Below are 69,651 nucleotides of genomic sequence, written 5' to 3'. Positions count from 1 at the left end.
CTGACAGCCAATCGGGTGGATGGTGGCAGGCGCACTTCCTGTTGCCACGACCAATCAGCTGCCTGTTGCCAGGTGAATCTCCATTTGTAGACCTTCCTAAGGATGCCAGCACCTTCTCCATATCCTGGTGCAACCAGCAGCTGTGTAACCAGTGTTTACAGTGAGTGCCGGGTTACCTCACACAGCCCTGGAGGTCGATACTCTGGATAAAGGCCCTTCGGCCACCTCGGTAAATCTCACAATCAGAAAACACAGCCATTCCTGCTTTTAAAGAGTTGCTTTCTGATTTCATTCCACAACCCGGGAATATCATACACCCTCTCTCTATCTCGCTTTCCTTCTCTTTCCCCTCTCTCTATCTCTCTTTCCATCTCTATCACTCTCTCTATCACTTTTTCCTTCTCTTTCCCCTCTCTCTATCTCTCTTTTCATCTCGTTGCCTCTCTCTTTCCATCTCTTTGCCTCTCTCTAGCTCTCTTTCCCTCTCTCTATCTCTCTTTCCATCTCTATCACTCTCTCTATCACTTTTTCCTTCTCTTTCCCCCCTCACTATGTCTCTTTCCTTCTCTTTCTCTCTCTCTCTATCTCTCTTTCCTTTTCTTCTTTGTCTTTTATCTTTCTTCATCTGTTCCTCTGCCTCTTTCTCTGTCTCTTTATCTGACTCTGTTTCTGTCCCTCTTCTCCTCTTTATCTGTCCTCTTTGTGTGTGTGTCTCTGTCTCTCTCTCTTTCTTTCCCCCCTCTGTATTTCTCACCCTCTCTGTCTCTCTCCGTTACACACTCTCTCTATCTCTCACCTCTCTCTCTGTTAACCCCCCCATCCCTCTCTCCATCCCTCTCTATCTCTCCCCCGCTGTGTTCCCCCATCCCTCTCTATCTCTCTCCCACTGTGTTCCCCCATCCCTCTCTCCACCCCTCTCTATCTCTCCCCCGCTGTGTTCCCCCCAACCCTCTCTCCATCCCTCTCTACCTCTCCCCGTGTTCCCCCATCCCTCTCTACCTCTCCCCCGCTGTGTTGCCCCCATCCCTCTCTCCATCCCTCCCCCTGTGTTCCCCCGTCCCTCTCTCCATCCCTCTCTCCATCCCTCTCTATCTCTCCCCCGCTGTGTTCCCCCCATCCCTCTCTCCATCCCTCTCTATCCCTCCCCCTGTGTTCCCCCGTCCCTCTCTCCATCCCTCTCTCCCTCCCTCTCTCTGCCCTCCCCCTCGGTTCCCCACCCCACCCCCTCTCCCTCTGCCCCAGTACCCTGTGTAATTGGAGCTAACCTGCCCGGGTTTATCCCCCTCCCCCCCCCGGCCCTGTTACAGAGAGAGACAGCCGGTGATGCCTCTGAGTCAGCCCTGCTGAAGTGCATCGAGCTGTCGTGTGGCTCCGTGAGAGAGATGAGGGAGAGGAACCCCAAAGTGACCGAAATCCCGTTCAACTCCACCAACAAGTACCAGGTGGGGTGTTGTCTGGGCGGGGTGTTGTCTGGGCGGGGTGTTGTCTGGGCGGGGTGTTGTCTGGGCGGGGTGTTGTCTGGACGGGGTGTTGTCTGGGCGGGGTATTGTCTGGGCGGGGTATTGTCTGGGCGGGGTGTTGTCTGGGCGGGGTGTTGTCTGGGCGGGGTGTTGTCACGGTGGGGTGTTGTCTGGGCGGGGTGTTGTCACGGTGGGGTATTGTCACGGTGGGGTGTTGTCACGGCGGGGTGTTGTCTGGGCGGGGTGTTGTCTGGGCGGGGTGTTGTCTGGGCGGGGTGTTGTCACGGAGGGGTGTTGTCACGGAGGGGTGTTGTCACGGTGGGGTGTTGTCTGGGCGGGGTGTTGTCTGGGCGGGGTGTTGTCTGGGTGGGGTGTTGTCACGGTGGGGTGTTGTCACGGTGGGGTATTGTCTGGGCGGGGTGTTGTCACGGTGGGGTGTTGTCTGGGCGGGGTGTTGTCTGGGCGGGGTGTTGTCTGGGTGGGGTGTTGTCTGGGTGGGGTGTTGTCACGGTGGGGTGTTGTCACGGTGGGGTATTGTCACGGTGGGGTGTTGTCACGGTGGGGTGTTGTCTGGGCGGGGTGTTGTCTGGGCGGGGTGTTGTCACGGAGGGGTGTTGTCACGGAGGGGTGTTGTCACGGTGGGGTATTGTCTGGGCGGGGTGTTGTCACAGTCGGGTATTGTCTCAGTGGGGTGTTGTCACGGTGGGGTATTGTCACTGTCGGGTATTGTCTCAGTGGGGTGCCCTCCACCTCTCACCGCCCTGTGTGCCCTTTGTGCTGCAGCTCTCCATCCACGTGCTGGGCTCGGCCGAGGAGCGGGCCCACCTCCTGGTGATGAAGGGCGCTCCCGAACGGATCCTGGATCGCTGCTCCTCCATCCTCCTCCACGGCAAGGAGTGCCCCCTCGACAGCGAGATGAAGGACGCCTTCCAGAACGCCTACCTGGAGCTGGGCGGCCTGGGCGAGCGGGTCCTGGGTGAGAGCGGGCACTGAGCGTCACGCACCGCGGGGAGGGGCGGGGGATGGTGTGAATGTGGGCACCAAGGGTCCCCGGGGCCGCGGTGGTGTAGGGGTGGGAGGGCGGGGGTGGTGGAGCTTTCGCGGGTGAGTGTCCCGGTCCCCGGGGCAGGGTGAGGCATCGATACGGGCCGTTCGCGGGATCCTCCTGTGCACTTGACATCGAATGCGGTTAGGGGGGGGAAGTTGTGTTCTTAGCGGGCTGTGGGTTGGTGGGCCGTGGGATCTTCCTGTGGTTTTGCCGATGGGCGGAGTGGCTCAATGTGAGACAGTGAGGTGGCGGGGGGGCTGTGCGAAGGTGTGGGGGCGTCTCTCGGAGTGGGAGGGTATGTGGGTGTGTGTGCCTCGCCTCGGAGTCAGCGCCCGGTGACGTGACAGCTGCCTGTCTCCCCCCCTGCCCCAGGGTTCTGCCACCTGAACCTCCCGGTGGAACAGTTCCCGCCCGGATATGCCTTCGACACGGACGAGGTGAACTTCCCGACGGAGAAGCTCTGCTTCGTCGGCCTCATGTCGATGATCGACCCGCCCCGGGCCGCGGTGCCCGACGCTGTGGGCAAGTGCCGCAGCGCTGGCATCAAGGTAGGCAGGGTCAGGGGTCAGAGGACCCAGGGGGCCGGGGTGGGCTCAGTCCGGGCAGGGGGAGCTAGGACGGGAGGTCAGGGGTCAATGAACGGGGCAGTGCGGTCAAGGGGACGGGAGGTCAGGGGTCAAAGAGCGGGGCAGTGCGGTCAAGGGGTGCGAGGATGGGAGGTCAGGGGTCAAAGGGCGGGGCAGTGCGGTCAGGGGATGAAGGGGCAAGAGGTCAGGGGTGTGTTCGGATGACCTGATTTGTCTTGACTATCTCTGCCCGCCCACCCTTGCCACACTTCCCTCCCTCACTCCGACCCTCCCTCACCCCTCACTCCTCACTCTGACCCTCCCTCACTCCCTCACCCCGACCCATCCTCACCCCTCACCCCAACCCTCCTTCACCCCTCACCCTGACCCTCCCTCACTCCCTCCGACCCACCCTCACTCCGACCTACCCTCACTCCCTCACCCTGACCCTCTCTCACTCCCTCACCCCAACCCTCCCTCACTCCGACCCACCCTCACCCTGACCCTCCCTCACTCCGACCCACCCTCACCCTGACCCTCCCTCACTCCGACCCACCCTCATTACGTCACTCCCTCACCCCTCACTCCAACCCACGCTCACTCCCTCACTCCGACCCACCCTCATTACGTCACTCCCTCACCCCTCACTCCAACCCACCCTCACCCCTCACCCTGACCCACCCTCACCCCCTCACCCCCTCACACCAATCCACCCTCATCCCGATCCACCCTCACTGCCTCACCCACCCTTTACCCAGGTCATCATGGTGACGGGAGACCATCCAATCACTGCCAAAGCCATCGCCAAAGGAGTGGGCATCATCTCTGAGGGCAATGAGACCATTGAGGACATCGCCCAGAGACTCAACATCCCCATCACACAGGTCAACCCCAGGTACCAGCTGGACCCCCCTCACTCCCACTGCCCGGACCCTCACTCACTCCCGCTGCAGACCCTCACTCACTCCCACAGCCCGAACCCTCACTCACTCCCACTGCAGACCCTCACTCACTCCCACTGCCCGGACCCTCACTCACTTCCACTGCCGGGACCCTCACTCACTCCCGCTGCCCGGACCCTCACTCACTCCCGCTGCCCGGACCCACACTCACTCCCGCTGCCCGGACCCACACTCACTCCCACTGCCCGGACCCACACTCACTCCCACTGCCCGGACCCACACTCACTCCCACTGCCCGGACCCACACTCACTCCCACTGCCCGGACCCACACTCACTCCCACTGCCCGGACCCACACTCACTCCCACTGCCCGGACCCACACTCACTCCCGCTGCGGACCCACACTCACTCCCACGGCCCAGACCCACACTCACTCCCACGGCCCGGACCCACACTCACTCCCACTGCCCGGACCCTCACTCACTCCCGCTGCGGACCCTCACTCACTCCCACTGCCCGGACCCTCACTCACTCCCGCTGCGGACCCTCACTCACTCCCACTGCACGGACCCTCACTCACTCCCGCTGCGGACCCTCACTCACTCCCACTGCACGGACCCGCACTCACTCCCACTGCCGGGACCCTCACTCACTTCCACTGCCGGGACCCTCACTCACTCCCGCTGCCCGGACCCTCACTCCCACTGCCCGGACCCACACTCACTCCCGCTGCCCGGACCCTCACTCACTCCCGCTGCGGACCCTCACTCACTCCCACTGCCCGGACCCTCACTCACTCCCGCTGCCTGGACCCTCACTCACTCCCACAGCCTGGACCCTCACTCACTTCCCTCACTCACTCCCTCTGCCTGGACTGTTACTCACTCCCACAGCCCGGACCCTCACTCACTCCCGCTGCGGACCCTCACTCACTCCCACTGCACGGACCCTCACTCACTCCCGCTGCGGACCCTCACTCACTCCCACTGCACGGACCCGCACTCACTCCCACTGCCGGGACCCTCACTCACTTCCACTGCCGGGACCCTCACTCACTCCCGCTGCCCGGACCCTCACTCCCGCTGCCCGGACCCACACTCACTCCCGCTGCCCGGACCCTCACTCACTCCCGCTGCGGACCCTCACTCACTCCCACTGCCCGGACCCTCACTCACTCCCGCTGCCTGGACCCTCACTCACTCCCACAGCCTGGACCCTCACTCACTTCCCTCACTCACTCCCTCTGCCTGGACTGTTACTCACTCCCACAGCCCGGACCCTCACTCACTCCCGCTGCGGACCCTCACTCACTCCCACTGCCCGGACCCTCACTCACTCCCACTGCGCGGACCCTGACTCACTCCCACTTCCTGGATCCTCACTCACTCCCACTGCCCGGACCCTCACTCACTCCCACTGTCCGCTCCCTCACTCACTCCCACTGCACGGACCCTCACTCACTCCCACGGCCCGGACCCTCACTCACTCCCACTGCCCGGACCCTCACTCACTCCCACTGCCCGGACCCTCACTCACTCCCGCTGCAGACCCTCACTCACTCCCGCTGCCCGGACCCTCACTCACTCCCGCTGCCCGGACCCTCACTCACTCCCACGGCCCGGACCCTCACTCACTCCCACTGCCCAACCCTCACTCACTCCCGCTGCCGGGACCCTCACTCACTCCCGCTGCAGACCCTCACTCACTCCCACTGCCCGGACCCTCACTCACTCCCGCTGCCGGGACCCTCACTCACTCCCGCTGCAGACCCTCACTCACTCCCACTGCCCGGACCCTCACTCCCTCCCGCTGCAGACCCTCACTCCCTCCCACTGCCCGGATCCTCACTCACTCCCGCTGCCCGGACCCTCACTCACTCCCGCTGTCCGGACCCTCACTCACTCCCACTGCCCGGACCCTCACTCACTCCCACTGCCCGGACCCTCACTCACTCCCGCTGCAGACCCTCACTCACTCCCACTGCCCGGACCCTCACTCCCTCCCGCTGCAGACCCTCACTCCCTCCCACTGCCCAGATCCTCACTCACTCCCGCTGCCCGGACCCTCACTCACTCCCGCTGTCCGGACCCTCACTCACTCCCACTGCCCGGACCCTCACTCACTCCCACTGCCGGGACCCTCACTCACTCCCACTGCCGGGACCCTCACTCACTCCCGCTGCAGACCCTCACTCACTCCCACTGCCCGGAGCCTCACTCCCTCCCGCTGCAGACCCTCACTCACTCCCACTGCCCAGACCCTCACTCACTCCCGCTGTCCGGACCCTCACTCACTCCCGCTGTCCGGACCCTCACTCACTCCCACTGTCCGGACCTTCACTCACTCCCACTGTCCGCTCCCTCACTCACTCCCACTGTCCGCTCCCTCACTCACTCCCACTGCCCGGATCCTCACTCACTCACACTGCGGACCCTCACTCACACCCACTGCCCGGACCCTCACTCACTCCCACTGCCGGGACCCTCACTCACTCCCACTGCCGGGACCCTCACTCACTCCCACTGCCCGGACCCTCACTCCCTCCCGCTGCAGACCCTCACTCACTCCCACTGCCCAGACCCTCACTCACTCCCGCTGTCCGGACCCTCACTCACTCCCGCTGTCCGGACCCTCACTCACTCCCACTGTCCGGACCTTCACTCACTCCCACTGTCCGGACCTTCACTCACTCCCACTGTCCGCTCCCTCACTCACTCCCACTGCCCGGATCCTCACTCACTCACACTGCGGACCCTCACTCACACCCACTGCCCGGACCCTCACTCACACCCGCTGCCCGGACCCTCACTCACTCTCCACTCACTGTCTCACTCCCAGTCCCTCACTTACACTCACTGTCTCACTCCCAAACATTCATCACTCCTTACTCACTCCCTGACTCACTCCAAGTCCCTCACTCTCATTCCCCACTCACTGTCTCACTCCGAGACCCTCACTCTCACTCCCCACTCACTATCTCACACTCCAGTCCCTCACTCACACCCGCTATCTCACTCCCAGTCCCACACTCACCCCCCACTCACTATCTCACTCCCAGTCCCTCACTCACCCTCTCACTCACTATCTCACTCCCAGTCCCTCACTCACCCTCTCACTCACTATCTCACTCCCAGTCCCTCACTCACCCTCTCACTCACTATCTCACTCCCAGACACTCACTCACTCCCCACTCACTGTCTCACTCCCAGACCCTCACTCACTCCCCACTCACTGTCTCATTCCCCACACACTGTCTCACCTGTAGTCCCTCGCTCACTGCCTGACTCACTCCCAGTCCCTCACTCTCATTCCTCACTCACTGTCTCACTCCCATTCTTTCACCCACTCCCTAACCTCCCGTCCCTCACTCACTCCTCACTCACCATCTCACCCCAGTCCCTCACTCACTCCCCACTCACTGTCTCACCCCCAGACCCTCACTCACTCCCCACTCACTGTCTCACTCCCAGACCCTCACTCACTCCCCACTCACTGTCTCATTCCCCACACACTGTCTCACCTGTAGTCCCTCGCTCACTGCCTGACTCACTCCCAGTCCCTCACTCTCATTCCTCACTCACTGTCTCACTCCCATTCTTTCACCCACTCCCTAACCTCCCGTCCCTCACTCACTCCTCACTCACCATCTCACCCCAGTCCCTCACTCACTCCCCACTCACTGTCTCACCCCCAGACCCTCACTCACTCCCCACTCACTGTCTCACTCCCAGACCCTCACTCACTCCCCACTCACTGTCTCATTCCCCACACACTGTCTCACCTGTAGTCCCTCGCTCACTGCCTGACTCACTCCCAGTCCCTCACTCTCATTCCTCACTCACTGTCTCACTCCCATTCTTTCACCCACTCCCTAACCTCCCGTCCCTCACTCACTCCTCACTCACCATCTCACCCGTCCCTCACTCACTCCCCACTCACTGTCTCACCCCCAGTCCCTCACTCACTCCCCACTCACTGTCTCACCCCAGTCCCTCACTCACTCCCCACTCACTGTCTCACCCCCAGTCCCTCACTCACACTCACTGTCACACTCCCAGACCCTCACTCACTCTCACTCCCAGTCCCTCACTCACTGTCTCACCCCCAGTCCCTCACTCCTCCACTCACTGACTCACTCCCAGTCCCTCACTCCACACGCACTGTCTCACTCCGAATCTGTCACTCACTCCTTCACTCATTGTCTCACTCCTAATCCCACACTCTCACTCCCCAATGACTCTCACCCCAGTCCCATATTCTCTCCCCACTCACTGTCTCACTCCCAGACCCTCACTCTTACTGCCCACTCATTACCTCACTCCCTGCCCCTCATTCACTCCCTACTCACTGTCTCACTCCGAGACCCTCACTCACCCACTCACTCACTGTCTCACTCCCTGTCCCACACTCTTGCTCCCCACTGACTGTCTCACCCCCATCCCTCACTCACTCCCTGACCCACTGACTCACTTGCAGTCTCTCACTCTCATTCCCCACCCACTGTCTCAACCCCAGTCTCTCACTCACTGACTCACTTCCAGTCTCTCACTCACTCCCCACACACTGTCTCACTCCCAGTCCCTCACTCACACTCTCACTCCCAGTCCCACACTCTCACTCCCCACTCACTGTCTCAATCCCAGACGCTCACTCATTCCCTGACTCACTCCCAGTCCCTCACTCACTCCCCACTCACGGTCTCACTCCCATTCCTTCACTCACTCCCTCACTCACTATCTCACTCCCATTCCATCACTCACTATCTCACCAACAGTCCCTCACTCATTCCCTCACAAAATATCTCACTCCCAGTCCCTCACACTCACTCCCCACTCACTGTCTCACTCCCAGTCCATCTCTCACTCCCCACTCCACGGTCTCACTCCCAGTCCGTCATTCTCACTTCTTCACTCACTGTCTCACTCACTCCCCACTCACTGTCTCACTCCTAGTCCCTCACTCTCACTCCTTCACTCACTATCTCATGCCGAGTCCCTCACTCACTCCCCCACTCACTGTCTCACTCCCCATCCCTCACTCACTCCCCACTCACTGTCTCACTCCAAGACCCTCACTCACTCCCTCACTCCCCGTCCCTCACTCACTCCTCACGCACTGTCTCACTCCTAATCTGTCGCTCACTCCCTCTCTCACTCCCAGTCCCACAATCTCATTCCCCACTGACTGTCTCACCCCTAGTTCCTCACTCACTCCCTGACCCACTGACTCACTCACAGTCTCTCACTCTCATTCCCCACCCACTGTCTCACCCCCAGTCCCACACACTCACTCCCCACTCACTGTCTCACTCCTAGTCCCTCACTCAGTCTCACTCCCAGTCCCACACTCTCACTCTCCACTCGCTGTCTCACTCCTAGACCCTCACTCTCATTCCCCACTCAGTCTCACTCCCAGTCCCTCACTCACACTGTCTCACACCAAGTCCCTCACTCACTCCCTGACTCACTGTCTCACTCCCAGACCCTCACTCACTCCCCACGCACTGACTCACTCCCAGTCCCTCACTCTCCCTCCCCACTCGCTGTCTCACTCCCAGTCCCTCACTCACTCCCCACTCACTCTCACTCCCAGTCCCTCACTCACTCCCCACTCACTCACTCCCAGTCCCTCACTCACTCCCCACTCACTCACTCCCAGTCCCTCACTCACTCCCCACTCACTCTCACTCCCAGTCCCTCACTCACTCCCCACTCTATATCTCATTCCCAGTCCCTCAGTCAATATCTTAGTCCCACACCCTCACTCTCACTCCCCACTCACTGTCTCACACCAAGTCCCTCACTCACTCCCCACTCACTGTCTCACTTCCATTCCCTCATTCACTCTCCAATGTCTCACTCCCAGTCGCTCACTCCCACTCAATATCTCAGTCCCAGACCCTCACTCTCAATCCCCATTAACTGTCTCAGTCTCTGACCCACACTCTCACTCTCCACTCAATGTCTCACTCCCAGTCCCTTATTCACTCCCTGACTCACTCACAGTCCCTCACTCTCATTCCCCACTCATTGTCTCACCCCCAGTTCCTCTCTCACTCCCTCACTCCCAGTCCCTCACTCTCACTCCCTCAGTTCTTCACTCACTCCCCACTCACTATCTCACTCCGAGACCGTCACTCTCACTCCTCACTCAATGTCTCACTCCCAGTCCCTCACTTTCCCTCTCCACTCACTGTCTCACTCCCAGTCCCACATTCTTACTCCCCACTGACTGTCTCACCCCCAGTCCCTCACTCACTCCCTGACCCACTGACTCACTCGCAGTCTCTCACTCTCATTCCCCACCCACTGTCTCACCCCAGTCCCTCACTCACAGTCTCACTCCTAGTCCCTCACTCTCACTCCCCACTCACTATCTCACTCCCAGTCCCTCAATCTCACTCCCCACTCACTATCTCACTCCCAGTCCCTCACTCTCAATCCCTGACCCTAACTCTCACTCCCACTCAATATCTCAGTCCTAGACCCTCACTCTCACTCCCCACTCACTGTCTCACTCCAAGTCCCTTATTCACTCATGACTCACTCGCAGTCCCTCACTCTCATTCCCCACTCACTGTCTCACCCCCAGTCCCTCAATCTCACTCCCCACTCACTATCTCACTCCCAGTCCCTCACTCTCAATCCCTGACCCTAACTCTCACTCCCACTCAATATCTCAGTCCTAGACCCTCACTCTCACTCCCCACTCACTGTCTCACTCCAAGTCCCTTATTCACTCATGACTCACTCGCAGTCCCTCACTCTCATTCCCCACTCACTGTCTCACCCCCAGTTCCTTTCTCACTCCTTCACTCCCAGTCCCTCACGCTCAATCCCCCAGTTCCTCACTCACTATCTCACTCCGAGACCGTCATTCTCACTCCTTACTCAATGTCTGAATCCCAGTCCCTCACTCACTCCCCACTCACTGTCTCACTCCCAGTCCCTCACTCTCACTCCTTCACTCACTACCTCACGTCGAGTCCCGCACTCACTGTCTCACTCCCAGACCCTCACTTTTACTGCCCATTCATTACCTCACTCCCTGCCCCTCATTCACTCCCTCACTCACTGTCTCACTCCCTGTCCCACACTCACTCTCTGACCCACTGACTCACTCGCAGTCTCTCACTCTCATTCCCCACCCACTGTCTCACCCCCAGTCCCTCACTCACACTCTCACTCCCAGTCCCAGACTCTCACTCCCCACTCACTGTCTCACTCCCAGACGCTCACTCACTCCCTGACTCACTCCCAGTCCCTCACTCTCATTCCCCACTCACTGTCTCACTCCCAGTCCATCTCTCACTCCCCACTCCACGGTCTCACTCCCAGTCCGTCATTCTCACTTCTTCACTCACTATCTCACGCCGAGTCCCTCACTCACTCCCCACTCACTGTCTCACTCCAAGTCCCTCACTCACTCCCCCACTCACTATTCCACTCCCAGTCCCTCACTCTTACTACCCACTCATTACCTCACTCCCAAACACTCACTCACTATCTCTCTCCCCACCCCTCACTCACTCCCTACTCGCTGTCTCACTCCGAGACCCTCACTCACTCCCTCACTCACTGTCCCACTCCCAGTCCCACACTCTTACTCCCCACTGACTGTCTCACCCCCATCACCTCACTCACTCCCTGACCCACTGACTCACTTGCAGTCTCTCACTCTCATTCCCCACTCACGGTCTCACTCCCAGACCCTCACTCACACTCACTGTCTCACTCCCATTCCTTCACTCACTATCTCACCACCAGTCCCTCACTCATTCCCTCACAAAATATCTCACTCCCAGTCCCTCACACTCACTCCCCACTCCACTGTCTCACTCCCAGTCCGTCACTCTCACTCCTTCGCTCACTATCTCACTCCCCACTCCCTCCCGCACTGGGATTCGGGTGGACTAGGGGCAGCAGTCCGTCGGTTTTGCCCACCCCTCGGTGTCCCGTCCCTGTCTTCGGGAGAGCTTTTGGGGCTTCCTTGGGGGTGCGGGGACGCATCATCAGAAACTAACACGGGGGCGGGGTTCGTTTGCCTGACCCGTCTTGGCCGCCCCAGCCCCGCCCCCACCCACCCACCATCTGTGTGAACTTTGCCCCCTGACCCAGGGACGCCAAGGCCTGTGTGATCCACGGGACCGACCTGAAGGACATGAGCCCGGAAGAGCTGGACCAGATCCTGGCCAATCACACCGAGATCGTCTTCGCTCGCACCTCCCCCCAGCAGAAGCTGATCATCGTGGAGGGCTGTCAGAGGCAGGTGGGTCCCGAACCGCCGGGCGAGGGGGTGGGGAGGGGAGGGGCTCCCCCCCATCGCCACTCCCTCCCCTCCCCAATACACACTGGGACAGACCGAGTGGTCTTCCGGAACCCGCAATCCCACACGGGGTCCCGGAGCAGCCGAGAGGTGGGAGCCACGGACACCTTCCTAATGTGCCAGGGTACCTCGATCCCAGACCATGTGGGAACAGGCCCTTCGGCCCAACACTCACTCTCCGAAGCGTTCCAACACAGACCCGCTCCCCCGTCTTATTCTCCCGCTGACCCATCCAAGCTGATGCCAGTGTCGCCGGGGGGGCCATTATTACTGCCCCCATCGCGGGAGGGCAGTTACTGGCCACACCGTTCCTGCTCGGAACGGGCTAACGCCGCAGACCAAGTGATGGCAAATGGGACTTGGGTAGTGGGTCAGTGCAGCCTTAATGGGCAGAAGGGCCTACCCTGTGCTCTGTCTCCTCAGGAGTTTAATTTGGATAAATGCTGCATTTTGGGAAAGCAAATCTTAGCAGGACTTATCCACTTAATGGTAAGGTCCTAGGGAGTGTTGCTGAACAAAGAGACTTGGAGTGCAGGTTCATAGCTCCTTGAAAGTGGAGTCGCAGGTAGATAGGATAGTGAAGAAGGTGTTTGGTATGCTTTCCTTTATCGGTCAGAGTATTGAGTACAGGAGCTGGGAGGTCATGTTGCGGCTGTACAGGACATTGGTTAGGGCCACTGTTGGAATATTGCGTGCAATTCTGGTCTCCTTCCTATCGGAAAGATGTTGTGAAACTTGAAAGGGTTCAGAAAAGATTTACAAGGATGTTGCCAGGGTTGGAGGGTCTGAGCTACAGGGAGAGGCTGAACAGGCTGGGGCTGTTTTCCCTGGAGCGTCGGAGGCTGAGGGGTGACCTTATAGAGGTTTATAAAATCATGAGGGACATGGATAGGATAAATAGACAAAGTCTTTTCCCTGGGGTGGGGGAGTCCAGAACTAGAGGGGGATAGGTTTAGGGTGAGAGGGGAAAGATATAAAAGAGACCTAAGGGGCAACATTTTCCCCCAGAGGGTGGTACGTGTATGGAATGAGCTGCCAGAGGATGTGGTGGGGGCTGGTACAATTACAGCATTTAAGAGGCATCTGGATGGGTATATGAATAGGAAGGGTTTGGGGGGATATGGGCCGGGTGCTGGCAGGTGGGACTAGATTGGGTTGGGATATCTGGGTCGGCATGGACGGTTTGGGCCGAAGGGTCTGATTCCGCGCTGTAACCGCATGTCTCCATTTCTACAGCGGTTGGTCACGGTCACCCTTAGACCTTTTCGTTTGTGTCTGCAATATCCCAGAATTGTGATTTCTATCCAATGTACAGTGACAGACACGGTTACGTTCGAACTCCTGTCCTCCGAGGATTTGCCTCACAGTCAGCTCCCTGTCCTGGCCAGGGATTGTCCTCTGCCCTCCCCTCCACCCCCCCCCTTCACCAGACTATCCCAAATAGTTTGCGCCTCCGAGCGAACGCGATCGACCCCCGGCTGACCAGAGGCTGTTGCTAGTCGACGGTCTTCAGGTCGCCGCCTCCCCCAAGGCTGCCCTCTGGTGCCGGCCGCGCGAGTGCGCCGAGCGTCCCTTCCCCCTGACTGACGGCCTCCTGCCCACAGGGCGCCATCGTGGCCGTGACGGGAGATGGGGTCAACGACTCTCCCGCCCTGAAGAAGGCCGACATCGGCGTCGCCATGGGGATCTCGGGCTCTGACGTCTCCAAGCAAGCGGCCGACATGATCTTGTTGGACGACAACTTTGCCTCGATCGTGACGGGGGTGGAAGAAGGTGAGGGGAGGGCCGGCCGGGTTGGGGAGGCTGGGGGGGGCGGCGATCTCTGTGGCGTTCCTGGCGGGATGATACTCCCATCCCCACCAGCGCGGGCCCTCTGCGTCCTGCCCCTCGGTGACGCCCGTCTCATCTGCTCACCTCCTCCCCCTGCAGGCCGCCTGATATTCGACAACCTGAAGAAGTCAATCGCCTACACCCTGACCAGCAACATCCCCGAAATCACTCCATTCCTCCTCTTCATTGTGGCAAACATCCCCCTACCCCTGGGCACAGTCACCATCCTCTGCATTGACCTGGGCACCGACATGGTGAGTGATGGGGCGAGCGAGCTGGGCAAGGGGTGCTTCCACGCAGAGGGTGGTACGGCCTGTGGAGTGAGCTGGCTGAGGAAGTGGCAGAGGCTGGTACAATTACAGCAGAAGACAGAGGGTGGTGGTGGAGGGTTGTTTTTCAGACTGGAGGCCTGTGACCAGGGGAGTGCCACAAGGATCGGTGCTGGGCCCTCTACTTTTTGTCTTTTACATAAATGATTTGGATATGAGCATGAGAGGTACAGTTAGTAAGTTTGCAGATGACCCCAAAATTGGAGGTGTAGTGGACAGCGAAGAGGGTTACCTCAGATTACAACAGGATCTGGACCAGATGGGCCAATGGGCTGAGAAGTGGCAGATGGAGTTTAATTCAGATAAATGCAAGGTGCTGCATTTTGGGAAAGCAAATCTTAGCAGGACTTATCCACTTAATGGTAAGGTCCTAGGGAGTGTTACTGAACAAAGAGACCTTGGAGTGCAGGTTCATAGCTCCTTGAAAGTGGAGTCGCAGGTAGATAGGATAGTGAAGGCGGCATTTGGTATGCTTTCCTTTATTGGTCAGAGTATTGAGTACAAGAGTTGGGAGGTCATGTTGCGGCTGTACAGGACATTGGTTAGGCCGCTGTTGGAATATTGCGTGCAATTCTGATCTCCTTCCTATCGGAAAGATGTTGTGAAACTTGAAAGGGTTCAGAAAAGATTTACAAGGATGTTGCCAGGGTTGGAGGGTCTGAGCTACAGGGAGAGGCTGAACAGGCTGGGGCTGTTTTCCCTGGAGCATCGGAGGCTGAGGGGTGACCTTTATAGAGGTTTATAAAATCATGAGGGGCATGGATAGGGTAAATAGACAAGTCATTTCCCCTGGGGTGGGGGAGTCCAGAACTAGAGGGCATAGGTTTAGGGTGAGAGGGGAAAGATATAAAAGAGACCTAAAGGGTAACTTTTTCCCCCAGAGGGTGGTACGTGTATGGAATGAGCTGCCAGAGGATGTGGTGGAGGCTGGTACAATTACAGCATTTAAGAGGCATCTGGATGGGGATATGAATAGGAAGGGTTTGGGGGGATATGGGCCGGGTGCTGGCAGGTGGGACTAGATTGGGTTGGGATATCTGGGTCGGCCTGGGCAGGGTTGGGCCGAAGGGTCTGTATGCGTGCTGTACGTGACAGTGGTGCTTGCCCATCAGTGAAGGAGGACCAACAGAGCCACCTTTTTCACTTGGGAGAGATTTATGGCCCGGGTGTGGGGCTTTCTAAGCACGGACCTCCCTCTGCTCCCCCTGCGCGGACCGGTCACTGCTCCTTCACACATGCTGACAGAGGCTGAGGCCAGGACTGAGACGTACAGGAGGGAAGCCAGGGGCGGAGGCTCGTGATCGGACGCTCGCTAATCCCTGTCCTCCCCCCCCCCCCCCCCCCCCCCCCCCCCCCAATCGCCAGGTCCCCGCCATCTCACTGGCTTACGAAGCAGCCGAGAGCGACATCATGAAACGCCAGCCCCGCAACCCGAAGACGGACAAACTGGTGAACGAGAAACTGATCAGCATGGCCTACGGCCAGATCGGTGAGAGGGAGGGCGCAGGAGAGAGAGGGAGGGGGGAAAGGAGGAGGGCGCGAGAGATGGGAGCAAGACAGAGGAGGAAGTTTGGGGGGGGGGGGGGGGGGAGGGAAGGTGGGAAGGTAGAGCGAGAGAGGGACAGAGTGAGGGAGAAGCAAGGTGAGTCGGGCGAGAGGAAGGAAATTGAGTGAGGGGGACAGTGGACAGGAAGAGGGTGAGAGAGAGAGACTGGCGTAATGAGGAAGAAGATGACAGGGAGAGAAAACCAACGAGAAGGTACAGAGAGGACAGACAGATGGAGGGAGAGGGACTGACTGAAGGAGAGGGTGAAGGACAGAGAGGGATGGAGGGTGAGGGACAGACGCAGTGAGGGAGAGGGACGGAGGGAGGGGTGAGGGTTGGAGGGAGAGGGACTAACGGAGGGAGAGGGTGAGGGACAGAGTGAGGGAGAGGGACAGATGGGAGGGATGATGGATGGACAGTGGGAGAGGGTGGTGCATGGAGGGAGGGAGAGGGTGAAGGACAGACGGAGAGGGGGGAAGAGGATGAGGAAGGGACAGAGGGAGGGAGAGGGTGCGGTGCAGACTGAGAGGGGGAAGGGGAAGAGGATGAGGGACAGAGGGAGGAGATGGAAGGAAAGGGTGAGGAACAGACGGAGAGGGGGGAAGAGGATGAGGAGGGGACAGAGGGAGGGAGGGAGAGCTGGTGACTGTCACTCACCGATTCGCAGTGTGTTTCTCTCTCTCGGACAGGAATGATCCAGGCCCTGGGGGGATTTTTCACCTACTTTGTCATCCTGGCTGAGAATGGCTTCCTGCCGTCGAAGCTCCTGAACATCCGACTGGACTGGGACGATCGCTCCAAGAATGACTTGGAGGACAGCTACGGCCAGGAGTGGGTGAGTGTGACAGTGAGAGACGGAGGACACTGGTGTGCAGCTCTCACTGGGTGGGGGTCTGGAGAGAGGAACCTCCCGGGAGGGCGGGGAATGCGGTGACCGGCCCTTGGCTTGCTCATCGGTAACATTAACGGTGTCTCCGCTCCCCCAGACCTACGAGCAGCGGAAGATCGTGGAATTTACGTGTCACACTGCCTTCTTTGCCAGTATCGTGGTGGTCCAGTGGGCAGATCTCCTCATCTGCAAGACCAGGCGCAACTCCATTTTCCAACAAGGGATGAAGTAGGTATGGCGGGGGGGCCGAGACGTACAGCACGGAAACAGACCCTTCGGCCCAACCTGTCCAGATATCCCAACCCAATCTAGTCCCACCTGCCAGCACCCGGCCCATATCCCCCCCAAACCTTCCTATTCATATCCCCATCCAGATGCCTCTTAAATGCTGTAATTGTACCAGCCTCCACCACATCCTCTGGCAGCTCATTCCATACACGTACCACCCTCTGGGGGAAAACGTTGCTCCTTAGGTCTCTTTCATATCTTTCCCCTCTCACCCCGAACCTATCCCCCTCGAGTTCTGGACTCCCCCACCCCAGGGAAAAGACTTTGTCTATTTATCCTATCCATGTCCCTCCTGATTTTATAAACCTCTATACGGTCACCCCTCAGCCTCCGACACTCCAGGGAAAACAGCCCCAGCCTGTTCAGCCTCTCCCTGTAGCTCAGATCCTCCAACCCTGGCAACATCCTTGTAAATCTTTTCTGAACCCCTTCAAGTTTCACAACATCTTTCCGATAGGAATCAGAGCAGAATTGCACCCAATACTCCAAAGGTGGCCCTAACCAATGTCCTGTACAGCCGCAACCTGACCTCCCAACCCCTGTACTCAATACTCTGACCAATAAAGGAAAGCATACCAAACGCTGCCTTCACTATCCTATCTACCTGCGACTCCACTTTCAAGGAGCTATGAACCTGCACTCCAAGGTCTCTTTGTTCAGCAACACTCCCTGGGGCAGGGGCAGGAGGGGGAAGCTGGTGACTGGGCTGCCAACTGAGCATCCAATGCCCATGAAGAAGAAAGGAACTAGGATAACAATTGCTTCATGTCCAAAGTTTAAGTCGGTGCTGGGGCGGGGAAGCAGATTTTTAAAATATAAAAGTGGCAGAGTAGCTCGAGTGATTGTTCGGGTTTATCTAAAACCAGTCATTTCTTCCTCCTTTTTTCCCCCTCACACTTCTCTACAATCGAGGAACAAGATCCTGATTTTTGGACTGTTTGAGGAAACCGCCCTCGCAGCTTTCCTCTCCTACTGCCCAGGAATGGACGTGGCGTTACGCATGTACCCACTGAAGTGAGTGTGAAGTAACAGGGAGAGAGGTTGTAGAGGCTGGAGGGGGTTACAGAGATAGGGAGGGGGGTGTAGGGGATGGAGGGAGTTACAGAGATAGGGAGGGGGTGTAGGGGCTGGAAGGGGGGTACAGAGATAGGGAGGGGGTGGAGGGGTCGGAGGAGGTTACTGAGACAGGGAGGGGATGTCGGGACTGGAGGGGGGGTTACAGAGACAGGGAGGGGGTGGAGGAGCTGGAGGGGGTTAGAGACAGGGAGGGGGGTGTAGGGGCTAGAAGGGGGTTACAGAGATAGGGAGGGGGTGTAGGAGCTGGAGGGGATTACAGAGATAGGGAGGGGGGTTTAGGGGCTGGAAGGGGGTTACAGAGAGAGGGAGGGGGTGTAGGGGGTTACAGAGATAGGGAGGGGGTGTAGGGGCTGGAGGGGCTTAGAGACAGGGAGGGGTGTAGGAGGTTACAGAGACAGGGAGGGGGGGTTGCAGGATGTTGGAGCTAGGCAGTGGGTGTAGGTGAGCGAGCGGAGGCACTGGGCACACACAGCGATTGGGAAATGCTAACAATTGCTGCTGATTGCCTGTTCGAACCCACAGGCTTCCCTGGTGGTTCTGTGCCTTCCCCTACAGCCTCCTCATCTTCATCTACGACGAGGTTCGGAAGTTCATCCTCCGCCGCCGTCCCGGAGGTGAGAAACCCTTCTGGAATGTTCCGGCTGGCGGGGAGTGGGAGTGGGGGGGGATGGTAATCAGTGAGGGGCGTGAGCAGGATTGCCCGGTGCCTGTGTTGGTGTCTGAAGCACAGCGGGGGCTGCGTGGTGTTGTGTTGAGGAGTACACACAGGGGGCAGGAACCTTTCTGGCTGATGGGGGGGGGGATTGGGGCCGGGTGCTGGGACGGGATTTCTGCTCGGCCTGGGCCGAAGGGTCTGTTTCCGTGCTGTACACCTCTGTGACAGGTAGTGATCTCTTTCTGCCTTGGTTTCACAGGTTGGGTCGAACAGGAGACCTATTACTGAGGCAGTGTGCGTGTGTGTTCTCTTGGACAACTCTCCTCCTTTCAGCAGCAGCAGGAGACCAGTCACAAGCTTAGTGTGGTATTCCCCCCTATTCCCCCCACCACTTCCTCCTCCCACCTTCCGGCTAATCAAATGCATTGATAAATCTTCAGTTTCTTTCTGCATTGATTTAAATTAAACAGATTTCCTCCAAGCTTCTGTGTGCCTGTGTCAGTCTCTTTACTCAGGCTCTGAACAGCAGTTGAGGGGGAGGGGGAGTGGTGTCTCGGTGATCCCCATTGCTCTGGAGAAGATGGTGCCACTGCCTTCTCAGGCCACTGCGGGCCATGTGCTGCAGGTACATTCCCCAACCCCCTTCCGTAAGAGAATGGGCCAGGATTTTAACTCCATGACACCGCAGCACTGGTGCTGTTTCCAAATGAGGATGGGGAGTGCCTTGGAGGGGGATGGCGTGTGCCTCGGAGGGGGATGGCGTCCCTGCTCGATGATCGAGTTTAGAACCAGGCTGATAAGTAAACGCAGTCAGCCCATCTGTCATGTGACTCGCAAATTCACATTGTGACTGAACTAAAAACAAAAATAGCACAGTCCATTTTGTTTTGTAGCTCAGTGCAACATTTTGAATAGTGCCAAGATGCTGGGTTTAAAATTTAAATAAGATTTGGCAATTAACTGCCAGTCATCATCACCCTGTTCGTGACCAATGTTTAGATTAGATTACTTACAGTGTGGAAACAGGCCCTTCGGCCCAACAAGTCCACACCGAGCCGCCGAAGCGCAACCCACCCATACCCCTACATTTACCCCTTACCTAACACTACGGGCAATTTAGCATGGCCAATTCACCTGACCCGCACATCTTTGGACTGTGGGAGGAAACCGGAGCACCCGGAGGAAACCCACGCAGACACAGGGCCATGGCTCAGTACTCCCTCCTCGAAATGTAAAAGGCGTTTGCTCTCCCTCTTGAGATGTCTTTCCTCATCCATTTGTCATGTTTCCTCACCCCCTTTCCTAGAAGTACCCAGGCCAGAGCAGAGAGTGTGCACAATGGGGTTTCTGCTGGAGTACGTGACTGCCCAGGCTAACCCCCCTGTCCTTATGAATAAAGGCTTAGAATATTAAGTGATCCATGTGGATCTACACTTGTGTCCCACTGCGCCCACACCCTGGTGAACGAAGGAAGCTCGCTATGTGGACATCTCGCCTCTTATTTCTGTGTGCAACTTCATCGGGAGCTCCAGCTCTATCCCAACTTGTCAAAGTCTGTTGCCCTCTGCTCACAGTACTACTCAGACTTGCACTACCTGCAACTTATTTTTTACAAAAAAAAACACTGACCCCCAACACACAGAGCATTTGTAGAGATCAGGATCGCAAGAGAGAGCCCTGAGCAATTCTAGGCAAGGGAACTCACACCTGGATTCCTGTCGCTTAGCCGATGAGAGGCACTGCTGCCACAGTGAGTTGCTGTGGGCAAGGGACAAGACTAATGGGGACACGGTAATATGGCATGTTACCAGGAGAGGACAGTGACTAAATGGTGAAGGGGTCTGCTGTTCGGGGCAGCTGCCTGGACCCTGAACGTCCATTACATGTTGTCGTCAAACATAACTCAGGACAGCAAAGCAGAAACCAGGGGAGAATGAAACACGCAGCTGTGAGACACCCCTCGGCGGCAGGGTAGGAATTTTAAAAAAAATAAAGTAAAAAAAAGGAGACTGGTCGAATGACCCAGAAACTTAAATCACTCAATGCCATCTTTACTCAGGAACTATTTTGGAAAAAAAAATTCAAAATTAAAGAGAAACACAGAAAGCAACAAAGCATTATCTGCTGTCGGATATTGCCAAGCTTATCGAAATCCTTCTGTCGACCCACTGCTGCTGGCTTCCTGCCTTCCCCCCTCCACCCCACTGCCAGGTCAGAGGGAGCCACTATAGACCCAGGTTTACCCGACAGTGGGAGCTGAACAGGAGGGAGGGAGGGAGGAAACAACAGCTGGGGTTTTTTTTTGTTTTTTTTTGAAGAAACTAGTTTCTTTGTTTTGTCTGAATTTTTTTTGTCATTTTCAATATTTTTCCAAACCATAATTAAAACAGGAAGCAGTGCTGGTGGGGGCTGGCCGCTGATTCTACCGAACGAGAAATCCAAACCAAAACAAAATCAGAAAATATATCCGCAATTGCACGTAAAAGGAAAAAGAGAGAGAGAGAGAGAGAGAGAGAGAGAGAGAGAGAGAGGGAGAAAAAGAAAGGGAGAGAGAGAAAAAGAAAGGGAGAGAGAGAAAAAGAAAGGGAGAGAGAGAAAAAGAAAGGGAGAGAGAGAAAAAGAAAGGGAGAGAGAGAAAAAGAAAGGGAGAGAGAGAAAAAGAAAGGGAGAGAGAGAAAAAGAAAGGGAGAGAGAGAGAAGAAGAAAGGGAGAGAGAGAAGAGAAAAAGAAAGGAGAGAGAGAAAAAGAGGGAGGAAAAGAGGAAGAAAAAGAGGAAGAAAAAGAGGAAGAAAATAGAGCGAAGAAAAGAAGAATCAAAAAGAAGAGAGTGCAAAGTCGAAGGAAGGAGCGAGAGTGCCTGATTTGGGAGGTGGTGGTGGTGGTGGAGGAGAGACGTGTTATACACACGCGAGGTTCCTGTTCCTGCTCTGGACATCACATTCAATCCTTGGGCTGCTCTCGGACAGAGCCACTTGTCCTCGGATCAGTGAGATGGTGCAGAGCGAAGGATAGTTTTCATACAGACACATCCGCTGCTGGCAGACAGGGTCAGTCCATGGTGCCTGGTGCTCAGTCTGTGTGTCTGTATCTCCACACCTCCCTGTCTCTCTCTCTCTCTCTCCCCACCATCTCTCCAACCTCCGACCACCTTCCCTGCCTCAGGAAGGCATGCACTGCACCCGGTCAGGGCCATCCCCCTCCTCATCGGACGACTCCGAGGAACTTGTACTCTCCTCAGACTCCTCCTCCGGTCCGACCGTGGAATCCCGGGGCCGCTGGCACAGAGAGAGCAAGGGAACACAGGGAGGGAGGGGGGGAGGAGAATTGCAAAGAGTTAGAAACATGGCAAAAAAAAAATAGGAATCCATGGAGTGGTTAACCCAATGCACTCCCCCAGTCTGCGTTCCCCCAACCTCTTCTCCCCCAGAGACTGAAATTCATTCCTTCTTTACCACACCCTCCCTTTTCTCTCTCACACTCTCGTCTCCCAAGCAACCCCCAGCCATCTACCCCCCACCCCCCCCCTCCCTGGGGGTCTGCCCCACCCACAGCCCCAAATGGGCCTCATCAGAAGCCCAGGTCGCCTCCTTCCAGGACTTCCTCTCCATTGCAGCCCCAGGCATGCTGGGATCAGCCCCCTCCCCACCCAGCGCCCTCTGACCCCACCGTAGCAGCCCCAGGCATGCTGGGATCAGCCCCCTCCCCACCCAGCGCCCTCTGACCCCACCGTAGCAGCCCCAGGCATGCTGGGATCAGCCCCCTCCCCACCCAGCGCCCTCTGACCCCACCGTAGCAGCCCCAGGCATGCTGGGATCAGCCCCCTCCCCACCCAGCGCCCTCTGACCCCACCGTAGCAGCCCCAGGCATGCTGGGATCAGCCCCCTCCAGGCCCAGCGCCCTCTGACCCCACCGTAGCAGCCCCAGGCATGCTGGGATCAGGCCCCTCCCGGCCCAGCGCCCTCTGACCCCACCGTAGCCGCCCCAGGCATGCTGGGATCAGGCCCCTCCCGGCCCAGCGCCCTCTGACCCCACCGTAGCAGCCCCAGGCATGCTGGGATCAGCCCCCTCCCGGCCCAGTGCCCCCTGACCCACCTGGCGATGTCGGCGCTGCCTCAGATGGTGCATGAGGAACCAGAGCATGTGACTGTCAAAGAGGTCAGTGTGACGGAGGCAATCCTCGTCCCTCTCTCGCTTATTCTTCTTGATCACCTGCAGCGGTGATTCCCAACCACCCGCCCAGCGGCAGGGAGGTAAAGGGAGGGGGAGAAACAACAGAGAGACAGACACAGAAGTAAAACCCACAAACAATCCTGGTCCTTTCAGAGTCATAGAGATGTACAACATGGAAACAGACCCTTCGGCCCAACCCGTCCATGCCGACCCAGATATCCCAACCCAATCTAGTCCCACCTGCCAGCACCCGGCCCATATCCCTCCAAACTCTTCCTATTCATATACCCATCCAGATGCCTCTTAAATGCTGTAATTGTACCAGACTCCACCACTTCCTCTGGCAGCTCATTCCATACACCTACCACCCTCTGGGTGAAAAAGTTGCCCCTTAGGTCTCTTTTATATCTTTCCCCTCTCAACCCTAAACCTGTACCCCTCTAGTTCTGGATTCCCCCACCCCAGGGGAAAAGACTTTGTCTATTTATCCTATCCATGCCCCTCATGATTTTATAAACCTCTATAAGGTCACTCCTCAGCCTCCGACGCTCCAGGGAAAACAGCCCCAGCCTGTTCAGCCTCTCCCTGTAGCTCAGACCCTCCAACCCTGGCAACATCCTTGTAAATCTTTTCTGAACCCTTTGAAGTTTCACAACATCTTTCCGATAGGAAGGAGACCAGAATTGCACGCAATATTCCAACAGTGGCCTAACCAATGTCCTGTACAGCCGCAACATGACCTCCCAACTCCTGTACTCCGTACTCTGACCGATAAAGGAAAGCATACCAAACACCGCCTTCACTATCCTATCTACCTGCGACTCCACTTTCAAGGAGCTATGAACCTGCACTCCAAGGTCTCTTTGTTCAGCAACACTCCCTAGGACCTTACCATTAAGTGGATAAGTCCTGCTAAGATTTGCTTTCCCAAAATGCAGCACCTCGCATTTATCTGAATTAAACTCCATCTGCCCATTGGCCCAGATCCTGCTGCAACTCTCACACACTAGTCTGGAAAGGAATCCCAGACCTGCACACCAAGGCCTTCGGGAATGGCCGAGAACAGAAAGGCACCTCGCGGTCTGTTTAGGTTGGTGCTAGTCCTCAGGGAGGCCACTGCTGGAGACCCAACCAGGTGGGCGGCCCCTTCACTACCTTGTGCGTGAACCTTGACCTGCTCGGGACAGATCTATCCCTCCTTCAGCACAGAGATCGACTTGGTTCGGAGTGCTCCAGTGAGGTCTGCAGATGCTGGAGATCAGAGCTGAGAATGTGTTGCTGGAAAAGCGCAGCAGGTCAGGCAGCATCCAAGGAGCAGGAGATTCGACGTTTCGGGCACGAGCCCTTTTCCAGCAACACATTTTCAGCTCAGAGTGCTCCAGCTATGGTCTCACACCCACACCCCCTCCCCACCCCAGGGGCTCAAATGGGCAAATCCAACAATGTGGAAATATCAGGAGGTAGAGGTCATCGAGGCATTCCCCAGCCCGATTTGGAAACAGTTCCTTCGCTGGGTCAACATCTTGAAATCCCCTCCCTAAAAGGTGAGGTTCCAAGACTGCAGCAGCAGCGGGAGGGGACAGCTCCCCCAGAGTCCCTGCAGGGTGGGAGACACTCCCCCAGAGTCCCTGCAGGGTGGGAGACACTCCCCCAGAGTCCCTGCAGGGTGGGAGACACTCCCCCAGAGTCCCTGCAGGGTGGGAGACACTCCCCCAGAGTCCCTGCAGGGTGGGAGACACTCCCCCAGAGTCCCTGCAGGGTGGGAGACACTCCCCCAGAGTCCCTGCAGGGTGGGAGACACTCCCCCAGAGTCCCTGCAGGGTGGGAGACACTCCCCCAGAGTCCCTGCAGGGTGGGAGACACTCCCCCAGAGTCCCTGCAGGGTGGGAGACACTCCCCCAGAGTCCCTGCAGGGTGGGAGACACTCCCCCAGAGTCCCTGCAGGGTGGGAGACACTCCCCCAGAGTCCCTGCAGGGTGGGAGACACTCCCCCAGAGTCCCTGCAGGGTGGGAGACACTCCCCCAGAGTCCCTGCAGGGTGGGAGACACTCCCCCAGAGTCCCTGCAGGGTGGGAGACACTCCCCCAGAGTCCCTGCAGGGTGGGAGACACTCCCCCAGAGTCCCTGCAGGGTGGGAGACACTCCCCCAGAGTCCCTGCAGGGTGGGAGACACTCCCCCAGAGTCCCTGCAGGGTGGGAGACACTCCCCCAGAGTCCCTGCAGGGTGGGAGACACTCCCCCAGAGTCCCTGCAGGGTGGGAGACACTCCCCCAGAGTCCCTGCAGGGTGGGAGACACTCCCCCAGAGTCCCTGCAGGGTGGGAGACACTCCCCCAGAGTCCCTGCAGGGTGGGAGACACTCCCCCAGAGTCCCTGCAGGGTGGGAGACACTCCCCCAGAGTCCCTGCAGGGTGGGAGACACTCCCCCAGAGTCCCTGCAGGGTGGGAGACACTCCCCCAGAGTCCCTGCAGGGTGGGAGACACTCCCCCAGAGTCCCTGCAGGGTGGGAGACACTCCCCCAGCTGAGCCAGCCCAGAGCCCCTGACTGACCCGAAGGGAAGGCTTACCTCTGTTAATCCGGACAACCCGTTCACAGCATCAGACGTGGGGGCCCAGACCTTGACGTCGTGGTCCAGACCGCTGGTCGCTAGGACAGGAAGGTGAGGGTGGGGCTCCAGACAATTCACCTGAGAATGGGGAGGGAGGGGGGGTGAGGTTAGACAGTGCAAACAGACAGGGATACGCAGTGTTCAGGGCGGTCGGGGGGAAGGAAGGAGAGTACAGGGGACAGTACGGCTGTTACACATGGCTGATGTAACAGGACCTGAGTCACGGAGCACACGCCCACACTGCGCTGTCTTCCCGCTCCAGCAGTTCACAGCCACCAGACCCAGGACAACTCACCCCCGGGAAGGACCGCTCCCCACGGCAGGCACACGGCACTCCTCCCAACTCACCAACCGCCACACCACCCCCCACCCTGACACATCACCCCCACACCCCCCCACACACAACACCGTCACCCCGACACACCCCCCCACACCGACACACCCAGACACAACCCCGTCACCCCCCCCCCCCCCACCACACAGACACACCCAGACACATGCGCACCCGCTCCCCCCCCCTCCCCTCCCCTCCCCCACACAGTCACTAATCAAAGAAGGGTCCTACTTAAAGTTGGAGTAAAGGTACAATGCTATTTGTTTTTATTCCCGTTTACAAAGGCCGGTCCAACCACACCTTATTCCCGGTGTTATGTGGATTCCTGTCGGGAGTCAATGATTCACTTCAAGTCCCAACCTTCCGGGACAGCTTTAAAACGTGGACAGCCTGGGAAACAGCACCCTGGCCAGTGGGGAGAGGACTGGCGCTGCAGCGTGTGCTGGGGCTGGGGCCGAGCGCTCCTGCTCAGAGATTCTGGAACAGACACTTCTGAGCAGTCCCAACAGTAACGGGAAAACCGACGCCCGGTTGGTGGGAGCTGGGTGTTTCAGACGTTAGCCTGTAACAGGAAGGGGAGCCCACATCCTCGCTGTGCTGCAGCGGCCGTGGCCCCACCACAACAGATGTGGTGACCACTGTGTGAAGGAGGAACAAATGTGAGGGGCCAGGACAAGTGGACAGATCAGCAGAGTGGGCTCGGAGTGATATTACCCAAAACAATTAGAGGATTGTAGAAAGGACAGCTCTCTCCTGCAGGGAGGGGAGAGCGGTTTTGAAAGCGCACAGTGTTTTTTGCTAAAAAAAAACAAGGAACAGTTGGGAATACGCAGCAAAGAGTCGACCCCAACTTTCAAAGCAAAACCCAGACTGAAGTCTACAAGCAACAAAATGTTTGCGATTGGAGAGAACCGGGACGATTCAACAGCAGGCAGGGTCTCGGCTTCCGACACTTCAGAACAACGTCCATGTGAGCTGCTGTCTTTTAACAGAACTATTTATTCCTGGGACAAATCTCTGGCTCGGCCAGCAGCTGTTGGCCAGTCCTGTTAGCACAGAGTCAACCACACCACTGTGGATCTGGAGTCACACGCAGGCCAGACCTTCACTCAACGGGCCCTCAGGGACCCAGACTGGGTTTTCCCCACAATCCATCCCTGGTTAAGAACTGGCCTTTCACCATCGGCCATGGCAGGTTTTGGAACCCTGGCCCCAAGGACATTAACCCAGAGGCCTCGGTAATCAGAGGACATCTCCCGGACACCGGCACCCAAACAACCCCAACATTTCAACTCCCCCTCCCACTCTGCCGAGGGCATGGAGGTCCTGGGCCTCCTTCACTGCCGCTCCCTCACCACCAGACGCCTGGAGGAAGAACGCCTCATTTTCCGCCTCGGGACCCTCCAACCCCAGGGCATCAATGTGGACTTCAACAGTTTCCTCATTTCCCCTTCCCTCAGTTCCAACCTTCCAGCTCCGCACCGTCCCCATGACTTGTCCTACCTGCCTATCTATCTTCCTTCCCACCTATCCACTCCACCCTCCTCTCCGAACTTACCTCCCCCACTTCCATCCACCTCTTGTACTCATCGCGACCTTCTCCCCAGCCCAGTCCCCTCTCACTTATCTCTCCACCCCTCAGGCTCCCCTGCCTCTATTCATGATGAAGGGCTTTTGCCCAAAGTATCGATTCTCCTGCTCCTCGGATGCTGCCTGACCTGCTGCGCTTTTCCAGCACCGCTCTAATCTGGTCTCTGGATGAACGGTCTGGTGATAACACCAGCAAGCCATCTCCTCCCCTGTAAATGCGTGGGGATGGAACTCAGGTAGTTCTCCGAAAGCCTGGATGGGAGGCCTTGCTTCTGTATTAGAGGGGGACACCCCCCCACCCCACCTCCCGCATTTCAGGGAATTAAAGTCACACAGGGTACAGCCCATACCCCTCGGCTGTTTTATACTCACCACTCCCCCTTTGTCGCCCTCCATGAACTGGACAATTTGACAGGACGACTTCTCCCAGAGGAAGATGTGGCCGCAGTCACTGCCGCTCACAACAAACTCACTCTTGGGGCCGTAGAAATTCACCCCTTTAACTGCAAAAGAAAAAAAAAGGGAGAACAAAAGATAGAGTGTGGAGATCCGTCCACGTCAGCGTACCCACCCACCCAGGATAGCCCTCCACAAACTCCATGCCCGGGAACGGGGCAGAGGAGGACGCAAGGTGCCAGCGGCTGACCTGTAGCGTTATTGCGGTGCCCCTTGTAACGCTTGACATAATCAGCACCATCGCTGTGGGAAGAGTTGAAGAGGTAGATGTCCTCGTCATTGTAGCTTGCTAACAGGTCTGAGGAGCAGAGGAAAAAGCTTTTAAAAGCACAAAATGATGAAATGGTTCCTCCCGACTGAAGCCCCACCGTCCCTCACCAGCACACGCGGTCAGACCGCCCCAGCGCTCTCACCAGAGCCATCGTGGCTGTAGACTAAACACGTGATGTTGGCTTTTGATTCGCTGTTGATCTGCCGGAAGAGAGAGAGAGAGATAAAGGAGATAGTTAGTGACACTGGGGACAGACGCGCTCTCACACCACACAACAGACGGTGCAACGACAAGGAGATGGGGGGATTCCCCGCCGTTCGCTTACGAGGTGATGAGGGCAGAACTTCTTCAGCACACCGTTGTTCTCGTTCTCATTTATCTTGCGCTGGTCGTACACCCTGCAAGAGAAAGCCAGACGCACAAGCATTAGGGGCAGACGCGGCGTGCAGGGGGCATTAGGAGTCTGCCAACACACACACACACCAACCGATTACAATTTTTAACAAAAAAAATTACGCAAACTTGATCGGTTGAAAGTTGAGAAAACGTGAACTGGTCCACCTTAGCAGGAAGAATTTTTAAAAAGCAGCAAAAAACATTTGGTTTAAAATGAGAGAGACAGCCGTGCTCACATACACAGAGCAGCCTGCCATGTTAATCCCAACATTAACAGCAACTAAACAAAGGGAGTTTAAAACAGACCAACTGTTTGCCCCAAACATTGTGGGTGGCACGGTGGCACAGTGGGTTAGCACTGCTGCTTCACAGCGCCTGTAGACCCGGGTTCAATTCCTGCCTCAGGCGACTGACTGTGTGGAGTTTGCACGTTCTCCCCGTGTCTGCGTGGGTTTCCTCCGGGTGCTCCGGTTTCCTCCCACAGTCCAAAGATGTGCGGGTCAGGTGAATTGGCCATGCTAAATTGCCCGTAGTGTTAGGTAAGGGGTAAATGTAGGGGTATGGGTGGGTTGCGCTTCGGCGGGTCGGTGTAGACTTGTTGGGCCGAAGGGCCTGTTTCCACACTAAGTCTAATCTATACTAAACAACATGCACCTTTTGGGAGTGCGGCTGAGGCATTCGTTGGAAGTGGTGCGTACAGTTTAAACCTCCCTTCGCAAATGGTGCCAGTGTGCTGGCACAGTTCAGGGAGGGATGGGCAGAGGACAGCACAGTGGGCGGCACTGCTGCCTCTCAGCGCCTGAGACCCGGGTTCAATTTCCACCTCAGGCAACAGTGTGTGGAGTTTGCACGTTGTCCCCATGTCTGCGTGGGTTACCTCCGGTTTCCTCCCACAGTCCAAAAGATGTGCGGGGTCAGGGTGAATTAGCCATGTTAAATTGCCCCGTAGTTTTAGGTGAAGGGGTAAAGGTAGGGGTATGGGTGGGTTGCGCTTTGGCGGGTCGGTGTGGACTGGTTGGGCCGAAGGGCCTGTTTCCACACTGTAAGTAATCTAATCTATTGAAGGAAGACCAGGAATGGGGGAGCTGTTTTAGAGGCCAAAGGGTGGACAGACTGGGTCAGTGTCTACTGGAATTCCAAAACCGAGAGGCAATCTTACTGAAGCTGATCAAAAAGGAGGCTTGCAGAGGAAGGGGGTGGGGGAAGGCAACGGTGCAGAAAGGGATCTCCTTCAGGTTTCCTACGAGGAATGGACAGTCTCAGAATTAAAACGGGTCTGATGAATGAGGACGAGTTTGTTGAATCTCTCCAAGGCGGAGTTAGGCAAGTGAGCGGTGGATGCACATTTTACAGGCAAAAGGTGGAATAAATTCCTGATGGACACGAGGGGCAAAACAGGAAGAGGCAGGAATGTGGAATGGAGGCTATGTTATCCTGCTCAATGTTGGAGCGGCCTGGAAGGGGTTGAAGCAGCCAACTCTTGCTCTGAAACCGTACAAAGGGTGATAGAGCGCTGCTCGGAGGACTGTACAACACAACTCCAAAATAATATATCAAACTGCAGGCAGGGCTGGTGCCTCTAACTCCTGACAGAAACAAGATGCCAGGCAGAGGAGGCTGTTGCAGACCAGAGGGTGGTGCTGGAAAAGCACGGCCGGTCAGGGCAGCATCCGAGGAGCAGGAGAATCGACGTTTCGGGCAAAAGCCCTTCATCGGGAAGCGAGATGCTGCCCAAATGGCCAGTGGTTCTCGGCTGCCGGGGAAGAAGAAGAAACAGAGGGTCTTACCTGACAAACTGATCTCTCCCTCCAACAGCAAACTGGTGGGTGTTCGAGGGGTTCATGTAGATGGTGTACAGGCCCACCTTCTTGTCCTTTTCCTTGGTGATGACCAACTTCCTGGGAGGGGGGAGGGGGTGGGGGGGAAGGACGGAAGAGAAGGTGCAAGGTCACAGCTCAACAACGGCTTCTGTTAAACACCCCGAAGCACTCGGCCTGTGAAAACGCCAGATAGACAGCGCCAACTCAGCGCAGACAGCTCCCGCAAGCAGAACAGCAGAAAGACCTGGATTGCTTGTATTTTCTGCTGGTGTTGAAAGATGAGCGCTGATCCCCAGAACACTGGCCCAGTAGTTAGCAGGTACCCAGGTTTGATTTCACCCTTTTGGGAGGGGGGGGGAGAAACAGGACTGCGTGGGGTTTGCAAACTATCCCCATTTCCTCGAGACCCTTGGCCTCCCACAGCCCAGAGATGTACAGGGAAAAAAGGTGGCTGGCGAGGGGGAATACAGGGAGAACTAGCCATTAGATACAGAATTGGCTCAAAAGGTAGAAGATAGAGGGTGGTGGTGGAGGGTTGTTTTTCAGACTGGAGGCCTGTGACCAGTGGAGTGCCACAAGGATCGGTGCTGGGCCCTCTACCTTTTGTCATTTACATAAATGATTTGGATGCAAGCATCAGAGGTACAGTTAGTAAGTTTGCAGATGACCCCAAAATTGGAGGTGTAGTGGTCAGCAAAGAGGGTTACCTCAGATTATAACAGGATCTGGACCAGATGGGCCAATGGGCTGAGAAGTGGCAGATGGAGTTTAATTCAGATAAATGCGAGGTGCTGCATTTTGGGAAAGCAAATCTTAGCAGGACTTATCCACTTAATGGTAAGGTCCTAGGGAGTGTTACTGAACAAAGAGACCTTGGAGTGCAGGTTCATAGCTCCTTGAAAGTGGAGTCGCAGGTAGATAGGATAGGATTTGAGAGTGGCACGGTGGCACAGTGGGTTAGCACTGCTGCCTCACAGCGTCAGAGACACGGGTTCAATTCCCGCCTCAGGCAACTGTCTGTGTGGAGTTTGCACATTCTCCCCGTGTCTGCGTGGGTTTCCTCCAGGTGCTCCGGTTTCCTCCCACAGTCCAAAAATATTCAGGTTAGGGGAATCGGCCATGCTAAATTGCTCGTAGTGATAGGTGAAGGGGTAAATGTAGGGGTATGGGTCTGGGTGGTATACGCTTCGGCGGGTCGGTGTGGACTTATTGGGCCGAAGGGCCTGTTTCCACACTAAGCAATCGAATCATAAAGGCGTTTGGTATGCTTTCCTTTATTGGTCAGAGTATTGAGTACAGGAGTTGGGAGGTCATGTTGCGGCTGTACAGGACATTGGTGAGGCCACTGTTGGAATATTGCGTGCAATTCTGGTCTCCTTCCTATCGGAAAGATGTTGCGAAACTTGAAAGGGGTTCAGAAAAGATTTACAAGGATGTTGCCAGGGTTGGAGGGTCTGAGCTACAGGGAGAGGCTGAACAGGCTGGGGCTGTTTTCCCTGGAGCGTCGGAGGCTGAGGGGTGACCTTATAGAGGTTTACAAAATTATAAGGGGCATGGATAGGGTAAATAGACAAAGTCTTTTCTCTGGGGTGGGGGGAGTCCAGAACTAGAGGGGCATAGGTTTAGGGTGAGAGGGGAAAGATATTAAAGAGACCTAAGGAGCAACTTTTTCCCCCAGAGGGTGGTACGTGTATGGAATGAGCTGCCAGGGGAAGTGGTGGAGGCTGGTACAATTACAGCATTTAAGAGGCATCTGGATGGGTATATGAATAGGAAGGGTTTGGGGGGATATGGGCCGGGTGCTGGCAGGTGGGACTAGATTGGGTTGGGATATCTGGTTGGCATGGACGGGTTGGGCCGAAGGGTCTGTTTCCGTGCTGTACATCTCGATGACTCTACGGGATGTTTGGATGATATCTGTCTGATTTGCCGCCCACAACACGCTGTGGCGCAAGTGGATGGGTGTAGAACGCCAACAGCAGCCGAGCCCACCCTCCCGGCTCAGAGCCCAGATACTCACGACGCTGGCCTCTCTTGTCGCAGGTCAATGGCAAAGACCACCGCATCCTCACCGGCCGACAGGAAGGAGCAGGGGGAGTCCGGTTCCAGAGCCAGCTACAGGAGAAACAGACAAGGAGCATCCAGATCCAAACCACAAACTCAGCGACCGGGAGGTGGGGAAGGGACGTTCCATCGTGGACAATCCGGGACGGCACGCTCACTCACCTTGTGTGCAGAGCCCTTGTGCTGGGCCACCCGTTTGGTCGACTTGCAGCACTCGGTGGCAGACAGCTCAGCGATACGGACCTGGCCGTCCCGAGCACACATGGCCAGCGTCGAGTCACCGCTGTTCGGCAAGAACTTGGCCTACGGAAAACCGACACGGCACACAGGGAGGGGGAGGGAGAACGGGAAAGGTGCAGAGGAAACACAGGTTAACATAACACTGACACGGGGAGGGGCTGACGGCGAACACGCACCGACCCCGCGGGGACACGGGGAGGGGCTGACGGCGAACACGCACCGACCCCGCGGGGACACGGGGAGGGGCTGACGGCGAACACGCCCTGACCCCGCGGGGACACGGGGAGGGGCTGACGGCGAACACGCCCTGACCCCGCGGGGACACGGGGAGGGGCTGACAGCGAACACGCACCGACCCCGCGGGGACACGGGGAGGGGCTGCGAACACGCACCGACCCCGCGGGGACACGGGGAGGGGCTGCGAACACGCACCGACCCCGCGGGGACACGGGGAGGGGCTGGCGGCGAACACGCCCCGACCCCGCGGGGACACGGGGAGGGGCTGACAGCGAACACGCCCCGACCCCGCGGGGACACGGGGAGGGGCTGACGGCGAACACGCACCGACCCCGCGGGGACACGGGGAGGGACAGCGAACACGCACCGACCCCGCGGGGACACGGGGAGGGGCTGCGAACACGCCCCGACCCCGCGGGGACACGGGGAGGGGCTGGCGGCGAACACGCCCCGACCCCGCGGGGACACGGGGAGGGACGGCGAACACGCACCGACCCCGCGGGGACACGGGGAGGGGCTGACGGCGAACACGCCCCGACCCCGCGGGGACACGGGGAGGGGCTGACAGCGAACACGCCCCGACCCCGCGGGGACACGGGGAGGGACAGCGAACACGCACCGACCCCGCGGGGACACGGGGAGGGGCTGACGGCGAACACGCCCCGACCCCGCGGGGACACGGGGAGGGGCTGACAGCGAACACGCCCCGACCCCGCGGGGACACGGGGAGGGGCTGACGGCGAACACGCCCCGACCCCGCGGGGACACGGGGAGGGACAGCGAACACGCCCCGACCCCGCGGGGACACGGGGAGGGGCTGACGGCGAACACGCACCGACCCCGCGGGGTCCGGGTGATACATGACCCTTACCCCCTCCCCCCGCGGGGTCAGGGTGATACATGACCCTTACCCCCTCCCCCCGCGGGGTCAGGGTGATACATGACCCTTACCCCCTCCCCCCGCGGGGTCCGGGTGATACATGAACCTTACCCCCTCCCCCCGCGGGGTCCGGGTGATACATGACCCTTACCCCCTCCCCCCGCGGGGTCAGGGTGATACATGACCCTTACCCCCTCCCCCTTGGGGTCAGGGTGATACATGACCCTTACCCCCTCCCCCTTGGGGTCAGGGTGATACATGACCCTTACCCCCTCCCCCTTGGGGTCAGGGTGATACATGACCCTTACCCCCTCCCCCGCGGGGTCCGGGTGATACATGACCCTTACCCCCTCCCCCCGCGGGGTCCGGGTGATACATGACCCTTACCCCCTCCCCCCGCGGGGTCAGGGTGATACATGACCCTTACCCCCTCCCCCTTGGGGTCAGGGTGATACATGACCCTTACCCCCTCCCCCCGCGGGGTCAGGGTGATACATGACCCTTACCCCCCCCCCCCGCGGGGTCAGGGTGATACATGACCCTTACCCCCTCCCCCCTTGGGGTCAGGGTGATACATGACCCTTACCCCCTCCCCCTTGGGGTCAGGGTGATACATGACCCTTACCCCCTCCCCCTTGGGGTCAGGGTGATACATGACCCTTACCCCCTCCCCCTTGGGGTCAGGGTGATACATGACCCTTACCCCCTCCCCCCTGGGGTCAGGGTGATACTGACCCTTACCCCCTCCCCCCTGGGGTCAGGGTGATACATGACCCTTACCCCCTACCCCCTGGGCCTACCTGGAAGACGTTGCTCTTGTGCCCGGTGTCGAACTCGAGGACGGGTTTGCGGCGCGCCCAGTCCCAGATCACCACCTTGAGGTCGTCACTGCCGCTGGCCAGCCAGGTGCCGCGCCGGTTGAAGTGCAGCGTGTTGACACAGCCGGCGTGGTGCTCCAGGCTGTGCTGCAGCCGCAGCCGCTCCACGAAGGTCCGTGCCCCGCACGCCCGGTACATGAAGGCCCGGGGGTCCCGGCCGATCTCCCGGCCCCCCAGCGCCGGCGCTGCGCACCAGGTGGGGGGCGGCAGGGCCGCCACCTCCGAGTGCACCCAGCGCTCTAGCGCCGCCTCCTCCTCGGAGGAGTCCCGCTCCGGCTCACTGGGGCGCTTCGGCCCGCGGCGGCGCCGGGCCCGGGGGCCGGCCTGCCCGTCCTCCATCTTGCTCTCTTCCTCGCGCTGCTCTCCCCCCTCCTCCGCCTCCTCCTCCTCCTCGTCCTCGTCCACGATGGAGTAGGTGCCGGTATCCTCCAGCGAGTCGGAGTCCCGTTCGTCCGAGCTCTCCTTGTCGGTGCCGTGCCGGCCCCCTTCCCTTCGGTGCTGGCCCCCTGCCTCCCCCTCGCCCTCCTCCTCCTCCTCCGCCATGTGCTCATCCCCGGTCAGACTCAGGCTGAGGTCGGAGGCTTCCACCTCGATGCCCGAGGAGGACTCGCGCGCCTCTTCCGTCTCCTCAGGGCTGCTCGACAGGCTGCCTGCAGGGCGGGGGGAAAAGGAGCAGCAGCTTGGTTTGGTTTGGTATTCAACAAGGAAAGGGGGACTGCACCCCTCCCACACACCCTCCCGCAGCAGGGACAGGGACCGGGGAACAGCACAGGAGCAGCTGCTACTCAGGTCTAGCAGAGGGCAGAGTGGGCTCCGCCCGGCGTGGGGTAGCACGGCAACAAGCAAGGCAGGCAAACCGCCGGTGAGCAGCACGGGCAGCTCAGCAGTTGGCACTGCTGCCTCACAGCACCACAGTCCCAGGTTCACTGCCAGCCTCGGGAGATTGTCAGTCTGTGTAGGGTTTGCACAGTCTCCTCCTTGTCTGTGTGGGTCTCCTCCCTCAATCCAAAGATGTGCAGGTTAGGGTGGATTGGCCATGCTAAATTACCCATAGTGCTCAGGGATGTGCAGGTTAGGGTGGATTGGCCAGGCTAAATTACCCATAGTGCTCAGGGATGTGCAGGTTAGGGTGGATTGGCCAGGCTAAATTACCCATAGTGCTCAGGGATGTGCAGGTTAGGGTGGATTGGCCTTGGGAAATTGTCCCGCAGCATCCACAGACGTGCAGAGTTGGAACACTCACCATGGGAAATGCAGGGTTACAGGGACTGGGAAGGAGCTCTTCGGAGCTGACTGGCTCGCTTCCACATGAAGGATTTGATGATATTGTAGTGAGCAGATCGGAGGAGAGAGCGCCTGAGCGAGGAAAGGGAGGTGTATTGACAGCAGGGGATGCCAGATTGAAAAAGGCACAGAGTTGTTCACCTACCATTCCTGAAGTCAGGCTTCAGATCCAATTCACTGCCCCTGTCCCCCATCTTGCCACGTGCCTCAAGGTGATCCACAGGTTAGCAGAGCCTAGGGAACACAGACAGAATTACGCAAAAGTGCCACACCGAGACCAGGAACCCTCAGCCCTCCCACCAGTTGCAGCTTTAAAGACTGCAGGCTGCTGCCTGCATTACAGGACAAAGCCCAGCAGAGTGCGCCCTGGAGACTGCCCACCATTGAGTGATGAGAAGCCACCGATCAGACCAAAAAAGCCACTCATGTCCGGTAACCCCAGCTATACAAAACCCGGTTTTCATCAAGAAAACGGTCAGCTAATGATGCTGGGTTCTTAAACAGAACGAGGTGGAAAAACCAGTCACGGAATGTCAAATTTTCTCTATTTTGAAAGCAAAAAAAATCCAGACACCGGGATAGCACGGTGGTGGTGGTTAGCACCGCTGCCAAATTGGGCCAGGGACTGGTTCCAGCCTCGGGGTGACTGTCTTTGTGGGAGTTTGCACGATCTCCCCGAGTCTGCGTGGGTTTCCTCCCACAACCCAATGATCTGCAAGTTAGGGTGGATTGGCCATGCTAAATTACCCCATAGTGTTCAGGGATGTGCAGGTTAGGGTGGATTGGCCATGCTAAATTACCCATAGTGCCCAGGGATGTGTAGGTTAGGGTTGATTGGCTATGCTAAATTACCCCATAGTGTTCAGGGATGTATAGGTTAGGGTGGATTGGCCATGCTAAATTACCCATAGTGCTCGGGGATGTGTAGGTTAGGGGTTTATTGGCCATGCTAAATTACCCATAGTGACCAGGGATGTGCAGGTTAGGGGGTTTAGCCATGGGAATTACAGAATTATAAGTAGCGGGGTCAGTGTGGACTCAATGGGCCAAATGGCCTCCTTCCATGCTGTAGGGATTTTATGCTTTAATGAAATCCCAACCCTTATCACTCCTCTCGAAACCATCAATGACAGAGCCTTCCAGTTCCATCGGACTGAAGGAATTGGAGAGATCCAGCAGATTAAGCAGAGACTAGCATTATTGTGGCACACTTAGCCCATGTCAGCCTCTAGAGAATTCCAGAGGGCCCCCCAGTTCCCCTGCACTCCCTCTCCCACCCAGACAGATCTCGCAAGTTTAGTTCCCCCTCAGGCCTTCAGCTGTTCTCCTTTCAGAAGGAACCGGTCAGCAGCAGCATTTCCTGGTACCCAGAGGAGAGCGAGTGCTCCTTTCCTGCCCAGGCCTAGTGCCGTCAACTGATGGGAACAGTTTTCCTTCTGTAAAACCAGGACAGCGCGAGGTTCAGGGGAACCTCAATCTAAAAACCACCCCTCCGCTGAGGAGAACCAGCTCAGCTTCTCCAAACGAGAGCAAGGTTCCCCCCCTCTCCACATGGTTCCAATCTCCATTCACACCCCACCACTCCCCCTGGGACCTTCCTGCCTTTTCTGAAGGGTGGGGACGAGAACTGGAACGTGGGCAGAGCCCAGCTTGGAAGGAGTCACGCTGGACTTGAAACGCTCGCTGTTTCTCGCTCCCCAGATGCTGCCAGACAGACACAGAGACTCTCCAAACTGGAAAAGCGTCAGTTCAAATGCCCTGTCTCAAAGCCAGGACCCTGCGGATTTATCATTCACACAAGTCCTCCCTCCTTCAACAGATTGATGCGCGTCCCCTCAGAGTGGCTGCATCCTTTTCAGAACGGTTGTCACCTCCCCCTCATCCCTGACAAAACACACCTCACGTTTCTCAGTATTAAACGCCATCTGCCAGCCCCCGCAAGTGTTTCGATTTGGGAACACATAGTACGACTGAAATCATTCACACACAAAAGGTTCAACTCTAACACAACCCAGTCCCAATACTGACACAGCAATCATCTCGGTGTTTCAACTCGACAGACATTCCAGTCACTGACACCTGATCGACGATTAGTTGGTGTTTTTCGTTTAGAAAATTTTTTTTCTTTTTAAAAAAAAAATCTGCTATCTGAAGGACAAGAACACGAGAAAGTGGGAATCAAGTTTCATCCCCACAAAACATCGTCAGATTATACCCCGGAGAGACCGGAAGCAGGTCTGGGCATTACCCAACAGGCAGGAGATCTCGGGGCGGCACGGCCTGGCAGCTCAGTGGTTAGCGCTGCAGCCTCGCAGCGCCAGGGACCCCGGATCGAGTCCCGCCCCAGGTAACTGGGTGGAGTTTGCACATTCTCCCCGTGTCTGAGTGGGTTTCCTCCGGGTGCTCCGGTTTCCTCCCACAGTCCAAAAATGTGCAGGTTAGGGTGGATTGGCCATGCTAAATTACCCATAGTGCTCAGGGATGTGTAGGTTAGGGTGGATTGGCCATGCTAAATTACCCATAGTGCTCAGGGATGTGTAGGTTAGGGTGGATTGGCCGTGCTAAATTACCCATAGTGCTCAGGGATGTGTAGGTTAGGGTGGATTGGCCGTGCTAAATTACCCATAGTGCTCAGGGATGTGTAGGTTAGGGTGGATTGGCCGTGCTAAATTACCCATAGTGCTCAGGGATGTGTAGGTTAGGGTGGATTGGCCGTGCTAAATTACCCATAGTGCTCAGGGATGTGTAGGTTAGGGTGGATTGGCCGTGCTAAATTACCCATAGTGCTCAGGGATGTGTAGGTTAGGGTGGATTGGCCGTGCTAAATTACCCATAGTGCTCAGTGATGTGTAGGTTAGGGTGGATTGGCCATGCTAAATTACCCATAGTGCTCAGGGATGTGTAGGTTAGGGTGGATTGGCTGTGCTAAATTACCCATAGTGCTCAGGGATGTGTAGGTTAGGGTGGATTGGCCGTGCTAAATTACCCATAGTGCTCAGGGATGTGCAGGTTAGGGTAGATTGACTATGGGGCAATTTAGCATGGCCAAAGGTAAACCTAGGGTAGGGGAATGGTTCTGAGTGCGTTACTCGATGGAGGGTCAGTGTGGAGTTGTTGAGCTGAATGGCCTGTTTCCATACCGTAGGGAATCGAATCTAATCAGTGTTGGAGGCAGCACACTTTGTTTAACAGAACAATACCTGGATTGCAAGAGTCGAGTTATGAGGTACACAAAAACAGAACTCTCTGGAACGTAGAAGGTTGAAGAAAGGATTGGCTCGAACTGATAGGTGATTTAATCTTCTGTTTTCACAACAGCTTGATTTACATTTCCTCAATAAAGGAAGTGGAAAAAGTTACAGGCATCAGGGTGGAGGCCGGGGAAGCACCGGGATCGTCCTGGCTGGTTTAGCATCCTTACAAAGGACAGATCAGGGGCAGGAAATTTTCCAAACCCCTCTGACCACAGGAGAGGGTCAAGACAGTTAACATTTCCCCTTGTTAATCATGGGGCAGCAGAGAGAGACCAGCAAAATACAAACCAGTCGGTCTGACCACACTGGTAGGAATGTTATTAAGAAAACATTGAGGGACAGACTCCGATTATTCAGGGACAGATTTGGGAAAGGAAGGGGGAGTCTGACCGAACTGGATTGACTTGGAGATCACATCCAGGAGCATCGATGAGGGCGATGCATTTAAAGGTGGTCGATGGGGCCTCGAGCAAGGCTTTTGACAAAGTCCCTCCATGGAGTCAGATCGGTCAAAGCAGCTCTGAAACCCAGGGCAAAGCATCTCACAACCGTAACATGAGCGGAGAGGCAGGAAGCAACGGTGAAGGAATAGAGGAAGTCGGATCACTGGGAACAGTGCGGAGGACCCCTGCAGGAGTTAAACAGGAGGGGGAATGGTCAAGTGGTTCATCAGTGACATGAACATTGGGAAAGGAGCGAGAGCGGGAGGAGGATGGTCAGCTAGGTAGGGCAGTAACAAGGGTAATTTTAGCCTGGAAAAACGAGAGGTAGGGAAGGCTAACAAGGCAAGGGGTTAGACTGGACGGTGGAACCCTGGAAAATATGGAAGATTGAACTGTACTGTGCATATGCACAGATCCCTGAAAGGTCAGATCAGATGGTGAAGGCAGCATAAGGGATAGTTACCGTTATGAGCTGAGGCATTGGAGAGCATGAGAGCGAGAAGGGAGGGGCGACGTTGGAACTGTACAAAAACGTTGGTTAGACCACTAATCGAATACCATGCGCAGTTCTCGCCACATTGCAGGAAGGATCGTGCCCATCATCGCTATCGCTCACTAACAAGTAGGACTGCTCCTGGGGAGCTGCCCGAGCCGGACTTGGGGAAGGGTCGCATCTCTGACCACACATTTGGCCGGTATTCCAGGGAGGCGGAATCTCTGTTGCCTGGACGTCACTGGCACCAGTTTCTCCGGTTCCCTTCCAGTCCTTCCCTCTTGCCAAATGAAGAACCGTGCCCCTTCACACAGGAGCTTCCTCCCAAGGCAGTTTCTGCTGAACGAGGGTCTCCCACACATTGGCGTCGACGGTGCATTCCCGCAGGGAATGCCTGCAGGGAGACTGAAACACTTCCTTTGTACCCCTCACGTTTGAGTGCCTTCCCGGACTTGGGAAAAGATGCCACGGCTTTGGCGCTCAGAAATGGGTATCCTCCATCACTCCCAGGGGAGGATCATAGCCTTTACTCAAGATACAGAGTGGAGACCCAGAAGACATAGGAGCACAGTTTGGCCATTCAGCTGATGGAGTCACGGTCAACAGGTTACTTAACCCAGTTCTCCGGCCTTCTCATCAAGGGGACCTGCCTCCATCTTCATTAACTGGGTCCCCGCACAGACTCGTCACCCTCTACCTGAGAACTATTCCTCCTCATCGCAGTTCAGGGAGGCTGGGCCCAGTCTTTGCTCCTGGTGGAACCATTGTTTCCCCCCTCGATGTCTGCTCTATCCAGGCCTCTGTGTTCTGCAGGTTTCAGACAGATCTTCCTCATCCTTCTCAACTCCAGCCAGTACAGACCCAGAGGCCTCAACCACTCCCTAAAACGACAAGCCCTTCTTTCCCAGGATCATTCGGATAAACCTCCTCCACACCCTCTCCAACGGTAGTACATCCCTCCACGGACACCGGGCCCAGAAGAGGTCACCATATCCCGGAGCTGGGTCCAGCCTCAGCAGGACTATCCCTGCTCTGGTACCCCTTTTGAAATAGGGGCGAACACTGCAGTTACCTTCCCGACAGCCAACTCCACCTGCACGTTAACACAGAGAAAATCCTGAACTAGGGCCAAGGGGACAACACTTGCTATCCTCCAGTCTTCTGGCACAAGAGGTGGCTGGAGGGTAGCAAACGTGGTTCCCTGGTTTAAGGAGGGGAGTCAGGGCCACCCTGGTAATTACAGGCCAGTAAGCCTCACTTCGGGTGTGGGTAAGGTGTTGGAAAAGGTTGTAACTGATAGGATTTAGAATCATTGGGAAAGGAATAAGTTGTTTAGGGATAGTCAGTCAACACCGTTTAGTAAAGGACAGATCGTACCTCACTAACCTTATGGAGTTCTTGGAGAAGGTAACAGAACAGGTAGGTGAGGGGGAAGTGGTTGCTGTAGCGTATATGGACTTCAGGAAGCGTTTGATAAGGTTCCACATGGGAGGCTACTTCACAAAATACCGAGTTTGGGGATTGAGGGCGATTTAGATCAGGCATTGGCAAGCTGAAAGACCGAGAGGGGTGGTGGATGGGTAATGTGCATCCTGGAGCACAGTTACTTGTGGTGTGCTGAAAGGGTCGATTCTGGGGCTACTGCTGTGTGTCATTTTTATAAGTGACCTGGAGGAGGGCGTCGAAGGATGGGTTAGTAAACTTGCAGGGGACACTCAGGTCACTGGTGTTGTGGATAGCGCCGAAGGATGTGGTGGGTTACAGAGGGACATCGATAAGCTGCAGGGCTGGGCTGAGAGGTGGCGAGTGGAGCTGATCGTGGAAAAGGGAGAGGTGATTCACTTTGGAAGGAGTAACAGGAATGTAGGAGTACTGGGCTAATAGTAAAGCTCGTGACAGTGTAGATGAGCAGAGAGATCTCCGTGTCCGTGTCTATGCACATAGATCCTTGAAAGTTGCCACCCAGGTTGAGGGGGTTGTTAAGGCAGCATATGGTGGGTTGGTGCTTATTGGGAGAGGGGGATGCAGTTTCAGTGTCATGGTGTGGCTGCACCTGGAGTATTGCGTCCAGTTCTGGACACTGCATTATAGGAAGGATGTGGAAGCTTTGGAAAGGCTTCACAGGAGCTTTACTAGGATGTTGCCTGGTACGGAGGGACGGTCTTATGAGGAAAGGCAGACGGAGCAGAGATGGTTTTCATTGGAGAGGAGGAGATTGAGAGGTGACTTAACTGAGACATAGATGATAATCAGAGGGTTAGATCGGGTGGACAGTGAGAGCCTTTTTTCCTCCGATGGTGATGGCTAGCACGAGGGGACATTGCTTTAAACTGAGGGGTGATAGATTGAGGACAGATATTAGGGATAGTTTCTTCACCCAGTAGGTGGTGTGGAGTGGCCTGCCTGCAGCAGTAGTAGACTCACCAACGTTGAAGGGCATTGGCCAGCCATGTGGATAATCATGGAACACTGTCGGGGAGATGGGCAGGGTATTTTTGTAGGTCAGTACATTGTAGGAGGGCCAAAGGGCCTGGACTGCACTGGAACGTCCTATGCTCTATAGGACCAAGTCCCCTCGCGTTGGAGATTTCCCAGTTTAGAAAAATACTCTCCACCTCTTACTTCCCCTCAATGTAAATTCTGACTGCTCTGTACTCTCTGGGGGCTGTAACACACTGGTACAAACCACATACAAAACACCACTTCTCACTGTATCTCGCCACATGTTGCAATGACACATTACACAACCTCACATTTGCCCACGTTGTATTCCATCTGCTGGTTCTTCGCTCACTCTCCCTGCCTGTCCAAGACCTCCCCAGCTTCCTCAGCTTTACCTGTCACGCCACCCATCTTGGCGTCACGTGCCAACTTAGCAACAACGCCCTCGGTTCCTTTGTCCACATTATTATGGAAGGCGATGATAGCGCGGTCCCAGCCCTCACCCTCGCGGTACTCCACTTGTCACCAGCTGCCAACTGGAAGACGACCCCTTTACCCCCGCTCTCTGCCAGTCCTCTATCCACGCCAGTGCCTTTTCCCCCCCACAAAACACCATGGGCTCTTCGCTCATTTCCCAAGTACCTGGCCAGCACCTGATCAAAAAGGTGTTCTGGAGCCCCCCTCTACACAGTGCCCTCAAACCCTCCCAGGACCAGGTACACCATGGAGCTGGTGGGAGGGTGAAGCTCCCTCGACACCATCCCAAAGCTCTCCCAGGACACAGCAAAACCCCATCGACACTGCCCTCCAACACCAGGACAAGGTTAGGACTTCTATGCGGATGCTGTGGGCTGCTTCAGCCCTCCCAGATGGGGTGAACCAAACGGCTTCAAAAGCGCAGGGGTGGTAGTTTGGAAAGGTCTGGAGGTGGCATCTCCATGTAGGCCAGGTTTCAGAGTCATCCAGGGGAGTGACTGCCTTTGCCAGCAGGGCATCAGCACGGATGGCACAGTCATCGCAGACCCTCACCGGTCAGCACTCCGAGGCCCAGGTTAGGCTGCCATGTTGGATCTCTGCATGGACGTCAGCCTCTGGCAAGGGGAAAGGGGAGGACGTGCTGCACATTTGGGAGGATCGCCCCGGCGATCTCAGCGGGAGGGATAGACTGGACTGGAGGTGGTCGAGGATCGAGACACACTCCTCTGTGCACACTGCCACGCCTGTATCAGGCGAGGATTCTCTTCTGGGAGAGCAGGGGCCTGCATAACAAAAAGGGGAGGGGAGAGCTGTTCTCTTAACGAATACCACCCCGGCCAACCTGGAGGGGGCGCCCACTTCACAACAAAGCTGCCTCTTGGCAAGAATGGTGGTGGTGAAGGGGCAGGGGGAGAAAGCCACATCCTTGCCTGACCCATCCTGACCACAAAAGGATGCTGTCACCTGACAGGAGGAGGACCGCCGCCATTGGCGTGGGAGGGGATCGGAGCAGGTCGAGGAATTTCAGCCTCGGAGAGGCCCTTCCTTCACGCTGACGGAACCGAAAGCCGGGTGTGGATTGAAGGTGGCCACACAGACTGGCCGGTGTTGTTCCTGGCACCCACTCCATTCCTCAGCAGCGAGACATCCTGCCCATGGTCGGGTAAGGAGCCATACTAGCTTTCCAGGAAGGATTCCCCCGAGACCAGAAGGCAGCTCACCTCAAGGATTCGGGTGATGAACTTCCCGACAGCGCAGGAGACGGTGATCCCACAGTCCCGCTTGGTCCCCTTTCCCGAAGGCAGTGGCAACAACAGGGAGTTGGTCTTCGCAAAAGCTTTGCGGGAATGGACAGAGATGACAGCCTCGTGTGTGGTGCTGGAAAAGCACAGCCGCTCAGGCAGCATCCAAGAAGCAGGGCAGTGGGCCGTCTGGGCCAGAGCCCTTCATCAGGAATGAGGCTGGTGGGGTGCGAGATAAATGGGGGTGGGGTTGCTGAGAGTGCGATAGATAGATAGAGGTGGGGGCAATGGCGATAGGTCGGAGAAGAGGTGCAGGTAAGGTGGGAAGGAAGGTGGACAGGTCAGGAGGGTGGCATGGAGTTGGACTGGGATAAAGGTGGGGGAGGGGAGGAGGAGGAGGAGACTGGTCAAAATCCACACTGATGCAGGGTGGTTGGAAGGTCCCAAGGTGGAAGATGAGGCGTCCCTCCTCAAGGCGTCGGGTGGTGAGGGAGTGGCGATGGAAGCAGCCCAGGACCTGCATGTCCTCGGCAGTGTGGAAGGGGGGAGTTGAAGTGTTTGGTCATGGGGCAGTGGGGCTGGTTGGGGCCGGTATCCTGGAGATGCCCTCAGAGTGCATCTGCAGTCCTCACTTTCCCCTGACAGGGATGACCAGTAAGCTCTGCTCCTCCCCAGGTTGGTATCCCAGCACCTCCTCCTCTGTGTGTGGGTGTATGTCTAAGAGAGACTTCAGCGTCCACCTCACCAGGTGGCAGTCCAAGACCACCTTTGCTGGGGGGGGGGGGTGGATATTCCCTCCAACACTTGATTGCACCGTGCTTTCGGGGTTCTTTGGAGCATTCACTCCATCGGAGGCTGATGCTGTCAATTCAGCCAGAAGGGTGCCATAGTTCCCCCACCTTGGTTTGGGACTGAGGGTCTGTACCGTACGGTCTCTCGGTGACCCTGCCTTAACCCAGGGGAGGAACGGCAGCTCCTTCACTTTCTCGGAACCACCACTGGCTCTCGATTTCCCTTCTGGCTTCGCATTCTGAACGCTCCCTGGGATCACAGCCCTGGTTCCTTCGCAGCACACAACGATGGTAGTCTTCAGCTGGTTTCAGATCCCTTCGACGACTCTGAAAGAAAAGCCCTTTGCCAACATCGTTGCGGCAGGTTTGCCCGCCTGCTTGGCTCGAAGCCTGCAGGATGGTAAGCTTCCTTCCAGGTTCAGCCACTTCTGGGGCATTTGCCGGGCACTGGAGCTGGTGGTCAGTCCCACCAGTCGTTCCCAAAGCAGTTGGGCACCCTTCTGGAGTCGGGACTGACCACCACAGTTGACCACAGACGCCTTGGAAGGGTAAGTCTCAAACTCCTCTCTCTGGCGGAGCGGCTTGTTGGTGCTGACCAGTTGGGGTTCCACACGTTTGGGTGAGCGGGGAGAATGCTGCTGGAGTTGCAGGGCTTTCCTTTCAGACCCTGGCGCTGGAAGTCTCAAGAATAGGACAGTTTTTACCTTCCTGAGAGATGCCGGTGAGTATGCTGTACAGGCTGGGGACAACGTTCCCTTTGGAAAAAATCTGTGGCATGAGGGGTCAGAGCACAGGCACTCCTCAGCCGTTGCCTGCCAACCCATGGAAAGTTCTAGACAGTCACGAGGCGGTCATTGATGCCAACAGGGAGCTCAGAGAGCAGGCTGCCATGTTCAAACCACTCCAGCTCCAACTTCAATAGCAAGATGACCAACGAACAACCTGCTCGAGTGTGTGCGCGCGGAGAGAGCAACCCCAGGATGCTGCCTGAGCCAAAGGGGGCTTTGACACAAGAGAAGACTGGACAGGCTGAGATTATTTCCCTTGGGGCAAAGGTTGAGGTGGGGGGGGGGGGGGGGGGGGGGGGGGGGGGGGGGGGGAAGGTGGGAAATGGATGCCAAGCTGCCTTGGATTGTGACAGGCAGCTTCCAGTTAATGGAAGATGAGAAACCAACAGGGTTTGTGGAGTTAAGGCACGAGTTAGAGGGCTCACACAAGAGGCAAGGAGAATTTTATTTCCACTGGGTGGTTGGAAGTCACTCCCTGAAAGGGCTGGGTGGGTCAGAAACTTGCTTTCACATTTCAGCAGCATTTTGACACTGCCTTGTGCTCCTATAGCCTTCATTAATATGGGTCATCAGCCCATCCTGTAAACCGGATCAGTGCAGCCAAGGTGTGGTTGACCAGCAGAGACAGGATGGGTCGAAGGGCCTGCTGCTGTGCTGTAAGCGTCCGGGAATTGGAGTATTGTGTACAGTTCTGGTCGCCACATATAAGCGGCTTTGGAAAGGGTGCAGAGGAGATTTACCAGGAATGGAGGAACGGTCTTAGGAGGAAAGGCTGAGGGAATGGAGGCCGTTTTCATCAGAGAGAAGGTGGTGGAGAGGTGACTTAATTGAGACACAAGCTAATCAGAGTTAGATAGGGTGGACAGTGGCAATGTCCCTCCGATGGCAATGGCTAGCCTGAGGGGACATCGCTTTCAATTCAGGATGGCAGGTATGGGGCAGATGTCAGAGGTAGTTTCTTTACTCAGTTCTAAGGGTGTGGAACGCCCTGTCTGCAACAGCAGTACACTCACCAACTTTAAAGGGCACTTGGATAGACAAATGGATGAAAATAGAATAGTGTGGGTTAGATGGGCTTCAGATCGATTCCACAGGTCAGTGCAACATCGAGGGCTGAAGGGCCTGTACTGCACTGGAAGGTTCTATGTGAATGGATATTTGCATCAGAATTCACACTGGAAACGTGGCTACAACCTAGGAACAGGAAGCCTTTCATCATGACTGAACCGTTTAGGCACCAAACCACGTTCCTGCCCGCTCCTGATCACCTCCCACCCCTTCTCAACACAGACTCAAATTAACCTGCGTTACAAATGCTCAATCTCAGCTTCCACCACCTTTCCAGAACATTCCAAACATTCCGAATACAGACGTTTTCATCTCAAATCACAAGCGGTGGCTGACACCTGATTTGAAACGGGATCCCTCGTTCTCTGCTCTTTCACAAGGAAAAAAAACCACCTTGGCATAACCTCCCTTTCAAAAATCCCCCTCACCATCTTCAACCCCACGCAGTGTGTCCATACTTATCATCACCCCATCAACCTTGCCAGCCCCCCCCACATTTATCTCAGCCCCCCGACCCCACATTCCTGACAAAGGGCTTATGCCCATCACATCGACTCTCCTGCTCCTTGGATGCTGCCTGAGCTGCTGCGCTTTTCCAGCCCTGCATTTTGCAACTCAAACTCCAGCAGATACCAGCAGATACCAGCCAGGTCTGTCCAAACCTCGCCTCACCAGGAGGGCCACTGACTGATTCCAGGTTCAAGTGCAGGACACCTTCGCCAACCCCCTTCGCATCACACATTCCCCAGCTTGGGTGGGCTCGGAGTCAGACACTGAGTAAAGCTCCCTCTACACTGTCACCCGTCAAACACTCCCAGGACAGGGACAGCACGGGGTTAGATACAGCGTAAAGCTCCCTCTACACTGCCCCCCATCAAACCCTCCCAGGGCAGGGACAGCACGGGGTTAGATACAGAGTAAAGCTCCCTCTACATTGTCCCCATCAAACACTCCCAGAGGACGGGGACGGGACGAGGTTAGGTAAGTAAAGCTTCCTCCACATCATCCCATCCCATTTCAAGCATCTGCTAGTCAAAACACTCCTCGGACCAGTACAGCGGGGGTCGAGGTACAGAGTAAAGTCCTCTCTCTCTCTGCACCATCCCCAAACATTCCCAGGAGAGGTATTGCACAGAGTTAGGGACAAAGAATTGCTTCCTTCACTCTTTGAACCCTCACCTGATGCTTCTTCATTTTATTAATATTTATCAGTTTTGGCTTAGAGCTGAGAACCGAGAGCTAAAATTGACTTTTGGGCCGTGGGCAACGGTGTTTGGTGATAGGCAAAACCGACCAAACAGGCTTTTGTTTATTGGTCAGGCCAGGCCTGGATGTTAACTGCAGATTGCTATCTGATCAGAAGGTACTGCAGATGCCCCTTCATCACTAGAGAAAAGCAATACAAACAGAGAGCAGAATTAACAAGGCCGATACCTGGGAATTGGTTCCGGCAAGTCTGGAAGTGACCTCAAGCAGACATTGAATGGTAACTTGGACTGAGTGAACGAGATGGTCAGTGAGTGGTCAGAATGTGAACTAGGTTTTGGATGGTTTTGTGTAAAAAGGAATTTCATAATAATGTCAAAGCACCCCCCATCCCCCACCCCAAACCCCACCTGAGCAGCTTTTGCAAGTTGAGAATACTGCTTTTATCCTGAGTGAACTGGAAGGATAACCCTGATTGCCACCTTCAGAAAAGTCAACAGACGCCCCATCTATATCTGTGGAACAACATGTTAAGAACTCAGGAAACAACCTGGCCAGTTTGTTCAGCTATAGGAAGAGGCTGAATAGGCTGGGGCTATTTCCCCTGCTGTTTGGAAGGGTGAGGGGTGCCCGGAGGGATTTGATAACAACAGATTTATCCTTTAACTACGTTCGGTTGTTGGTTGGTTCGTGAATGGGACTGAAAATGTGTACAACATAAATCAGTTAGATTATCTTGTTGTTTAAAGTTTGTTCTGCTAAAATTGTGTTATTAAATTTTGCACACAGTCTTATTTAAGATACAAACCAGTGTCTAGAATTGATTTTTCGCAGAGTCTGGGATGGGATTATTCAACAACCTGATGAGGAAACACTGGGAGGAGAAAGTGAGGGCTGTAGATGCTGGAGATCAGAGCTGAAAGTGTGTTGCTGGAAAAGCGCAGCAGGTCAGGCAGCATCCAAGGAACAGGAGATTCGACGTTTCGGGCAGAGAAGGGCTTAGGCCCGAAACGTCGAATCTCCTGTACCTTGGATGCTGCCTGACCTGCTGCGCTTTGAGGAAACACTGGGGTCAACTTTGAGAGCCTTTGAAAGAGTCAGAAATGTACAGCATGGAAACAGACTCTACGGTCCAACTCATCCATGCCAAACAGACATCCTAAAATTAATATAATCCCATATTCTTCTCATCCCTTCTTATTCATATCCCCATCCAGGTGCCTTTTAAATTGTACCAGCCTCCACCACTTCCTCCGGCAGCTCATTCCACACACGCACCACCCTCTGGGGGAAAACATTACTTCTCCAGACCCCTTTTTAAAAGTCTTCCCCTCTCACTTTAAAAGCTACACCCTCTAGTCTTGGGCTCCCCTACTCTGGGAGTTAAAAAAACCACCTTGTCTATTTATCCTATCCATGCCCCTCATGATTTTATAAACCTCTATAAGGTCACCCCTCAGCCTCCAACGCTCCAGGGAAAGCAGCCCCAGCCTGTTCAGCCTCTCCCTGTCACTCAAACCCTGGCAACATCCTTGTAAGTCTTGGCTAAACCGGAGCAGGTTCAGAAAAGTTTTAAATACCACTGTGTTGCAAACAGAAAGGCTGATTTGGTTTGGCTCCATATCCAAACACTAATTGGGATGACAGCATTTCCTCTTAAATTCTACACATCATCGCTCACGTCTGCTGCACCGAATATCTCTGTAAACCCCCAGTGCAGGGGAGATAGCGATTTAACTAGAAAGAACATAATCTCTTCGCTGAATTGCAACCGGCTGCTCAGGAGCTTCAGAAAATACCATCAGCCTGACCGCAAGCTTCTATTTCGACATTTAAACACACGCACCATCTGCAAACGCACATGAAACGTACCAAAGGTGAGGCGTACTTACCTGCGCCAGGATTGGCCGCTGGCTCTTAAAATCAAAACTTAAAAAAAAAGTCACGTTTCCTGTCAAATGACCAACCAGCTCAACACGTTTCACGCGAAAACAGGATCTTTTTACCTGTCGTTAACAAAAGAAACGGCGACCACTGGAACGCGTAAATAACAAAGTGCTGGAAAAGATCAGGAGGTCTGGTCGCATCTGGAGAGAGAGAGAACAAAAACACAGGAGTCAACGTGGACCGTTCAACGTGACTTCTCCCTCCTGGTCAAGAGGAAGGACATACCACTTCAAAAGCGGTTCAGAGGATGATTCCCTGGAACAGAGGAGGTAATCGTTCCGAGGAAAAACTGGACAGGCTGCATCTGCAGTTCAGAAGAACAAGTGTGATCCGATCGAAACGAAGACCCTGGGGATATTTCCCTGCCTCGGAGTCTGGAGCAAGAGGGACGGCTATTTTGAAACAAATCTGATCATTCAAAAAGCAGACACAGACACAGACACAGACACAGACACAGACACAGACACAGACACAGACACAGACACAGACACAGACACCCGGGTTCGAATCCAGCCTCGGGCGACTGTGTGCGCGTGTGTGGAGTTTGCACGTTCTCCCAGTGACTGCGTGGGTTCCCTCCCACAGCCCAAAGATGGGCAGGTTAGGGTGAAACAGCAGGGGTTAAGTGTTGGTTTGCTGCGTTCGAGTCAGAGAGTGTGGTGCTAGGAAAGCACAGCCGGTCAGGCAACATCCAAGGAGGAGAGTTGACGTTTCAGGCAGAAAGGGCTTTTATCCGAAACGACAACTCTCCTGCTCCCTCGGATGCAGCCTAACCCCTGTGCTTTTCCAGCACCATACTCTTCGATTCTAATCTCCAGCATCTGTAGTCCTCACTTCCTGCTAAGTTAGGGGCAGATGTAGAGTAACAGGGTCAGGGAATGGGTCTGGGTGGGAGGGCCAGTGTGGACTTGTTGGGCTGAAGGGTCTCTTTCCACACTGTCAGGATTCTACTTTTACACAGCAGAGGAGGATAGATTCTGGACGAAGATTGCAGCCAGGATTTATTGGAGGCATGGGGAGTTTAAGGCGATCATCAGATTAGCAGTGATCTTTCTAAACGTTTGAACAGCCTGCCCTGATTTCACAGGCCTCGTGTTCATGGACAGAGAACAGTGTTGAGTTTTATGCTGGTGACAGTGAAGGGCAGGGGGGAGAATAAATAACAAGGAACAAGCAAGGTGACTAAACAAAATCTTTGGTATATTAAGCAGCATTAGAAGTTATATCTCTTCAAAACAGATTAAATTTGAACAGGACTGGACAGGGTAAATGCAGGAAGGTGTCCTTGATTGGGAATCCAAAACCAGGCGTCACAGGCCTAAACAGAAGGACTTTTTCAGGCAGAGAGGAGAATAAACCCCTTCATCAAAAAGAGTGGTGAGCCTGTGGAATCCCAACAGGGGAAGCTGCTGAGGCCAAAACATTGAAGGAGATGAAGTCACAGAGACGTACAGCCCAGAAACAGACCCTTCGGCCCAACCTGTCCAGATATCCCAACCCAATCTAGTCCCACCTGCCAGCACCCGACCCATATCCCCCCCCAAACCCTTCCTATTCATATACCCATCCAAATGCCTCTTAAATGCTGTAATTGTACCAGCCTCCACCACTTCCTCTGGCAGCTCATTCCATACACGTACCACCCTCTGGGGGAAAACGTTGCCCCTTAGGTCCCTTTTATATCTTTCCCCTCTCACCTTAAACCTATGCCCCTCTAGTTCTGGACACCCCCACCCCAGGGGAAAAGACTTTGCCTATTTATCCTATCCATGCCCCTCAATTTTATAAAACCACTACAAGGTCACCCCTCAGCCTCCGACGCTCCAGGGAAAACAGCCCCAGCCTGTTCAGCCTCTCCCTGTAGCTCAGACCCTCCAACCCTGGCAACATCCTTGTCAATCTTTTCCGAACCCCTTTCAACTAGGAGAAAGTGAGGTCTGCAGATGCTGGAGATCAGAGCTGAAAAGTGTGTTGCTGGAAAAGCGCAGCAGGTCAGGCAGCATCCAAGGAGCAGGAGAATTGACGTTTCGGGCATGAGCCCTTCTTCAGGATTCCTGCCCCTGCTCCTTGGATGCTGCCTGGCGTGCTGAGCTTTTCCAGCAACACAATTTTCAGCTCTGAACCCTTTCAAGTTTCACAACATCTTTCCAATAAGAAGGAGACCAAGGGATCAAAGGGTTATTGCTTTTTGGAGAGGGGGGGGGGGGGGGGGGTGGAGAAGAGAGAGAAGAAAAGGAGGAACAGAGGACATTGTTGGATACCCAGCCCGGATCTTATTGAATGGGGAAGGAGCATATTCCTGCTCTTCTTAAATGATATTTCTACACCCAAAGTGAGGGTTGTTAGCAGAACGAAAAGGAGTTCTGCTCCAAAAGTAGACCGGTCAGTCCATCAGGTCACATCCTTCCTGTTTCTTGAGATCACACACACAGAGTCTCAACTTCCTTTTGAGCATTTCAGTCCCAACCCAACCCCTCTCACATCCAAGCTGCACATTTCCAACCAGAATGGCCCTCTGAACCAGAGAAAGGTTTCCTCGTCTCATTGAATTACGGCCCTTTGGTTCTCAATCCTTCTAGAAACCAGGAGCCACCCAACCTGCACCCGTCCAATCTACGCACCCCACTCAAGTTCCACACACCTGGGATCGCTCCTTATATAAAACAAACAAAAACTAGTGGAAAAATCTCAACATCCATGCAGAGAAGGCAGAGTTAACATTTCGGGTCCACTGACCCTCCTTAGAGGACTGATGGCAGCTGGGAAATGACACAAACTGACGTCTGGCACGGAGGTTAAAAAAAAAGGAATAACTTCAAAAGAAAAAATGATCGAAAAGGAGGAATGCCAAGAGGCTGACGCTTACCTGTTGTGGATCCAACTTCTCTCCCTGCAAAACAACAGGACAACGTTAGTCACAGAGGGAACAGGGAGAAAGACACCGAGCAAGAGAATAGGATCAGTGGCAGTCACATCTCAACCCTCCTGACCCAAACTTCAGACCAGGGAACACCGTCCTGCCAGAGGTGAAGGGGGGAGAGGAAACCCAGGATGTCTGCACCCTGTTGTGGTGACGCTGGTCCTCACCTAGGTTAACTCACTTGCCCCAGCATGGCGCGCGACGAAACAGAGGCATGATGAAGGGGGACAAACTCACTCCTCTTCCCCCCCCTGCGCCCCACCACAACCCCCCCCGCCCCCACCACCCCCCCCCCCCCCACCCCTGTCAGCAGATGCACCGACACCAACATCTGACCATAACCAGGACCTGCTCAATCACCACGGGACGCGAGCCGGAGTATAATGCCCGCCCAACCAAACGGCTCAAACCCTCCAACACCAACCCGACCCCCATTCAATCCCCACCCCCTCATCCCCCCAACCAAAACACCAGACGGAAACCCCCAACCAACTCCATCCCCGACCGACACCAAACCCCACGCCATGACACCCCCAACCCCAAACCACTCGATACCCCACCCCCCAAAAAAAAACACCACTCGATACCCCCCCACCCCCACTAAACTCCCCCAAAGCCACTTGAAACGGCCCCCCCCCACCCCCAGCCAAACCCCACGGCAGGAGAATACTTACCCTCGCCTCAGTCAGAGTGAATATCGCCTCATTGTCAGGAGGTACTTTTATCAAAATTAAACCCCCCCCCACCTTTCCCCCTGAAATCTTTGAAGGAATTTTAAACCAAAAAAAAAGAAAGGGAGAGAGAGAGCTCAGATTATTGGGGAGGGGAAGGTGGTGGTGAGGGGTTGTTGTTGTAGCTGCAGCTAAGCCAATGTAACTTCTTGTTGTTGTTGCTTTTTTTCCTCTCTTTCTTTTAAAAGTGTTGTTTTAAATAAAGAAAAACGACAAATCTGACAGACAGGGGGAGGGAGGGGGAGGTGGCTGCCCTTCAGGGCCGTCTGCAGCCGGCGGTGCTTGTTAAGGTGCTGCTGGTTGTTGTTGTTGTTGTTGTCGTCTCCCTGCCCTCCGCCGCCATCTTGGTTTTGGGGGGAGGAAGGGGGAGGGGCTGCCCCCACTTGTTCCTTCCTCCCTCACCTCAATAAAGTTGAGTGACGCCCCGCTCTCGCAACGGGCAACCCACCGCGGACACGGCGGCGAGGGGGTGCCCCGCAACAAGATGGCCGCCGCCGCCAACCGTCACTTCCGGTCACCGCCAACCGTCGCTTCCTGTCACCGCCTGTCGAATCCCGTCCTCTCTTCTCTTCCCCCTTCACCACCCCCACCTCCCCCTCCCTTACTTTCCAACCGTCGCCAGACTCAGCTAATTTCCGGTCGCCATCTTGACTCCGCCCCCTCCACGCCGCCTCGCTGTAAGTCGTTTCTTTCTTCCCCGTCCCCAACCCTATCGTCCGCAGGTTGGAAAATGAACTGGTGTTTTTAAACCGCCGGTCACAGCTTGAAAATTCGCCCAATGGGAGAAGTCGTCCGGGGAGGGTTGTCTGCCGTCACTTCCTGTGCTGGCATACCTTTCGCTTCAAGCTCATTTGCTTGAGCGAGCGCCATCTTTGTTTAGGGCGAACGGGGTTGAGTATACATCCCATGATCTACAGGGAGCTGAAGGACGCCATCTTTGTTAAGGGACAGACTGGGGCTCAATACGCATCCGCGGTCGACGCGGGAATAGGAACGCCCGCCATCTTGGTTTAGGGCGTACGGGGAGATACCCTGCCATCGACATTGGAAGGGTTTCGCCATCTTTGTTTGGGGCACAATAGTGGTACTAGCCAACTCTCAGTGGTAGCTTACCGGTTTTGGCGGCCATCTTTATGGGTGGCAGAGATGTATTGACACCACTGTTTAACTAATACCACTCAACATTGACTACAAACTTTTTGGAATAGATAAATAAACAAAACTTTTCGAACTTCCTGCTACATATTCTTGACTCAGGCCATCTGGATAGAGAAGGAGACATCATTTGCTTGATGTCTGGGGGGGGGGGGGGGGGGGCACCATATTTGATCCCCTAGGCCCATTGACTGAAAAGTAATGGGATTTTACTCCCCTGTATGCCTGAACTTCATTCAAATACAAATCCTCCCCTTTTGTGTTTCTTTTTAAAAGCTTAAGTTTCTGTGGCTTTGATTCCAATCCGTAAACTGCCCAGAGGACACAGTTAAGGGTCACCAAATTGGACCTGGAGTCACACGTAGGCCAGACAAGGCAAGGATGGCAAATCTCCTTTCCCCCCCCCCGCAGCCATTCACGAAATAGATGGATTTCCCCCCTCCCCAACAACTACCATTAGGCCAGTGTTTTATGCAATCCAAATTTCACCCACTGGCCACAGCAGAATTCAAACCCAAGCCACTAGAACGTTAACCGGGAGTTCTGAACTTCTAGTCAAGTGACATTGCCACTACCTTCGCCACCTACTTTTCTTCCTGCAACCATCACCCATTTCTCCGATAAGGTAGCCCAACACTTGCCAAACTGATTTGAAGGCCTGTTGCTGTGTCATGACCATCACAGGCTTCAAGGAACCAAGTGGCCTTCCCCCCACAGACCAAATAAATGAAATTTGTCCCTCTTCTTGAGGTAGGAGTTGAGAAACCGAAGGGGCCGTTGTGAAGGAGCCTCCAAAAAACAATAAAGCCAAGTACTGCAGGCCTAAGGTTTAAACAGAAATCAGGTCTGGCAGAAGATGCAATTGTAAACATCAACCAAGTTTCTCATGCGACCAGGCCAGCTGATGTTCTCCAGTACATTTCCAGGCCTCCTCTTCCTGTCCTTGACGCCATTACTCAAAGGCAAAATGGCTTCCTCCCGTTTGCCCAAATTACAAACCTAGAAGGGCCACACAGCCTCCTCCCGTTCCTCACTCATCAGCCCAAATGGCTGCCTCCTATTCCAACATGGGAGGAAAGAGGCCATGGCTCATCAAGGAGCAAGATAGAAAACAGGGGTATTCAGAGCATGCATCTTCTATTAGGGAAAAAAGAACCATCTTAGAGTTCCCTGACACAGACCAGAATGGATTGTCAACTGGGTTCCCATACAACAATTCAGCACTTACATCATCACTCTGTTAGGTTCTTTAATTTCCCCCTCACACCACCTTCATGCCTCCAAAGTAAACCTGCAGTTGGCCTTCAAGGCAATTAAGTAGAGAACAGATTAACTCACCCAGATATGATTGGTCCACAGTCACATGACCTCCCCCCCCAAAGGTCACCAGCCTCTGATACAAAAAACCCGAACGAACTGGAAACCGGAAACGAAGACAGAAATTGCTGGAAAAATCTCAGCAGGTCTGGCAGCACCTGTGGAGAGAAAGCAGAGTTAACCCTTCTCCAACAAGTTCTGTTTTGGTTTTATTAGATCAGATTACTTAGTGCGGAAACAGGCCCTTCGGCCCAACAAGTCCACACCGACCCTCCTAAGCGCAACCCCTACACCTAACACTACAGGCAATTTAGCCTGGCCAATTCACCTAACCTGCACATCTTTGGACTGTGGGAGGAAACCGGAGCACCCGGAGGAAACCCACGCAGACATGGGGAGAACGTGCAAACTCCACACAGACAGTCGCCTGAGGCAGGAATTGAACCCGGGTCTCTGGCGCAGTGAGGCAGCAGTACCAACCCACTGTGCCACCGTGCTGCGCACACAGTTTGTTTCTTCAGAAGCTGTGTCCCAGTGAAAACTGAATAATACTGAGTTATAGAGCATGGAAACAGACCCTCCGGTCCAACTTGTCCATGCTGACGAGACATCCTAACCTAATCTAGTCCCACCTGCCAGCACCCGGCCCATATCCCCCCAAACCCTTCCTATTCATATACCCATCCAGATGCCTCTTAAATGCTGTAATTGTACCAGCCCCCACCACTTCCTCTGGCAGCTCATTCCATACACGTACCACCCTCTGGGTGAAAATGTTGCCCCTTAGGTCTCTTTTATATCTTTCCCCTCTCCCCCTAAACCTATGCCCCTCTAGTTCTGGACTCCCCCACCCCAGGGGGAAAAGACCTTGTCCATTTACTCTATCCATGCCCCTCATGATTTTATAAACCTCTATACGGTCACCCCTCAGCCTCCGACGCTCCAGGGAAAACAGCCCCAGCCTGTGAAAGCAAGCAAATCAGCTCTGAAGAGCATCACCCCACATCCCCCACCCACTCCCCCACCCCCCCTCCCTTTCCCAGTCCCTGTAACCCGACATTTCCCATGGCAAACCCGCCAACTCTGCACGTGTGCAGACGCTGCGGGACAATTTCCCATGGCAAATCCAGCTACCCTTAACTGTATCTATAATGTTCATTATTTTATGAACCTCTATCAGGTCGTCTCTCACCCCCCCCCCCAGCAAACATCCTGGTATATCTCTTCCCAAACCTCCCCCTGTTCTTCCCCTGCTGTTCCATTCTCTCCCAGACCACCCCTTCCTCCCTCAGTCTCATGTTTCCCCACCCACCCCCGGCCAATTACGACCCACTCCCTGTCTCTCCTCATTCATTCCCTTTCTATTTCCCCCGTTCCCCCTCCAACTTCCTGTTGCTCCACATCCACTTCCCTCCAGGAACCTTTCCCTTGATACGCACTCCCCTCATTCAATTTACCCTCGTCCTGTCACCCACACTCTCTCCCCATCCACCCCTTTTTCTCTCTCTCTCTCTCTCTGTTCCCCAGTTCCCTGTTCCAGCACCTCTCCCTGCCATCTTGCCCCGTTATTTGCCTCTTTAGGGTGGCACAGATGGTGGCACAGTGGTTTCCCATTGCCAATCCACCCTAACCTGCACATCCCTGGGCACTATGGGTAATTTAGCATGGTCAATCCACCCTAACCTACACATCCCTGAGCACTATGGGTCATCTGGCAGTACATCTTTGGACTGTGGGTGGAAAGCAGAGAACCGGAGGATACCCACACAGACACGGAGAGAATGTGCAAACTCCACACAGACAGTTGCCCGAGGCTGGGATCGAACCCGGGTCCCTGGCGCCGTGAGGCAGCAGTGCTAACCCACTGAGCCAATATTGCAAGGGGAGCTGGAGTGGGTGGGGGGTGGATGGGATACTTTGAAACATACATGTGACAGGGTGGTATATAAATGCACGTTCCATTTGGCAGGTTGTGTGTTTTTTTCAGTCTTGTTTGTTCATGAGCCATCCCTAGTTGCCCCCCCTTGAGAAGGTGGGGGTGAGCTGCAGCCCGTGTGCTGTGGGTAGACCCACATTGCCCTGAGGGAGGGGATTCCAGGATTCGGCCCCAGCCACACTGAGGGGAACGGCGATATATTCCCGAGGCGGGATGGGGAGGGGCTCGGAGGGGAAGTTGCAGGGGGCTGGTGTTCCCATGTACCTGCTGCCCCTTGTCCTTCTGGATGGAAGTGGCCGTGGGGTTTGGAAGGTGCTGCCTGAGGGGCTTTGGGGGATTTCTGCAGGGCACCTTGTAGATGGTCCACACCGCTGCTACTGAGTGTCAGTGAGGGGAGGGAGGGAGGGGGTGTTTGTGGGTGGGGGGCCAATCCCGCAGGGGGCTGCTTTGTCCCTGGATGGGGTCGAGCTTCTTGAGTGTTGTTGGAGCTGCCCCCATCCAGGGGCAAGTGGGGAGTATTCCCTCACCCTCCTGACCAGGGCCTTGTAGATGGTGGGACAGGGTTTGGGGGGAGAGTCAGGAGGGGAGTTACAGGATTCCCAGCCTCTGACCTGCTCCTGTAGCCGCTGGGTTTATGTGGGGGAGTCCAGTTGGGTTTCTGGCCACTGGTAACCCCCAGGATGTGGGGATTCAGTGACGGTAACACCGTTGAATGTCAAGGGACGGTGGTCAGATTGTCTCTTATTGATGTCATAGCCTGGCAATGGTGTGGTGTCAATGTTACTTGCCACTTGTCAGCTCAAGCCTGGAACATAGGCTTCACTGGCTGGGTCAGCACTGATTGGCCAGCTCTCGTTGCCCAATGGGATGTAAGAATCCATCATATTGCTGCGGGACCTGACTCTCATGTACAAACTGGACTGGGTTTCCTTTTGGAAAAGCCAATAGGGAGCAAGATACGTTGATCTGAGCTCCAGGGAGAGGCTGAACAGGCTGGGGCTGTTTTCCCTGGAGCGTCGGAGGCTGAGGGGTGACCTTATAGAGGTTTATAAAATCATAGTGCAAATAGACAAAGTTATTTCCCTGGGATCAGGGAGTCCAGAACTAGAGGGGCAGAGGTTTAGGGTGAGAGGGGAAAGATATAAAAGAGACCTAAGGGGCACCTTTTCCCCCAGAGGGTGGTACGTGTATGGAATGAGCTGCCAGAGGAAGTGGTGGAGGCTGGTACAATTACAGCATTTAAGAGGCAGCTGGATGGGTATATGGATAGGAAGGGTTTGGGGGGATATGGGCCGGGTGCTGGCAGGTGGGACTAGATTGGTTTGGGATATCTGGTTGGCGTGGGAGTGTGTCTGTGAGTGTGTGCGGGAGTGTGTGTGGAAGTGTGTGGGAATATGTGTGGGTATGTGAGTGTGAGTGTCTCTGGGAGTGTGTGTGAGAGTGTCTGTGTGGGAGCGTGTGTGTGAGTGTCTGTGTACGCGTGGGAGTGTGAGTGTCTTTGAGGGAGTGTGTGTGTGAGTGTGTGCGGGAGTGTGTGCGCGAGTGTGTGTGGGAGTGTGTATGGGAGTGTGAGTGTAAGTGCCTGTGTGTGAGAGTGTGCGGGAGTGTGTGCAGGCGTGTGAGTGAGTGACTGTGTGGGAGTGTGTGTGAGAGTGTGTGCAGGAGTGCGTGCGGGACTGTGTGTGGGAGTGAGTGTGTGTGTGGGAGTGTGAACATGAGTGAGAGTGTGAGTGGGTGTGAGAGTGTGTGTGAGAGTGTGTGTCTGAGTGTGTGCAGGAGTGTGTGGGCGAGTGTGTGTGGGAGAGTGTATAGGAGTGTGAATGTGAGTGTCCGTTTGTGTATGGGAGTGGGAGTGGGAGTGTGAGTGTCTGTGTGGGAGTTTGTTTGAGAGTGCGTGTGTGAGTGTGTGCGGGAGTGTGTGTGCAAGTGTGAGTGTCTGTGTGGGAGTGTGTGGGGGAGTGTGAGTGTGAGCGTGTGTGCGGGAGTGTGTGTGAGTGAGTCTGTGGGAGTGTGTGAGTGTCTGTGTGGGAGTGTGTGTGAGAGTGTGTGCGAGAGTGTGTGCGGGAGTGTGAGTGGGAGTGTGTGTGGGAGTGTGTGTGCAAGTATGAGATTGAGTGTGAGTGTGTGGGGCAGTGTGTGTGGGAGTGTGAGTGTGAGTGTCTCTGGGAGTGTGAGTGTATCTGTTTGTGAGTGTGTGCGGGAGTGTGTGCAGGCGTGTGTGCGGGAGTGTGTGTTGGAGTTGGAGTGGGAGTGGGAGTGTCTGTGTGGAGCATGTGTGGGAGTGTGTGTGGGAGTATGTGTGGGAGTGTGAGTGAGTGTGTGTGGGCGTGTGTGTGTGTGAGTGTGAGCGGGAGTGTGTGTGCAAGTGTGAATTGAATGTGTGTGAGTGTGTGTGGGAGTATGAGTGTGAGTGTCTGTGTGTGAGTGTGTGTAGGAGTGTGTGTGTGAGTGTGTGTAGGAGTGTGTGTGTGAGTGTCTGTGTGTGAGTGTCTGTGTGTGAGTGTGTGTAGGAGTGTGTGTGTGAGTGTCTGTGTGTGAGTGTGAGAATGAGTGTCTGTGTGGGAGTGTGGGACTGGGAGTGTGTGTGTTTGAGTGTGTGTGTCTTTATGGGAGTGTGTGTGAGAGTGTGTGAATGAGTGTGTGTGTGAGAGTGTGTGTGAGTGAGTGTGTGTGAGTGTGTGTGGGAGTGTGTCTGTGTGAGTGAGTGTGTGTGTGTGAGTGAGTGTGTGTATGTGTGAGTATGTGTGGGAGTGTGTGTGTGTGAGTGTGTGTGAGATTGTGTGTGTGGGTGTGTGGGAGTGAGTCTGTGTGAGTGTGTGTGTGAGTGAGTGTGTGTGTGAGTGTGTGATGGAGTGTGTGTGTGTTGGGAGTGAGTGTGTGTGTGGGAGTGAGTGTGTGTGTGAGTGTGTGTGTGTGAGTGTGTGATGGAGTGTGTGTGTGTTGGGAGTGAGTGAGTGTGTGTGTGGGAGTGAGTGTGTGTGTGAGTGTGTGTGAGTGAGTGTGTGTGTGAGTGAGTGTGTGTGAGTATGTGTAGGAGTGTGTGTGTGTGAGTGTGTGTGAGATTGTGTGTATGGGTGTGGTGGGGGTGTGTGTGGTGGGAGTGTGTGTGTGTGAGTGTGTGTGTGTGGGAGTGAGTGTGTTGAGTGAGTGTGTCTGTGTGAGTGAGTGTGTGTGAGTGTGTGTGTGTGGGAGTGAGTATGTGTGGGAGTGTGTCTGTGTGAATGAGTGTGTGTGAGTGCGTGTGTGTGAGTGTGTGTGGTGGGAGTGTGTGTGGGAGTGTGTGTGGGAGTGAGTGTGTCTGTGTGAGTGTGTGTGTGTGTGCGCGTGTGTGTGTGGGAGTGACCGTGTCGGTGTGAGTGAGTGAGTGGGAGTGAGTGTGTGTGGGAGTGTGTCTGTGTGAGTGAGTGTGTGTGTGTGTGATTGTGTGTGTGTGGGAGTGCGTGGGAGTGAGTGTGTGGGAGTGAATGTGTGTGAGTGTGTGTGAGTGTGTGAGTGGGTGTGTGTGTGTGTGTGATTGTGTGAGTGAGTGTGTGAGTGTGTGAGTGAGTGTGTGTGTGAGTGTGTGTGAGTGAGTGTGTGTGAGTGTGTGTGTGTGGGAGTGTGTGTGCGTGGGAGTGTGTGTGCAAGTGTGAGTGTGTGTGTGCGTGATTGTGAGTGTGAGTGTCTGTGTGGGAGTGTGAGTGCGAGTGTCTCTGGGGGTGTGTGTGGGTGTGCGCGGGAGTGTGTGTGTGAGTGAGTGTTTGTGAGAGTGAGTGTGTGTGGGAGTGTGTGTTTGCGAGTGAGAGTGTGTGTGTGAGTGAGTGTGTGTGAGAGTGAGTGTGTGTGGGAGTGTGTGTTTGCGAGTGAGAGTGTGTGGGAGTGTGTGTGTGTATGTGAGTGTGTGAGTGAGTGAGTGTGGGGGTGAGTGTGTGGGAGAGAGTGAGTGTGTGTGTGTGAGTGAGTGTGTGTGGGAGTGTGTTTGTGAGTGAGTGTGTGTGGGAGTGTGAGTGTGTTTGTGAGTGAGTGTGTGTGGGTGTCTGTGGGAGTGTGAGTGTGGGAATGAGTGTGTGTGGGAGTGTGAGTGTGTTTGTGAGTGAGTGTGTGTGGGTGTCTGTGGGAGTGTGAGTGTGGGAATGAGTGTGTGTGGAAGTGTGTGAGTGTGAGTGAGTGTGTGTCGCAGTGAATGTGTGTGGGAGTGAGTGAGTGTGTGTGAGTGCGTCTGTATGGGAGTGTGTGTGTGGGAGTCTGTGAGTGAGAGTGAATGTGTGTGGGAGTGTGTGTGTGGGAGTCTGTGAGTGTGAGTGAATGTGTGTGGGAGTGTGTGTGTGGGAGTGAGTGTGTGTGGGAGTGTGTCTGTGTGAGTGTGTGTGGTGGGAGTGTGTGTGTGAGAGTGAGTGTATGTGTGTGGGAGTGAGTGTGTCTGTGTGGGTGTGTGTGTGCGTGTGTGTGTGGGAGTGAGTGTGTGTGTGTGAGTGTGTGTGTGTGGGAGAGAGTGTGTGTGAGTGAGTGTGTGTGAGAGTGTGTATGTGAGTGAGTGTGTGTGTGTGTGTGGGGGGGAGTGTGTGTGTGAGTGTGTGTGAGAGTGTGTGCGTGAGTATGTGGGAGTGAGTGTGTGTGGGAGTGTGTCTGTGTAAGTGTGTGTGTGAGTGAGTCTGTGTGTAAGTGAGTGTGTGTGAGTGAGTGTGTGTGGGAGTGTGTGTGGGAGTATGTGGGAGTGAGTGTGTGTGTGTGAGTGTGTGTGTGAGAGTGTGTGAGTGAGTGTGTGTGAGTGTGTGTGGGAGTGTGTCTGTGTGAGTGTGTGTGTGAGTGAGTGTGTGTGTGAGTGAGTCTGTGTGTGAGTGAGTGAGTGTGTGTGAGTGAGTGTGTGTGTGAGTGTGTGTGGGAGTATGTGGGAGTGAGTGTGTGTGAGAGTGTGTGTGTGAGTGTGTGTGGGAGTGTGTCTGTTTGAGTGTGTGTGTGAGTGAGTGTGTGTGTGTGAGTGAGTGTATGTGTGAGTCTGTGTGTGAGTGAGTGTGTGTGGGAGTGTGTGTGGGAGTATGTGGGAGTGAGTGTGTGTGTGTGTGTGTGTGAGAGTGTGTGAGTGAGTGTGTGTGAGTGTGTGTGGGAGTGTGTCTGTGTGAGTGTGTGTGTGAGTGAGTGTGTGTATGTGTGAGTATGTGTGGGAGTGTGTGTGTGTGAGTGAGTGTGTGTGTGAGTGTGTGATGGAGTGTGTGTGTGTTGGGAGTGAGTGAGTGTGTGTGGGAGTCAGTGTGTGTGTGAGTGTGTGTGTGTGAGTGAGTGTGTGTGTGAGTGTGTGATGGAGTGTGTGTGTGTTGGGAGTGTGTGAGTGTGTGTGTGGGAGTGAGTGTGTATGTGAGTGTGTGTGAGATTGTGTGTATGGGTGTGGCGGGGGTGTGAGTGGTGGGAGTGTGTGTGTCGGAGTGTGCGTGAGAGTGAGTGTGTGTGTGAGTGTGTGTGTGTGGGAGTGAGTGTGTGGGAGTGAGTATGTGTGGGAGTGTGTCTGTGTGAATGAGTGTGTGTGAGTGTGTGAGTGCGTGTGTGTGAGTGTGTGTGTGGGAGTGTGTGTGTGGGAGTGTGTGTGAGAGTGAGTGTGTGTGTGAGTGTATGTGTGTGGGAGTGACTGTGTCTGTGTGAGTGTGTGTGTGGGTGTGTGTGTGCGTGTGTGTGTGGGAGTGAGTGTGTCGGTGTGAGTGAGTGTGTGTGGGAGTGTGTCTGTGTGAGTGAGTGTGTGTGTGTGTGTGATTGTGTGTGTGTGGGAGTGAATGTGTGGGAGTGAATGTGTGTGAGTGCCTGAGTGAGTGTGTGTGTGTGAGTGTGTGTGAGTGTGTGAGTGAGTGTGTGTGGGTGTGTGTGTGTGTGATTGTGTGAGTGAGTGAGTGTGTGTGAGTGTGTGTGGGAGTGTGTGTGGGAGTGTGTGAGCGAGTATGGTGTGAGCGTGTGAGTGTGTGTGTGAGAGTGAGTCTGTGTGTGAGTGAGTGTGAGTGAGTGTGTGTGTGAGTGAGTGTGTGTGTGTGTGGGAGTGTGTGTGCGTGGGAGTGTGTGTGCAAGTGTGAGTGTGTGCGTGATTGTGAGTGTGAGTGTCTGTGTGGGAGTGTGTGTGGGAGTGTGAGTGCGAGTGTCTCTGGGGGTGTGTGTGGGTGTGCGCGGGAGTGTGTGTGTGACTGAGTGTTTGTGAGAGTGAGTGTGTGTGGGAGTGTGTGTTTGAGAGTGTGTGGGAGTGTGTGTGTATGTGAGTGTGTGTGTGAGTGAGTGTATGTGTGGGAGTGAGTGAGTGTGGGGGTGAGTGTGTGGGAGAGAGTGAGTGTGTGTGTGTGTGAGTGAGTGTGTGTGGGAGTGTGTTTGTGAGTGAGTGTGTGTGGGAGTGTGAGTGTGTTTGTGAGTGAGTGTGTGTGGGTGTCTGTGGGAGTGTGAGTGTGGGAATGAGTGTGTGTGGGAGTGTGAGTGTGTTTGTGAGTGAGTGTGTGTGGGTGTGTGTGGGAGTGTGAGTGTGGGAATGAGTGTGTGTGGAAGTGTGTGAGAGTGAGTGTGTGTCGCAGTGAATGTGTGTGGGAGTGAGTGTGTGTGAGTGAGTCTGTATGGGAGTGTGTGTGTGGGAGTCTGTGAGTGAGAGTGAATGTGTGTGGAAGTGTGTGTGCGTGTGGGAGTCTGTGAGTGTGAGTGAATGTGTGTGTGAGAGTGAGTGTGTGTGGGAGTGTGTTTGTGTGAGTGTGTGTGTGAGTATGTGTGAGATTGTGTGTGTGTGGGAGTGAGTGTGTGTGGGAGTGTGTCTGTGGGAGTGAGTGTGTGTGGGAGTGTGTGTGGTGGGAGTGTGTGTGTGAGAGTGAGTGTGTGTGTGAGTGTATGTGTGTGGGAGTGAGTGTGTGTGGGAGTGAGTGTGTCTGTGTGAGTGTGTGTGTGGGTGTGTGTGTGCGTGTGGGTGTGTGTGTGAGTGAGTGTGTGGGAGTGAGTGTGTGGAAGTGAGTGTGTCGGTGTGAGTGAGTGTGTGGGTGTGAATGTGTGTGAGTGCGTGAGTGAGTGTGTGTGTGAGTGTGTGTGTGTGGTGTGAGTGTGTGAGTGAGAGTGTGTGTGTGAGTGTGTGAGTGAGTGTGTGTGGGAGTGTGTGAGCGAGTATGGTGTGAGTGTGTGTGTGAGAGTGAGTCTGTGTGTGAGCGAGTGTGGTGTGAGTGTGTGAGTGTGTGTGTGTGAGTGAGTCTGTGTGTGAGCGAGTGTGGTGTGAGTGTGTGAGTGTGTGTGTGTGAGTGAGTCTGTGTGTGAGTGAGTGTGTGTGTGAGTGAGTGTGTGTGTGAGTGTGTGAGTGAGTGTGTGTGTGGGTGTGTGTGAGTGTGTGTGTGAGTCTGTGTGTGAGTGAGTGTGTGTGAGTGTGTGTGTGAGTGAGTGAGTGTGTGTGTGAGTGAGTGTGTGTGTGTGTGTAGGAGTGTGTGTGCGTGGGAGTGTGTGTGCAAGTGTGAGTGTGTGCATGATTGTGAGTGTGAGTGTCTGTGTGGGAGTGTGTGTGGGAGTGTGAGTGCGAGTGTCTCTGAGGGTGTGTGTGGGTGTGCGCGGGAGTGTGTACGGGAGTGTGTGTGTGAGTGAGTGTTTGTGAGAGTGAGTGTGTGTGGGAGTGTGTTTTTGCGAGTGAGTGTGTGTGAGAGTGAGTGTGTGTGGGAGTGTGTGTTTGCGAGTGAGAGTGTGTGTGTGAGTGAGTGTGTGTGAGAGTGAGTGTGTGTGGGAGTGTGTGTGTGAGAGTGTGTGGTGGGAGTGTGTGTGTGAGAGTGAGTGTGTGTGTGAGTGTATGTGTGTGGGAGTGAGTGTGTCTGTGTGAGTGTGTGTGCGTGTGTGTGTGGGAGTGAGTGAGTGTGTGTGGGAGTGTGTCTGTGTGAGTGTGAGTGTGTGTGTGTGTGAGTGAGTGAGTCTGTGTGAGTGTGTGTGTGAGAGTGAGTGTGTGTGTGTGAGTGTGTGTGGTGTGAGTGTGTGTGTGAGTGTGTGAGTGAATGTGTGTGGGAGTGTGTGTGGGAGTATGTGGGAGTGAGTGTGGTGTGAGTGTGTGTGTGAGTGTGTGTGTGAGTGTGTGTGTGTGAGTGAGTGTATGTGTGTGTGTGGGAGTGAGTGTGTGTGGGAGTGTGTCTGTGTGAGTGAGTGAGTGTATGTGTGAGTGTGTGGGAGTGAGTGTGTGTGGGAGTGTGTCTGTGTGAGTGTGTGTGGGAGTGTATGAGTGTGTGAGTGAGTGTGTGTGGGAGTGAGTGAGTGTGTGAGTGAGTGTGTGTGGGAGTGAGTGAGTGTGTGTGTGAGTGTGAGTGTGTGTGTGAGTGTGTGTGTGTATGTTTTCAGTTCCGCCCCCCACTCTTGGTCGTTGGGGTCCCCCTGCCCAGTGTGAAGGGGCGAGGGCAGGTTGTGGAATGCCACCCTGGGTCTGGCCGTGCTGGGTATGAACAGCTCTGGGCAGTGGGCCGTAGCGGGGGTGGGGTAGGGGTTGATGCCATCTCTGCCCACTGCCTGCCCCTCTCCCACAGTTATACTGGTGCCCGGGTGTCCTTGGAGAAGGAGGGTGCTGTAAGTGAGGCCTGGGCACCACGGAGAATGGAATGCTTTACTCCACCCCACCACCCCCCTCCAACCCCAATCCCACACTAAATCCTGACTCAATCCCCCTTCCCTACACCTTTGAGGAGTTCCATTCCCAAAAATGGGCGATGCGCGTCAATATTCCATTGGGGGCTGCTCGGGAATTTTCGCTCACGGTGGTCATTAGATCAATAATAAAGGTGCCAGTGATTGTGGTGGTGGGTCAGGCCGTCTGTCCCATGTCACACGCTTCCGGGTCACACCAAAAACAAATCCGTGAGGAAGTCCCGCAGAGAGGTCCCGGAGCTGAGATGCCAGACCCTCCAACAACCCCTGGCACCTTCCTTTGTGCCAGGTGTGACCCTAACCAGCGGAGAATTTGCCCCCATTGATTCCAGTTTGGACGGGGCTCCTTGATTGATGGGGGTTGGGAATTGGATCTGTCCGGGTTTTTTTTGTGTAGACAGGACATACCTTTCCACATTGTCCGGTCGATGCCAGGGTGGTGACTGTACTGGGAGGGCATGGCTTCATGGAGTGGGACGTTCTGCAGTACACGTCTTCGGTACCAATGTCAGAATGTTATCAGGGCCCATTGCCTTGGCAGTATCCAGTGCCTCCGACCATGGGATTGGAGAGTTTTAGCGACAGAGAGCGTCTGGGAACATTTTTTTCCTTGGAGCGTCGGAGGCTGAGGGGGAGACCTTATCGGGGGTTTATAAAAGCATGAAGGGCGGGGATAGGATAAAGTCTTTTCTCCCAGGGGTGGGGGAGTCCAGAACTAGAGGGTTTAGGGTGAGAGGGGAAAGATATAAAAGAGACCTAAGGGGCAACTTTTTCCCCCAGAGGGTGGAACGTGTATGGGATGAGCTGCCAGAGGAAGTGGTGGAGGCTGGTACAGTTACAGCATTTAAGAGGCATCTGGATGGGTATATGTGGGTGGCGTGGTGGCACAGTGGGTTAGCACTGCTGCCTCACAGCACCAGAGACCCGGGTTCAATTCCCGCCTCAGGCGACTGACTGTGTGGAGTTTGCACGTTCTCCCCGTGTCTGCGTGGGTTTTCTCCGGGTACTCCGGTTTCCTCCCACAGTCCAAAGATGTGCAGGTTCGGCTGGATTGGCCATGCTAAATTACCCATAGTGCTCAGGGATGTGCAGATTAGGGTGGAGTGGCCATGCTAAATTACCCATAGTGCTCAGGGATGTGTAGGTTAGGGTGGATTGGCCATGCTAAATTACCCATAGTGCCCAGGGATGTGTAGGTTAGGGTGGAGTGGCCATGCTAAATTACCCATAGTGCCCAGGGATGTGTAGGTTAGGGTGGAGTGGCCATGCTAAATTACCCATAGTGTTAGGTGAAGGGGTAAATGTAGGGGAATGGGTCTGGGTGGGTTGCGCTTCGGCGGGTCGGTGTGGACTTGTTGGGCCGAAGGGCCTGTTTCCACACTGTCAGTAATCTGATCTAATCATGACTAGGAAGCGTTTGGAGGGGTGTGGGCCAGGTGCTGGCAAATGGGACGAGGCCAGATTGGGATCTCAGGCCGAGCAGGACTGACCGGAGTGGGTCGGGCTGGCTGAAGGCTGGCATCTGTGACCCTGGGAGACCACTGCCGAAGGTCCGGGATAGACCATCCACTCAGCGCTTCGGGCTGACCTCTGCGGTGAACATCTGAGCCTTGTCCTTCGCTCTCCAGTCCAATGTTCACATGTTGGCCGGGCCGGTCTTTATAGCCCAGACTCAGGGAAGGGCGATGGCGAGATGCCATCTTGGCAATCAGCGAAGAGATCTCCAGGACGTTGGGGGGTGAGGCCTCTTCTGGAGCACTGCGTCCTGCCGTGGGCGCCCTGGAAGGAGATTGTGCGACCTGAGAGGGTTCAGGAGGATACTGGGGGGATTTGAGTTAGAAGGAGAGGCTGGGGTAGGCCGAAGCCTCTTTCACTGGATGTTGACGGCTGGCCTTTTGGAAAATCCTCAGGGGGAAGGTCACTGACAGGGGTTTTTTCCCCAGGATTGAGGGGGGGGTTCAACTGCTGGAGAGGTGTGGGAGGAGAGGGAGTCACACTTTGAAAGTGACAGGGGAAAGATTGACTAAGGACGTGAGGGTGGTCCGTGTGTGGAATGTAAGTCCTGAGGAACGGTGGATGTGGGCACAGCTACAACATTCAAAAGGCAGATGGATAAGGATAGGGGAACCTCGATGATCTGGATTTCGGATTCTCCCAACCATTCCGAGAGGCTGAACTGTGTTATCCGGCCCTCGGTTATCCGAACATTCGACTCTCCCTCACTTACGTCCTTGAGATAACCGAGGTTCCTCTGCACGTGAACAAGAAATGTCTGGAGGGATATGGGCGAGGAGCAGGCAGGTGGGGACTAGTTCAGTTTGGGATTACGGTCAGCACGGATTAGTTAGGCCGAAGGCTCTGTTCCCAAGCTGCCTGACTCCGTGACTTACGTTCAGGAACCGCCTCTCAAACCTGTTCTGGAACGCAGTCAGGTTGGAATGTGGGAGAGAGTGGGCGCTAGAAAAACTCAGCAGGTCCAGGCAGCATCCGAGGAGCAGGAGTATCGACGTTTCGGGGCATCAGCCCTTCATCAGGAATGAGGCTTGTGGGCCGGGGGAGGGGTTTGCTGAGGGATACATGGAGGGGGGGGGGTGGGACTGTGGGGAAGGTAGATGGTGGATGGAGGTGAGGGGAGAAGGTGATAGGTCGGAGAGGAGGCTGGAGCGGGTAGGTAGGGAGGGTGATGGACAGGTCAAGAGGGTGGTGGGGGGG

General features: G+C 55.4%; 2 protein-coding genes across 2 annotated transcripts in view; one reads left to right on the top strand and one right to left on the bottom strand.

Moving 5' to 3' along the window:
* Window positions 1-19,396, top strand: part of LOC132810202 (sodium/potassium-transporting ATPase subunit alpha-2) — a gene marked incomplete at its 5' end in the record, with an annotated part of 33,308 nt that extends 13,912 nt beyond the window's left edge. Inside the window, 13 exons of the mRNA XM_060822625.1 lie at window positions 1,308-1,442; window positions 2,244-2,436; window positions 2,881-3,056; window positions 3,833-3,969; window positions 12,094-12,244; window positions 13,906-14,074; window positions 14,231-14,385; window positions 15,826-15,949; window positions 16,696-16,841; window positions 16,993-17,123; window positions 18,096-18,197; window positions 18,783-18,874; window positions 19,175-19,396. Coding sequence (XP_060678608.1) covers window positions 1,308-1,442; window positions 2,244-2,436; window positions 2,881-3,056; window positions 3,833-3,969; window positions 12,094-12,244; window positions 13,906-14,074; window positions 14,231-14,385; window positions 15,826-15,949; window positions 16,696-16,841; window positions 16,993-17,123; window positions 18,096-18,197; window positions 18,783-18,874; window positions 19,175-19,203 — 1,740 coding nt within the window. The remainder of the gene's footprint in view (window positions 1-1,307; window positions 1,443-2,243; window positions 2,437-2,880; window positions 3,057-3,832; window positions 3,970-12,093; window positions 12,245-13,905; window positions 14,075-14,230; window positions 14,386-15,825; window positions 15,950-16,695; window positions 16,842-16,992; window positions 17,124-18,095; window positions 18,198-18,782; window positions 18,875-19,174) is intronic.
* A 2,247-nt stretch (window positions 19,397-21,643) lies between these two features.
* Window positions 21,644-54,389, bottom strand: dcaf8 (DDB1 and CUL4 associated factor 8). Its single transcript, XM_060822626.1, has 15 exons — window positions 53,889-54,389; window positions 53,161-53,184; window positions 50,354-50,434; window positions 36,290-36,378; window positions 34,783-35,510; window positions 32,788-32,928; window positions 32,582-32,676; window positions 30,529-30,639; window positions 28,671-28,743; window positions 28,488-28,545; window positions 28,265-28,372; window positions 27,991-28,121; window positions 25,653-25,772; window positions 23,008-23,124; window positions 21,644-22,190 (listed from the first exon to the last, which is right to left on the bottom strand). Exons 4-15 carry the CDS (start codon window positions 36,336-36,338, stop codon window positions 22,074-22,076), a joined length of 1,848 nt encoding a protein of 615 aa, XP_060678609.1. The 5' UTR covers window positions 36,339-36,378; window positions 50,354-50,434; window positions 53,161-53,184; window positions 53,889-54,389; the 3' UTR covers window positions 21,644-22,073.
* Between the last annotated feature and the right edge of the window lie 15,262 nt (window positions 54,390-69,651).

This window comes from Hemiscyllium ocellatum, unplaced genomic scaffold, assembly GCF_020745735.1.
Source record: "Hemiscyllium ocellatum isolate sHemOce1 unplaced genomic scaffold, sHemOce1.pat.X.cur. scaffold_1591_pat_ctg1, whole genome shotgun sequence".
Classification (NCBI taxonomy): Eukaryota; Metazoa; Chordata; class Chondrichthyes; order Orectolobiformes; family Hemiscylliidae; genus Hemiscyllium; species Hemiscyllium ocellatum.
This window is presented reverse-complemented; position numbering and strand designations above follow the sequence as displayed.

What these genes read in the sequence shown, in the direction of transcription:
- dcaf8 (XM_060822626.1), bottom strand. Translation starts at nt 36,338, where the DNA reads ATGGGGGACAGGGGCAGTGAATTGGATCTGAAGCCTGACTTCAGGAAT. An exon ending in ACAAGAGCAACGTCTTCCAG is followed by an intron (nt 32,929 to 34,782) that starts GTAGGCCCAGGG and finishes GGTTTTCCGTAG; the next exon opens with GCCAAGTTCTTGCCGAACAG. An exon ending in GGGAGAGATCAGTTTGTCAG is followed by an intron (nt 28,744 to 30,528) that starts GTAAGACCCTCT and finishes TTTCTCTTGCAG; the next exon opens with GGTGTACGACCAGCGCAAGA.